Source organism: Sarcophilus harrisii, chromosome 2 (genome assembly GCF_902635505.1).
Source record: "Sarcophilus harrisii chromosome 2, mSarHar1.11, whole genome shotgun sequence".
Taxonomy (NCBI): Eukaryota; Metazoa; Chordata; class Mammalia; order Dasyuromorphia; family Dasyuridae; genus Sarcophilus; species Sarcophilus harrisii.
In genome coordinates, this window is record NC_045427.1 from 237668455 (window position 1) to 237740543 (window position 72089).

Sequence of the window (72089 nt, forward strand, 5' to 3'; positions counted from 1 at the left end):
GAACCTTAGAGGTGAATTGGATCTTGCCTTTTACAGATGAGGAAATTGATTCTCACAGAGGGAAGAGAAATATCCAACATGGCACTGACTCTGAAGTCAATTGAGAAGATCCAAGTTACAATGCTAACTTCTAGATGACTGCAAGAACTTGGTCACTCAATCTCTGTGGACATGGGTTTCATTTTATATAAAGTGAGGGAGTTATGGTCTCTTAAGTTTCTTTCAACTCTATGGCTATGATTTTATAATACAGTGTGGAAAATTCTATAGATATTATTACCTCCTATACAGATGTCTCAGGAAACTTGAGGAACCTAAACAAAAATTTAAAATCAATATGGGCCACATATAGGATTTTGCTTTATTTGGCCTCATACTTAGGTTAAGGCAAAGACCTGGGTTAGGGAATTTATTGGAGATAGGTACTCAGGAAGCTAATACAAAAAAGAGCTTTATTATTTTGTTGCCCAGAAAGCAGGCAAAATAGAAAGTGTATACCCATATTATGTGGCAATATAAAAAAAATTCCCTATTAATGCAAGAAACTCATTCTACTTGAGGGGGAGAGAGATGTGTTAGGGAAAAAATATTCTCAAAGTTAAGATTCAGCTAGTGAAATCATATACTGCTTCCTAAAAAGGAATTAGGTTGAAAATAGATTACCTATTCCAATGGAGGGGGGTATTCCTAATCAGAATCAGATGTAGAGGAAAGTTCTAGGGGTCATTTATCCATGCTAAGTTTGTGAGACTCAGGTAAGGGGTATTTCTTTATTGAGACCAGAAACTAAGAGATTTAAATTAACTATCTAAGGCAATAGCAAGATGGTTATTCAGTGACTCAAGACTGTTGCAGCAGGTCAACAGTTTTATCTAGTCACAAACTGTGAGCATTGTTTACTGAAAGAGTTAACACAAGATAGAACTGTGCAAGAGCAAAATCCTGTCTGTATTTGCCTTTCTGCTTTATGGGCTAATATTATGTTATACTATTTTATATTATATTATAGTTTTACTTAGCTCAAGTAACCTCATATTGGAGTGCTAGCATTATAACTATTACATCAAATAATACAAAGTTTACAGTTATCACAGATTTGAATCCAGTTTTCTGAATTCACATCCAGAACTTCTTTCCCTACTTCTGCTGCCTGATGAATTCTGTCTCAAGAGCAGCTTTAGCAGGGTTGAAAATAAAAAATAAATTAGCTTGTGAAATCTTGGACCAGGTTTATTATGTTTCCTCATTCAGTGGTCCTCTTTGAGAAAAAAGGACAAACAATAATTCAATGTGGACTAGTGCAGAGGTACCGCAGCACTCTTCTGCTTCAAAACTCATTGAATTTAATATTTAATGAACTTAGAAGAGAAAAAAATGCTTTAGCACTTTAAGTTTGCTTATCACTCTTTCTAGCTTCCAGAGTCATCAAAGCAGTAGCAAGACAAAAACCTGACAGCTGGCAATGACCTGGGAAGGTGTGGGATCGTCGTCATCTGACCCAGCATTAAGTGTTTCACAATGCCAGCTTAAGCTACCTTCATGGCCCTTGGAACAAAAAGTCTTACCCACCCATTTCACTGGGAAAAGACTTCATGTGCTTGGGGGAGATATGCCCTTAACTCATGATCAGATTTGAGCCTTTTTGGTAATGTTCATCCTTGTTTAACCTATTTGCCATGATGGTTTATTGAGGTATAGTTCTGATCATATTCTAGCTTCTTGGGGGCCACAAGTGAGAGTTAGATAAATTAGGTAGACACCAAAGGTGTCCTGGAAAGAACTTGGCAGAGGTACTAATATGATATAGCAAGGGACATTAAGTCAAGGAGACCTGAATTCAAATCTGGACCCAGGCACATACAAGCTGTGTGACCTAGCAAGTCTCTTAATACTGTTTGCCTCAGTTCCTCATTTGTAAAATGAATTGGTGAAGGAAATGGTAAAGCACACCAGTATCTGCCTGAAATATACCTAGTGGGGTATATTTGTGTGCATCTGACATGAGTGAAATGACCGAAGTCATGAATTACTTTAGTAGAAAACATATATAGAGTAGATGAAAAATAATTTCAGAGGGAAGTCACTAACCATTGGAAAGCCTAGAGGCCAAAATTGAAATTTGAGTTAAGTGTGGAAACTCTGCTAAAAACAGGAGGTAGAATCTAAGAGGAAGGCTAATCTAGGCATTGAGGACAATAAGTGAAAATGCATGGAGATGAGAGAAGAAATGTCATCTGAGAAGGTTAAAAGTTGCTGGATCATAAAATACATGGAGGCAAGTAAATGTAAGAAAATGAGGAAGGTTGGAAGGAGCCAAATTGTAAATGCCTTAAAATGCCAAAAAGATCATTTGATATTTGATCTTGGAAGTAATAGAGAGTCATTGAAATTTATTGAGTTGAAGAGTGACATGGTTAGGTATATGGTTTAGGAAAATCTCCCTGAGATTGAAGCTGACTAAGTGAAGGATGGACTGAAATGGGGAGAAACCAGAGACAGGATGACCAGCCAGAGGCTATTGCAATAATCTAGGCAAGAAATGATGAGAGTCTGTACCAGGATGTATATACATATTTGTGTGTGTGTGTGTGTATACATACACACAAGGGATTTTGTAAAGGTAGAAACAAAAAGCTTTGGCAACAGCATGTATATGTATGGAGTAAATGAGAGAGGCAGAATATGATCACTGCAAAAAAAGAGGACAGATGAGATATTTGAGGAGGAAAAAAACACTTTTAGTTGGGGGAGAAGCATTGAAAGTCATATAAAGTAGCCTGGAGACTGGACGTTAAAGGAAAATAATTTTAACAAATGATGATAGGAAAGATGAAGAGAGAGAGAGAGAGAAATATCAAATCTAAGCCTGGAGGATGATGGGAGCAAAGGCACATAGATCAGAGACAATAGGACAAGAAGTCTGATCCATAGCCATATTTGGCCTGAGGGAAAAGGAACTAACCATGGCATGTAGCTGGCTTTGGCATCCTGGGTCTCAGCCAACTCATTTTATACTGTTGACCTGAGGCAGAGATGGATTTGGGAGATAGATGAGAAATTGATGAAATAAAAAATTGAATTAAGCAAATATGTGGAAAATGGTGAGGGAGAGGTAGTAATGCCTTTATATTGGGGCAAAGAGCACCATTGATAGGGAGCAGATAAATTCATTTGTGCTCCTCAGGCAATGGACTAGAATGGAATCATCTTAAGCAGCTCCCCATACTTAGCCCACAAAGCTAGGAACCAAAGATGAATACAGAAAAGGATCTTCTTGTCTGGGCCTGCCTCCCCCTCCTCTCTCCTCCAGCTCTGTGATGTCTCTAAAGATTTGGATAATTGCCTCAGTTCTCCACCTTGATTTACATAAAGAGAGAGAGAGACTGACAGACAGACTGAGAAAACATGGTTCAAAACTCTATTTGGTTGCCAGATCTTAACACTCTAAAGTATTTTCAGATGCTAGTCACAGACATTTTGAACTGCATTAGAATAAACAGAATTCTGAATTATCTTCCCAGCAGTACACGAAATAACAGTCTGTCACCCAAAAGGGAAGAAAGGGGATGATAAATTCCTAAAGTAAAATCCTAGAAGGAAATAAAGTCATGCACAGGTAGGTTGGTGAAGTATCTTCTCACATTGCATCCCTATTTCTTTCTTGATGGTCCCTAATCCTGATCTTTTGGGGAGAACGTAAAGCTATCAGCTATACAATGCTCTATATGGCAGTTTGCAAGGAGACACACACACACACACACACACACACACAAACTAGTTATAGCTAATACTAGTGCTGGCTAGATATAAATGATGATTTTGACTATTTGAAATCACTGTAGAAATCTGTGAATGATGTATGAGGGGAAAATCCCTGCCCAGCCCACTGCAAAGATGTGCCCTCAGCTGTGGTCTTTTGAAATATTCAGCACATAGGCACAGTTACAGACTGGCAGTTATGCTTAGAAGCTCCCAGCAGCCAAAGCAAGGGAAAAAAGCCCCCAGTTCAAGTTGGTTTGATAATTGCTTTTTTTAAAAGACTCTTAAAATTTAAAAATAAGCACTCCTTTAAACCACCCTTTTATTTAATTCCTCTTCCCTTTCATCTTCAGCCAAATGGTCATTTCTGAGAGTAGACCTTTAAAAGGAATTCCTCCCTGATTGTCTGAAATATTATGCCTAAGAGTCAGGTGGGGGTGTGGTGGGGGTGAGGGGCTGGTAAGTGATTAGACATACAGTTATTGAGAAAGAGATTTCAATTCAACAAGGGAATTCAATTTGATAAAGCCTTTTACTATACACAAGGACCTTCACTGTGCCAAACACTGAGGATAAAAAGATAAAATCTAATAATAGCTCCTGACCACAAAGGGTTTGTATTCTGCTAGGAATTCTACAGTTCTCTATTTTTCCAGTGGAAAGTATAGGGTAGATTGGAATTTGGTACGACGTGGGGATAAGGTTAGTGGGGTTGGCCCAATAGAAAAGGTGAATTTTCAAATTAAATAATATCCATTCCAAAGTAGGCAATTCTTCCAAAACAGGGATTCTAAACCTGTTTTTGTATCATGGACTCCTGTGGCAGTAGAATATTTTTAAAATATGTAAAATATATTCCCAAAGCAATCAATTATATCAATATAAAGTTATTAATATATACACACACCTATATCTATATCTATTTTTTAAAGTGCATGAAACTTAGGTGATCTGAGGTTCATGAAACCCTACTTTAAAGGTAGGGGGTAAAGTAAACTATTTGGAGGAAAAAAGCAATGAGGCGGGAGCTAGAAAACCTAGGCAAGTTATGATAGTTGACATTAACAAAAAAAAATAAAATAAAATCTTAAAAGCTACTCACTGAGCCAAACACAGGATAATCCAAGGTCATTTTTGGACTTACATACTTCTGATCATAACCAAACCAGACATAATGACTCAGCTGACAAGAGCATCCAGTTGTTGTTGCTCAATACTGACTGCACAGGCATAAAACAATATTTTGATAGTTAAGACATAAAATGATTTAATTGGTAATATTATAGCCTCATTTTTAAAAGAAAATTATAGATCTAGTTGTATTAGGAAAATAATTCAGATAGTCTAAGTCTGGAAGTTATATGAATTCTATGAAAAAAAAAAAAGACTTGCTGACTTCAGAAAAGCCTAGAAAGATTTTTTTGAACTGATGCTGAGTGAGGTGGACATAACCAAGTGAACATTGTACACAGTAACAATAAAATTATGTGATGATGTAAGGATGAACATGGACTTGGCTCCTCTCAACAATGCAGTGATCCAGGAAAATTTCAATGGATTTGGGATGGAAAATGCCATGAGCATCAAGAGAAAATGATGGAGACTGAATGTGGATCAAAGCAGAGTGGTTTCACTTTTTGTTTGTTTTTTTCTTTCTCATGGTTTTTTTTCCCTTTTGGTCTGATTTTTTTTGGTACAACATGACAAATATGGAAATATATTTAAAAGAATTGCACATATCCATCAGATTGCTTGCTGTCTTGGGGAAGGGGAGGGAGAAAAAATTTGAACACAAAAATCTTACAAAAATGAATGTTGAAAATTATCTTTACATGTATTTGAAATAATAAAATACTACTGAGGAAAAAATATGCTCAAGCAATCACATAATTACAGAATGTTGAGAGAGGAGAGATTTGAGAGATTAGGAGAGGAAACTGACACCCAGACATCACCAAAAGCTCTCTAGCTTTTGCTACATATGCTACAATCAAAATCAGATAGATGGTCAATCTATCTTTTAATATATTATTCTAGCTCTACAACCCCCTCACTTTACAGAGGAAGGGCATGAGAGTCTGAAATACTAAGTAGTTTTCTCAAGGTTTCATGAGTAGTATTAGAACTAAATTTGAATCCAGATCTTCAGATTCAAGGTCCATTGTACTTTTCACCAGAAATTGAGCTGTTGTCTGAAAAATGTAATAAAAATCAGGAGTATACTTGTACTCTGTATACTCTGTACATAGCTATGGGAGCAGACATTGCTTTTAAAATAGCATTTATATTTTCATTTGAAGAACATTTCTTCTATTGTGTCTTTTGTATAGGTTAACATGTTCTCATTAACATGTTCTCACTCCCATCCCCATGCCCTGTGCCTGGAATTTTCTTCATTCCTTACTTCTGCTTTTTGGGATTCCTATCTTTCTTCAAGATTCAAATTCTGTTGTTTGACCCTGCTTGATCCCCTCCCAACTCTCAAATATTAATGATTTCTCCTTCTTCCCCTGGTTATTATAGGTATTTTACATTTACTTATTTTCATATATATGTTCCCCCTCCTCCCTTCCTTAACTCTAACCTTTGTGAAAAATGGATTGTTTTAGTATTATTTTTTTTATTTACAGTGCTTAGCACAATATTTCACACATGGTAGTTGTATATTACATGTACCATTTTCCATATTATCTTTTCCTCAAAACACTGTACATTTTCCATATTTTCTTTTCTTCAAAACACTGTAGATCCTCCGTGGAGTTTATAGTATTTTCTCCTAATCAAGTCTATCCCCTATACCCACAATGAATTTTGAGGCTTTGTTGGCCCAGAGAGCTATTTTATAACTTCTGCAGCGGGGGATGGAGTGTATCCTATAAGACCCACAACCTTCTTAATTGTTTGATACTTGTCAAACTTCTCAGACAAAGGCCACCACAGTTATATACTATTTTATTCCTATTCTGGGAAAACTGAGATGTCATGTACAAGTCAGCCCTTCAAATAATCAATCTTTATGGTTGAGAACAGTCATTTACTTAAATTCTCTATGGAGGTGGCCAGGCCAGGACTTGAGCATACAATTTACAAAGAGAGTAAGAAGGAATATAAATTGCTTAGCTTAAAATATATATCTTTACTTGGGGGCAAAAGGGAATAATAATGGGTAAGTCTCAAGAGGAAGGAAAAAATCCTTATTTTCATTAACTGGTAGTGTTTAGAAAAGAAGCAATGTGTTAAAATTAGAAACCAATAAATTAAGTTTGATATGGAAAAAGCAATCATTCAAACCTGTGTGTCATGGAGTCAGAGAATATAAGAGTTGGCAGGGGCTCTAGAGATCATCAAGTCCAAAACCTTCATTTCACAGATAAAGAAACTGAGACCTTGAAAAGGGGAATGACCCAAGGTCAAATAATAACTTTGTCCTTTGCTCAGTCTCAAATTCAGTGCTTCTAATTCCTGAACAATGCTTCTTTCCATTCTGCTACATTTTTTTTTCTTAAAAATTTTTTTTTCTGTTTATACATGCATATTAACTTTTTTAAATACACATTTTTTTCATGAACTATGTTGGGAGAGAAAAATCAGAACAAAAGGGAAAAATTAAAAGAGAAAAAAAAAACAGAAAAAAGTGAACATAGCATGCTGCTTTTTTTTCAACTTTTATTTTTAACTCTGTCCAAAATAAAATACTCATTCATGTCCTTATCTTCTGATTTTTCTGAAACATGTTTACCTAAGAAATTGTTCCCTACCTCACTGAGGAATCTCAGGATTTTACATATAACTTTGGTGAAATTTAATTCAATTAAGTTCAACAAACATTTATTAAGCACCTGCAGATTTTGGTGTTAGACTCCTTGCTAAGCACACTACAGAGGCAAAATAGAACAGTGTAATGGGTGAGGATATACACGTATGTAAGTTACAAAGATAATTTTTTAAATTAAAGTTTTTTTAATTTTTAAAACATATATACATCGATGATGTTCAACAATTTGGCTACAATATACCTTGGAATTTTGATTTGGGGGTCTGTTTCAGAAGATAATTGGTGAATTCTTTCACTGGCTATTTTATCTTCTGGTTCTAGACATCAGGTCAGTTTTCCTTGAATTATTTCCTGAAAGTTGATATCTAGGGTCTTTTTTTCATTATGGTTTTCAGGAAGACCAATAATTCTTAGATTGTCTCTCCTAGATCTATTTTCCAGGTCAGTTGCTTTTCCAATGAGGGATTTTACATTTTCTCCTATTTTTTCATTTTTTTTTTAGTTTTGTTTATCTGATTCTTGATGTTCTATTAAGTCATTCATTTACCTTTGTTCAATTTTAATTTTTAGTGAATTATTTTCTTCAGTTAGCTTTTTATCTCCTTTTGCACTTGGCCAATTGAATTTTTAAATGAGTTGTTTTGTTCAATGGATTTTTTGCCCATTTCACAAATTCTGTTTTTCAAGGAGTTTTCTTTTTTCATTTTGTCAAATATATTTTGTAAATAGTTATATCCTTTTTTCATTTCACTAAATCTATTTTGTAAATAATTTTCTTCAGATAATTTGTTTTCTTTTCCAAACTCTCCCTCAACATTCTCATTTCCTTGCTCCTTTTTTCTTCTAACTCTCTTTTAAGATACTTTTTTCATTCTTCCAAGAGAGCCTTGTGAGTTGGGAATCAACTCATATCACCATTTGGTGCTTCTTCTGGAGATTATTTACTTTTAGTGTCCTTAGGTTTGAGATCTGTTCTTCTCTTACTCCATAAAAAGTATCTATGGTCAGAGTTCTTTTTGCTTTTTTGCTCATTTTTAAAAGGTTGAAGTCTGTTTTTAGGACAAAGAGGAGATTTTCCCAAGCTTCTTCTATAGTCAAGAGCAGCTACCCTCAGTCAGTGCTGCTGACTTCCAGTGCTGCTGGGTGGGTATAGCCAAGTCCTATGTTATTCTGGGATTCAGAGGCTCACTATTTTCCTGTTGTTTTTGTGTTGGATATCTCACAGATAATCTGCTGATCCATGGGCTTTTAACCAGGATGGAGTAGCCAATGATGATGTATTTTGGCTAAGATCCTCCTGGCAGATTCTCAGGCAAGTGGATACTATAACCACCCTGGGTCCCTCACTATGTCTATGCTCCACTGCCTCCCTTTCCCCCTCCTTTTCCTCTCTTGCTCCCCACACCTGATTGAAGCAGACCTTTTTTGAAGTTCTTCCAAAATATCTTCTGCTGAACATTTGTGGGTTCTGTCATTTCAAAACCATTTCAGAGGCTTGATTTGGTGATGATCTGAGGGATGTAAGGAAGAGCACAGATGAAGACTTGTCTCCTCTTCTCCATCTTGGCTCTCCCCCCTAAAAAGATACTTGAATACTCAGATGGATCTATCATTTCATCCAATTAGGGAATTTCCTCCAGGGATTCTTTTTTGTAACCAATTCCTTTCTGCCCATCCTATATGAAGTTATTCTAGAAATTTGTCACAGGAAATTCTTTTAATGTACTGGATACCTTCTTCAATTTCTACTCACATACTAAGGATGACAGTATAGAATTCTGTCAAGAGACACCTCTGATTCTTAATATGTGACCAGATCACCTTCTCTTCCTATCATAAAATTCCTTAGTGACTTCATTTATTATTAGTTCTCTTTGGAGTGTGTGTGTGTGTATGTGTGTGTGCACACGCACATGTGTATAAATGCTGCAGCCTGCTCAAAATTACCATGTGCTTTTCCATTGTTCTCTCTTTTTTTTTTAATTAAAAAAGAAAGATATACTATGCTTATTATGCCTCAATCACTGTGCTAAGTGCTGGAGATATAAATATACAATACAACAAAGCAATACAGTCCCTGTCCTCAGGATGTTTATAGTTATTTTTAAAAATTAAAGTTTTATTTTTAAAATAGATATATTTTCTCTTCCCCCTTCCATCCCCACCCCATGAGTTGGGAGAAGAAAAAATCCCTAAAACAAGTATTTAGTCAGCAAAACAAATTTTCTCATTTGCTGTGCAGGAAAATGTGCATGCCTATTGCATCAATCACCTCTCTATCAGGAGGTGCTTAGAATGCTTCATCATCAGTCTTATAAAATCACAGATAGTCATTGTATTGATCATAGTTCTTAACTATGAACTAAGTTCTTAATTATGAATTAAGTTTTTAACTGATTTCAAGATTTTTGTCTTTACGGTCTTCTTTTTGAATAAATTGTGTTCCCATAATTGTTTGATTTCAAACAATTCAAAATTGTTTGATTTCATACATTTTTTCATTTGTCTTTGAATTTTCTAGTTCCTCAAAAGTATTTCCTTACTTTCAAGAACGTGAGTTCAAATCTGAGCTCAGACTCTAGCTGTGTAACTCTGAGCAAATCACTTAATTCTGTTTCCCTCAGTTTTCTCATCTGTAAAATGAGCTGGAGAAGGAAATGGAAAACTAACAAACCCTAACCAAACATAAAGGTAATGTTGATGTGTAATTTTGATTATTAACAAACAGATGGAAAGTTGAAAGTTTATATCCAAAAATGACATAAACTAATGTTTAATTCCTGATTCTGCTTAATGTTCAAGACTGGAAATAGTGTAGTCATGAGGCAAAGTTGATTATAGAGGAGTGGAACAGCTGCAGTTGTTCACCCTAATCCATGTCAACTCATCATCCCTTTCCAATTGTGTAACTGTGTACCTGGGTCATACTGCTGTATCTTTTTGACACTGCTGTCTCATTTCTATCCATTTGTACCAATGTCCTGTGTATTGGACCTCTCTATCAGGGTCAATACTTTACGTATCATTCTTCCAGGATTTGAATCTTAACCTTGGGGAAGTTAATGTATTCAATTCTTGCACTATTAAGGTGAGGAGAAGGAAAGATTATAGTTTCTGGATTACTGAATGTAGGAAAGCAAACTTATTTAGTTTATTAGATCTAGTCTAACCAGGTTCTAAGACCATGTTTCACATTCCATTGAGATATTTAAAATACATTCAGGACATATTATCATTTTGCCTGTCCTATTTGTGAGCAACCCTCTTAATCCCTTCACCTCCACTGCACCAACTGCTTTTGGAAAAGGGAGATTAATAGACCATTCTGTGTATCAATTCATTTTGCACATGACTGAAATGACAAAATTTCACTTGACCATCTCTCCCCTTTATGTGTGTTCTCTCACTTTTTGAATATAAGCTTCTTAAGGTCAAGGACTCTCTGATTGTCTCTGACCCTGTATCTCTGTCTCTGTCTTTCTGTTTCTATCTCTTTCTCATATTCCTACTACTTAGTTTAGTGACTGGTACATGGCAGTTATTCAATAAAATGCTTTTCTCTCTCTGTCTCTTTCTGTCTGTCTGTCTGTCTCTGTTTGTCTCTGTCTCTTTGTCTGTCCCTCTCTAGGATTTAATCCAACATTTAATAACAACACTGGGAGGTAGGGCAGAGCACAAGCACATAGAATTCTTTGCTTCTGGACTGCTTGCTAATATAGGATACATTCAGATGATCAACCCTGTTCATCTAGATTTAGCAGCAGTAACAATCAATAAATAGTAAGCTGATAAATTGGACATCTTTTTCCCCATGGTATATGAAATATCTGAGAAAGAGACATTTTAAATAGAGCTTATTACATTTTCCTGTTTCTCCTCTTTACCTACAAAAGTGGTATATACTCTCTAGACTGATTATTCATCTTCCACTGATTTAATTGAAAATAAATTAAGCTAAAAGATATAGGAAGTGTCAAAGTCTAGGCCATTAGGTTAATGAGATTTCTGCATAGGGTCACATCAGAGAGAGTGTCCTGCTGCAAAGAAGGGTATATTTGAACTATCTCCTAGTAAATGCAACTCTTTCTTCTATGTCTCAGGGTAATGGGAAATACTTGTATCTAAATCTTTAGAATATGAAAGCATGGGGTGATTTCCTTTTATAACACAATTAGGATAGAGATAGACAGAATGGAATCACAGGAGATTGATAAACTGAATTTTTACCAATACAAAATGTTACCTAAATTAGAATCTGTACAACCAAATTTATAAAAAGTATCTTTTGACAATTAAAAAAGCAGACAAAAACTCAAGAAGATATTCAACAATCTAACATTTGAACATTTCACTTAATTAAGAAAAGGATATGTCATTGATTTAGTGAATCTTATAACTACAGTGAAGGCGAAAATTGTGTGAGTGAGCTTAGCTCCTAACCATGAAATTGAGAGTAATAAGTGATGTAAATGAGGCTAAGGGATGTGATCTCAGAGAACAGAAAGGAAATCCATTATGGAAAGATGTTGGCAAGGCAATTCTTTACATACCATTCAGTGGACATTTGGAGATGGAAGATCTATTTGGATGGGCTAAGGAAATGAAATGAAATACATGTTTTACAGGAAAAATGTATTTGTAATTGCAGAGAAAAAATATTCAGGAGAATAATCAAATCAAGAAAAATGTACTGCTAGGTCTAGTCATGAATTGAAAATCCACTTTGGGGCAATATCAGGGACCCGGAAAAAAATTTGTCTGATGGCTATTGATTTATAAAGCTGATACCAATGTGAGAGCTATCTTCAAGCACTGCCATGCAGATATGGAGGCAAAATTAAAATATTAGAATTATGGAATCATAGACTGTCAGAGCTGGAAGGGATTTTAGAGATTGTCATTTTACAATTTTTTTTACATTTTTTACATTTTACAAAAGAGGGCACTGAGGCTAAGAAAAGAGAAATGATTTTGCTCAAGGGAACATGGTAGGAAGTAATTGAGGAAAGACCCTGTATCTCTTGAAATTTAGAATATAGTCTTTCCTTTAGGCTGTTTTTATCTTGGATCTCAGGGTGAAAATTAGGAGTAATGAGTAGAAATTGTAGAGCTTAGATTTCAAGTCAACTTGATTCAACAATTATTCATTTCATCTTGATATAAGAAGAGAAAAATTGCTAACTAATAGAATTATCCCACAGTGGATGGGGCTGATGTGCAGAGTAGTTGTTTGCCTTTTCAACAAACCTCAAGAAATACTAGATGAGCATTTATTAAAGTTGTTGTAGACAGGATTCTTGTAAAGTTATAAATTGGATCAGTTGACTTCCAAGGTATCTTTCAACTCTGAATTTGATAATTTTGTCATAGAAACTCATATTATTTTTTAGGATTCTCATTTTCTCAAGGAAAGTTGATAACTTCTACTATTTCACTCTGTGACCTTGAGGCAAATCATTTTTTCTTAAATCTCTTTTTTTTCCATCTATAAGATGAAGAGAGATGAAAGAGACGAGTTCTAAGGCATCTTCTGTCTCTAATATCCTATGATCTACTACTGTTTGATTACCTACTCATGGAACCTAGAGGTATGTCTTTCCCCCACAGGACTAATATTATGCATCATATGTACTGTTAGTGCATTTATTAGGTAATATTGTATATCGTAGTGATTTATTTGTGTTTGTTCCCCTGGATTGCATGGTGTAGTGGTAAGAACAGGAGACATAGGGTCAGGTAAGAGCTAGATTCAAACTCTACCTCTTGCACTTATTAGAGCCATGAGTAGATCATTTTATTTCTCTCTTATTTCCTCATCCATAAGATGGAGATAGTAATACTGTGGTGTTTACCTTGTAGGGTTATTGTGGAACCAAATAAGATATTGCAATCAAATGAGTGTGTAAAATGTTTTGTGAACACTGAAAAAGTATATTGATTTGTTAGCTATTACTTTTGCTTATCCATAAAGTCCTCAGAAACAGAGACCATGCCTTATCACAATATTGTATCTCCTCTTTTACCTTATAAATACTTGGTATTCAAGATATCTCAAGAAAAGTTGTAGAATTTAGAATTCTGGAAAAAAAGATAAAAAACTGGTCATATCCTTTAACCAACCCAGAAGTGTAACTTATGTACATATGGGCAAGAGAGGTCAAAGAGCAAAAGAAACGCCCCATGAATATCAAAATAGCCATAGCAATATTTTTTTGTGATAGCAAAAAATACAAAATGGTTGCCCAGGAATTGGGAAATGGCTGAACTAATTATGACATGTGAATGTAATGGAATATTTTTGTGCCATAAGAAACAACCCCTATGAATAATTCCAAAAAGGACATGAGAATTTAAATGAACTGAAAATAGAAACAGAACAACTTCCAGAAATCCTACAATGATACAAATGAAAAAACACAACAGCAAGGAAGGCAGATTCTGAGTAATTGTAATGAACAATCCTGGTCCCAGACTTCATATGATAAAACACATTTCTCTCTTCTTAGTAGAGAAAAGAGGCTATTAGTGTGGAATGTTGTATGTGTTGTCAAATATGTTTGTGATAATTGTTATTTTTAAGTGTTTTTATTTTTTATGGGGAGAGTTCAGTAGGGCTGGGTGTATATTCTTAAATGACTGTGGTATAGAACTAAAAGGCATGAATGCAAATTTGTTTCAAATGTTTGTAAAATGACTGACTAAATGAACAAAGCAGGAATTAAAAGAGAAATGTATTGCCTGACTGGGAACCACAGAAGACTAGCTAGCTTTAAGCTTACTTGTGTATTTCTTAACCTCCTCCTGGCCCTTAGGCAATATTAAAGTTCATCTTGCTTGTTTTGCTTCATCTGGTTCAAACATTGTTTCTTTTGTCAAATTGGAATATTCTTTGTGATTTCATTTCTTTTAAACTCTAAATATGTATGAAGTTGCCTATTAAAGAAAGCATGCATAATATATGTAAAGAGAAAATATGGCATCACCTATGCTCAGTTGCTCTGATAAATACAGGAGCCTTTAATAGTACCCTGAATAACACTTATGTTCCAGATGAAAAAATACAACTGTTCTTTGCACACGTTTGCAATGAGATTAGTGACCAAGATTCCCAGTAGTATCAAAGGATTGAGTGTAGGCGTCTATGGAGATGCATTATTTGGGTATGTGGTGCATGGGAATCTAGTCTGTCCTGATAGGTATGGGATTTAGAATCAAAGTTACATTAGTATCAGCATCCAGCTTCATGCACTTTGCCTCACCGACAGTATCGTGTATTGAGGAGCAATTAGTGAGTCACTAGAGATCCTTCTGTAGACTCAGAGGGTCAAAGAAGCTAATTAACCTTCCTCTTGCATTCCAAACAGACTAACAACAATCAGAGCCAAATCTCAGGGGGAGAACATGGTTTTTAAAAAAAGAGCCATCTCAGTTTTAAAATGTTAGCAGAATTTTTTTAAAAAAGAATTCTTAAGAAAGAAATCTGTGGAAGACAAACACGGATTTTACTAATGAAATCCTGAGCTGAAACTGGGGGCATTTTGATAACCTTTTTTTTCGGTTCTTACTTTTTAATGTATCTACTATGTGCTAAGGACTCATAAATCTGAAGGGGACTGACTGGCATAGAGAATAACAGGATTGCTTGTCTTGGAGTTAGGAAAACTAAGATTCAATTACTACTTTTGATACTTACTAGTTGTATTAGTTTGGATAAATCAAAACCTCTTCAAGCCTCAAGGAAATCCTACAGGCATAAATAGGTAGCTTTTATAACCAGAGGGGTTTTGATCTGTATTGGGGAGGAGAATTCACACACCAGAACTTTCCTAAGCTGACTGAATCACAGAACCTTGACATATTTAAGTATATGCTGTATGTGTACTGCGAGAGCCTATAGGGAATTTAGACACAAATAAGGCACAGTTCCCTGCTAACAACAAATTTAGATCTTGTAGAGAAGATAAAACATATACAAATAACTTTAATGCAAAATAGAATGTGAGAAAGCCCTAAAAGAAGTGTAGAAAATTGGGACAGTCAGAGGGGAAAGTTCTGGTTAAGAGAATTTTGGGAATTAGAGAAAATATCAAAGGGAAAAATAGCACCAAACTTGAGTTGGAAGAATGCCTAATTCAAAGATAAGAGATGATGAAGGCCTAAAATTGAGTATTTCCTTTCTCCGTTCCTTTCCCCTCTCCTCTCTTTTCCCACTCTTTTCCTTTTCTTCTCCTTTCCTTTTTCCTCTTCCCTTCCCTCCCCTCCTTCTGGTTTTCACATTTTAGTAGATATCTTTTTAAACCAGAGTATATCAAGTGGTGGATGACCACTGCGATGATGATAAGAACAGTAAAAGCTGATATTTATGTAATGATTTAAGTTTTACAAGTATTGCTTTATATACATTATTCCCATTTAAGCCTGATAACAGCACTTAGCAGAACATCTAGCACATATTAAACACTTGATAAATTCAAGTGGACTGACAATTGCCCTCTGTTGTCAAATAGTTCTATTCAGATCAGAGGCTGAAAAAGTGAATGTAATTTAGTGTGAAGTTTTTAATTATTGGAAGCAGCATTTGAACCCAGGTTTCTTCTGTCTCCAAGCCAGTGTTTTTGCTTCTGTACTTGCCATCTCTCTGAAAGTCAATTGAATGAAATGGGAGTGCTTAGTAAGAAGAGAAGGTATGCATGAAAGCATTCTTTAAGTCTGTGAAAATCTGTCATCTGCAAATGGAATTATACTTGCTCCATTTGGAACCAGAAGGAGGTAAAAAGCTTTTAGTTTGATATCAGAAAAAGTTTCATAACAATTAGAGCTGTCCAGAGTGACATTAGAGGTTATCTTTGAAAGCTGAATGGCCATTTAATGGGAATGTTAGAGATGAAATTCCTGTTCTCAAGAACTGGAGACTTTATGATATCTGAGATTTCTTTTAACAGTTCTGAGATCCTGTAATGAAGACTATTATCACATGTGGTCTAGACATGAAAGATTGTTTGAAAAATAAAAAATTTAGCCTCTCATTATTTGGCATGATATAACCAGTAGATTTTAAACGATTAATAAAAATTATTGAAATTTTAAATAAGAATTAAATTTCCTTTTAAAAAATCTTCCTCCCTCACTTTGTTCCTTTTTTCTTCTTCTCTCTCTTTCTTACTTCCTTTTTTCCCTTCTTTCCTTCCTCCTCCTTCCCTTCATTTTCTCCTTCCCTGCTTGACTTCTTTCTTTCTTTCTTTTCCTTTTTTTTCTTTCTCCTTTCTTTTTTCCCTCTCTCATTCCTTTTTAAAATACCTTTAGATAAAGAAATTTAGGAATCATTAATAAACATACTAAATGAGAATTCTGATAATTGAATTTATTTTGGTCTGTGTATGCCTTTGTGTGAAGAGCTCTTCTCCTTCTATTAAAATTAGATAAAATATAGAGAAGTTGCTTTGGATCAGCCTTACCATTCTCCTTAGCATTTCTCCTGCAAACAAACATGTGTGATATTCCTCTACTTCTGGAAAAGAATAAAACCACCAATTCATCAAACATGTGCCCAAACTGCCATCAATTCACATTCTGTCTCCTTTTTGTTGTTTTATTTGAAAAGAAAGCTAGCTTTTCTTTGCCTTGCTTACCATTATTACCTCCTGTGTCTACAACATTGAAACTTTAGTCTAGAAGTGACAAGAAAAATGCTAGCTCCCACATGAGCTGGTTTAAAGACCCAAAACTTATTTATTTATGCTCAATAAAACCTGGTATTAGGGCAATACCAATATTTCTGACCCTCACTGTAAGAAAAAAAAAAGAATCAGAAAGAATTAAAGTAAGAAAGAACCTTAGAGAAAATCTAATTCAAATCTCCTTTTATAAATTAAATAAATAGTTGGGCAAAATTAAGTGAATAGTTCAAGGTCACATATCTAGTTAGTAGCAAAACTAGAATCCTAATTCCAGTCTCCAGGCTCCTGTGACAGATAATTTGAGCTATTACAAACTATCATATTGTATGATATGTCCAAGTCACACTGTATAGTGAAAGGAATACAAAACCAGCATATAAATGCAAATTAAAGTACCAGGTCTATCAAGTTGTCATTGTTTAACTTTGGACTAATGAGAAATTATGCTTCTGTTTTCTTATCTGGAAAAATGGGCTTAATAATGTTTGTTCTTTAAAGTGCACTAGATTTAAAATCAGAGGACCTGGGTTCAAATCCCAATTCTTCCAGTGCAATCCTGGGCAAATTACTTGGTTTTGTGTCCTCAGTTTCTTTATCTGTCAATAGATGGATAGACTAGCGGACCTTCAAAGTTCCTTCCAATTATATCTTTTATTAACACTTTTAAAAAGCCTCAAATATGATAGAAACAAATATTGTCATTAAACATAGTAATAACAATAATAGTTCTCAGGGTTAACATTTTTTTTCTTTTAAATGTTATTATTTTGATATAGCTTCAAATATCTGCTAAAGAATTAGGGTAGTTGTCAGGAGAATGTAAGAGGGGCTGTTTACCATCTTTTGCTAAGCTATGTCATCCTAAGCTTTAACTCTACTGCACTTGAATTATTTTAAAACCGTCTGGCATATCTCTAAAACTAATGGTACAAACTCCTGCATGATAAATTAAAATAAATTCCGCTCTGTCACATTGCAAACAACTAACTGTTCCCTAGCCTTTGAAAAAGTACTTTCAAGATAAAATATGTGCTTGTTGTTTCTGCAGGTTTTTAAAAGTCCTGTATCTTCACAGATTTACTGGGGGGGGGGGGGAGGAGAACATTTCATGTAAAATGTGTTTTTCTTTGACATTTGGAGGTCTTGCAAAGTGGTTTATTATAGATCTAGTGGACATTTTGATATTTAATTAAATTTCAGAAACATATTCTCTCCCTATAAGAATGAATATGAAGAATTTATTTATTCACTGTCTATTTGTTATTTTTTTTCAGTTTCTCACGCAAAATTATCAGTTGGAAATAAGTCATCAGAGACACTTAAAATTTTCAGGGGTCACATATCTAATTAACCTCGGCAACTGTGCTTAAAATGTTGAATAATATAAGACAAGTCCTTACAGGGTTGTTGGGTAATATTCACAACCAGTGATATGTTTATAACAAGATATGTGTTTGTGTGTTTTAAATTGACCTTTTATGTCCATTTTCAAAGACCCTCATAGGACATAATGGGAGGGAAAGGACATTTGGGAATAAGACAGTTGACAACACTTATAAGGCTCCAGCTAGCATTTCAGAAAATTATTGTTGAATATGAATGTCCAGATATGTAAACTACTTACTTCTTTCCATTTTAATTCAATACATGATTCTTTGGTATATAATAATAGCTGACATTTATATGAAATGGGAGGGGATTGGACAATGAGATTCCAGTCTTTAGGGCATTTTCATCAGATGGGCTTTTGTGATGGGTTATACAGAGCATGTGCAAATATTCTTTGCTTAGTTCCAATCCACATACAAAACTTTGGAAGCCTCTTTCCAGTAATGGAAAATGACTGAAAGGTTAATATTGTCTGATGACAAAAAGCATTCCAATTGGCTGTGGAGCAAGAAAAACCAATGACTCAAGAAATAGTAAGCCAGAATTGGCTGCACATAAAATTGGAACAACCCAACAATCTGTCAGTCTTTTTTCCCTTTTCTGTCCACAAATGAGACAAGGGTTTTTCTGGTCTATCAGGTGCTGTAGCAACGGAAGGATACCTTCCATGGCCCAGATGTCACATGCCTGTGAACACATGGCATCTCCCTTTCTTTTTATGCTTTTCCTTGGCCTATTAGGTGAATGAATATTCAGAGGTAAAAGTGTCCTGGCTTTGAACTTGTGAGTTCAGGAAATTTAGAGGTCTCATCAAAGATAGTAAAAGTAGTAGATATGGAAAAACTAGGTGATGGTATTGCTCCCATGTGATAGAAAGAAATGGTGGCTATGGATTCTAAGGAAGTAGGACCCCAAAGTGAGTAGAACTAACTATATGAGTATTCTGTGAATGGAGAAAAGAATTCCCAGAGTCAGGTGTCAGGAGATATTCTTTGGTCCAATGTCTTCTGTACCTATTTGCCTACCTATGTATTTTCATTCTGAGCCCATTTTCCTCAAGGATCATGTATTTTTAAGTGAACAGTATCATCTAGTTTGGGGTGAAGATTTTTGGTCTTTGCTGTACATTGTTAGTAAATCTTTTAATTTAAAGCAGATAGTGTTCAATGTATTAATTGATAGTGGAGAACATACAATTGGGGCTTCAGGTATATAATCTTAGAAACTATTACCTACATGTAATTGGGGGAAAATAAAATATTATTTTTTAAAAAAAGATAAAGCGTAGCTCTTAAGTGTTGTTATTCTTGCAACATTGAAAGTAATAGTAGTCAACTATACCCTTTTGCAGTTCCCTCTTATTGAGAACCAACTTGAGAGAACAAGTACAGATTGTGTAAGTAACCCCAGAGTCAGTATTACAGTGGAGACCTGTCTAGGATATATTGGGAATCACTATACATCCAGTGGGATTCACTACATGGTTTCTTACACAAGGCTTTTATTATTGACTACTCTAGTTGTAAGGATCCATTAGAAAAAAAAATAGCTTTTTTTTTTTTTTTTTTTTTACTGCAATTGTATAATCTTTTCTGTTGTGTTTCTTCAGAAGCGAGAACAGTTCTTTATGATAATCTTTGCTTGCCTGAGTGCTGAAACACTAAGATCTTTTGTTTCACTGTAGCCATTTGCTCAAGGTCACTTAACTATTAAATCATAACCTATTGCAACTATATTAGTCATACAGCTTATTTTATCTGCTTTTTTCCTTTTCTTCATTGTCTTTGGGCTAGAGAAGATTATTTAAAAAACCAAGCCAAGGTATTCATTAATCTCTCTTTGTAAAATCTTCTTTCTTTGAATGTGAATAATTTTATATTTGAGAATGATTGTGTTTCCTGCCTCTAAGTTAAAGGCTATATAAGAACTGTATCATATAGACTTTTCTTTAGTAAAAGACATATAAGATGACAACCAAATGTTTATGCTTCCTGACAATTCTATAGAATTATTCTGGATTGTAGATGTAGACAATCATTTCAAAATATAAACCAGTCAATTTGCTGAAGAGAAGAGAAAATTTTTCACACGGGTAAGAGTATGGTGTGGGCACTGACCAATTAAAGTCATGTCCTTGAAGCATGTTCATATTTGCCCAATTAATAATAATAATAAACACTTATATAGTGATTTAATATTTATAAATAATTTTACATGTGTTATCATATTTGATCTGGTCTTTATTTATTATGTTGTAGTCACATAGTTTATTGTTCAAAGCTTAATACTAAAATAAATTTCCTCAATTTTGCATGATAGCATACGACTCTAGGTTGCCTAAATCTCCTCCAGGTTGCCCTTTTAGATCTTTGAATGTGCCCATGGATATACTCTACCTTGTACATCTACAAGCCATGGAAAAGAATAGGATAAAGGGATATCTACAACTATGGACTAGAAAAAAAGGAAAAGTGAGAAAGATGGTGGGGAAATCAGTATTCTGTCTCTCCTTCTGCAGCTCACCAGTCCAACAGAGAATCCACAATTACTGAAACTCTTAGCAGCTCTGGATCTTGCTACCCATCTATAATCCAGAATAAGCACCTGTCTCATAGGGCTGGCTTTTGGTAATATTACTCCACTAGTATCCTTTCCAAGTTAGACCTCATGATTCAATAAACTAACACTTCAGGAAACCAGCCTATGGATACCCAGGAGGGAATTTGTGTGTCACTAGTATGCCCAGAATAGACTGCGACTATTTCCCAGAAGAAGCTTCCCCTGATTTGTGTAGGCAGCCAATAACACCAGAGCCACTGGGATCTGAGGTCTGTGTCAACCTTTGATTGTCAATTGAAGCCTGAGACTTATGTTTATAGAAGCATTCCAGCACTTTTGTTTTCCTTCTCACACTTGCAATCTGTAAACCAAAATTACCATGTTGTGCATCTTCAGGCAAACTCAGAGACCTTTAACTTATTCTATCCCTTTGTTATAAAAGATTGCTCTGGGGACAGAAGAGGATGGGGGAGAGAACTAGGGATGTGAAAATAAAAGATATCCATAAAACCTACTTAAAAAAAGAATAAAAATAAAACTATTACTCTAACCCTTTGGAGAGAAGGATAGAGTTCTGTGACTGTAACACCCTGGTTTGGCCTACATTGCTGTTATTATGGGAGAATGATAAATTGTGGAGAGAATACCCCTACAGGGTATTCAGAGTGAAATGTAGGCGATTGTGGATTTCATGTACTTTTCTTAGCAAAAGTATCAAAATTATGGCTTTTATAACATGTGCTCCTGAAGCACTTAAATCAATTCCAAGAGTAAACTAGCACAGCTACCTGTCTATATGACTCTTGAGAACTGAATATAAGCATCTAAGTTTTTAGGAGAGTAAGAAATCATTTGCTAAGTAAGAAGATTTGTGAATTTAAAAGTAAAAAAATATTCCAGTATTTCTACTATTAGAGAGAGAGAGACAGACAGAGAGAAAGAGAGAGAGAGAGAAAGAGAGAGAGAGAGAAAGAGAGAGAGAGAGAGAGAGAGAGACAGAGACAGAGACAGAGACAGAGAGACAGACAGAGAGAGACAGAGAGTCACACAGAAAGAGACAGAGAGAAGGAGAGACAGAGACAGAGAGAGAAAGGGGATGAGGGAGGGAGGGAGAGAAATTTTGAAAGACAATGTTGTGTAGTAGAAAGTACTGGGTTTGGAGATGGAGTACCCGAGTTCAAATTCCAATAATTTGATTTTGTTGCTATCCAATAACAACTCAGAATGATCCCTGTTTAAAGTTGAGTAGAGAGTTTTAAAGAATTGCTTGGGTATTTTAGAAAGCAGTATGGAATTGTGCAAATAAAGTGGCTAAAATGTCCCTTTCCTTGAAATATTATTTGAACTTTGAATCAAAGATTACATTACTGAATTTATACGACAAGGAAATCATTCATAAGAAGAAAATTCCCATATATTCCAAAATGTTTATAGTAAGAATTTTTATAATAGTTAAGAATTAGAAACAGTAGATACTCATCAACTGAGGTATGGCTAAACAAACTGTGATGAATAAATGTAATGGCATATTATTGTACTGTAAAAAGTGACATGTGTGATAAGAGGCATGGAAAAATATGAACTGATACAGAGTATAGTAAGCAGAGCTGAGAAAACAATGTACATAGTAACCTCAACAATATAAAATGGGAAGACCAAGAACACACACCAAAAAAATCTAAATTATAAAGATTAAATAGGATTTAAATGAAGAAATATGAGAAGATACTCAAACTACTCCTTTATGATCCACAGATATTACACAATGTTTGCATTTTGCGACTCTTTCAATGTATCAATCAGTTAATTGTGTTTACATATTTTTTCTTCTCTAAAAATACTGTTTGTCATATAGGATGGTATTCTAGGAAGGAGAAGGGAGGAATATCTGGCATAAATAACATGCTGTCATAAAGAGAAAATAACAATAAAAACTGGTTACAAAAAATAGGAGTTGCTGGGGCCCAAATCTTCCCCTTTTTTTCTCTCTCTCCGCTCCCCAACCTGCCCTAGTTGCCCCAATCAACTTGGTGGAAACCTTTTGCACATTGCTTAATTGAGTGACAGATCTATAGGTTTATTTTCATGTAGATTAGGATTCTTGAAAAAAAAATTTAAATGTAAACTATGAACCTGACTGTACTCTCAGGAAATCCAAGAAAGCACATGATCTCTCCTTCCTAAAGAAAGCTTTAAATAAGACCTGCTATACAGTGACATTTTTCTACCATTCCTCTACCAAACCATTTAGAGAACTCTAAATTCTACATTTTAAAAATTATTATTCTGATGCTCAGATAGATCTAAGAGTTTATTAATATAGATGTTCCCTGAAATGGTGTAGACAGCAACCTCTTGATCCTTACCCATCCTATCTAACTTTTGCCTTTTGTCATTCTCTCTCTTAGCCATAGGGCTTCTCTATCCAACATAACTCTCTCACTTTCTTCTGATACCTCAAGGATGCCAGAAGAACTCTAGTCATGGCACCACTTTTCCTTTTGGATCATGCATTTCTTTGATGACATCTGCTACTCCAGTACTTTATAGTTCCTTATTTGTTATGTATTGTAGCCATTAACAATGAGATATTCCAGGCAATGGATTGAGATCCACAGATTCATGTTTCATCCTTCCAGTTGTCATTAGTAGGTCAATGACTGCATACTGAGTATGTAAGCTGAGCAGTGCTTGAAGTCATTCTTTAATACTTTAGGTTACAGACAAAGTGCCAACCTACAATGGAAGTAGGCACTTTCTCTTTCCAAAGTTCCTTATCAGTGAAATTGCAGGTCTAGTACTTTTCCCTAGAGTTTATGCACATCTCCCATGGATTTTTTTCATTGTCCTTGAAAGATATTTATATTAATTCTTCAGAGAAAGCAGTGTTATGTTATTATAGTTCAGTTGGAAAACAAATTAAAAAGGTTATGCTTGATATGGAGAATGACTTTCCCTTCTTAACTATGACTCTTGGAATCCCCACCTCTCTTTAAGTCTCAGTTAAGGTGCTAGTCCTTTTTCTGATCTTTACTCCTCATCCCCCCATTTTTCAGGCTCTTTCCACCAACCCACAATTACTATGTATAAACTTTACATTTTATTTATTTATTTATTTTGTGTGTGTTTGTGTATGTACAGATGATATTCTTTCGATTAGATTATAAATTCCTGCAGGAAAGCCTGTTGTTGATTTTGTTATCTTCAGGATCCAGCTCAGGATGGGTCCCATAAGTGCATCTAAATGCTTTGTAGATTTGATTCCATGTGAATGGGTTAAACTGAGCGAAGACCTCTCTTAAAATGTGGCCTCAACCTATCGCCTAAATATAACTTGGACCTTTGCAATAATAAGTTGTACTATAGCCAAAAGCCACAGGTGTTTACTTATCTTAGACAAACATACATTTCCCTCCTGTTCCTTCTGCCCCTTTCACCATAATTAGCATTAAGTTCCTAATATGGTAAAGAGGTTATCATTGGCTAGTATTCTTTATCTCTGGGTAGGTTTTAGTTAGTCTCTGGATAGATTTCCATGTTTTTTGGGGTCCTCAAACTTTTTAAATAGGGGGCCAGTTCACTGTCCCTCAGACTGTTGGAGGGCCAGACTATAGTAAAAACAAAAACTTTGTTTTGTGGGCCTTTAAATAAAGAAACTTCATAGCCCTGGGTGAGGGGGATAATCGTCCTCAGCTGCCGCATCTAGCCTGGGGGACTGTAGTTTGAGGACCCCTGTCTCCCCAAAATCAATGGGAGAAAATGTCAGGAAGGGGCGGGGCTTCCACATTAGGGTCAATATAATCCTGTCTTTTGAAGCATGTATACCAGCTGTCATTAGGAGCAGCTCTTTCTGGGAACTAACCTTCATTGGGATCATAATAAAGCCTTGTTTGCTTTTTTAAGTTGAGAATCTCTGACTTTAATTTGGGTAAGGGTCAGTATCCCATACAAATATAAAAAGAATTTTTTAAGCTTATTTCAGACAAGATTGCTGATACTTCAGAGTCATTTCTGTAGCAAAACCAAATTTTACATCAAATGCAATGACAATGATCCTTGACAAGCACCTACCAAATTCCCTAGCTATAATCCCCTCCCTTAAAACATTCCAGGCTGAGGACCCACATTAATTAACGTGCAGGGTACTCATGTACAGAGCCTGCTGAGTTTTGATTTCTGTTGAACTTTGCAAAATGCTGGTACCTCAGCTCCAGAGTTGGGAATAGTTCTCTTGGGTCCTTGAGTAGCCACCAAGTGAAGACATAAAGGAAACTTAGCTGATTTCAAGGGTTCACTTAAGTGTTACTTTGATAACCACAAACAGTGCAAAAAACCACCTCAGCACGAATTCCACCAGAGAGAGACTCATTTTCTAGTGGCATTTGTCTTTAATTTGCATATGTGACCATGCAGAAGGGAACAGCTGGCAAAACTAGGACATCCATTAAATGCAAACAGTTTAAGAGTTTTTTCCCCCTTCCTTAGAGCACAAGGAGTTTCTCAAAGTAAAATTTTCACTCAGTGAAATCTAGAGGATTTGGGGAAAGACAAGGCACATCTCAAACAAGATGGAAAGCACAATGCTCATTTTTATGCCAGAAATTGCAAAGAAAATGAAATGTTTCATCTCAATTAAGCTAATAACTAAAGATTGGGTAAAATTTGAGAAGTTTGTCTTACATTTGCTTTGAAATCTCTCTCTCTCTTTTTCTCTCTATGGCAACTTCCCTACTCTCATTCTTATATGGACTTTCATTGCTCTCTCATTCTATGTGGTTGGGTTAGCATAATATGTTAAAGCTGCAAGGAAATTTAGGGGTTAGCTAATCCAACCTCTTTTGCAAGGGAGAAAACAGATCTGGAACAGAGAAGTGATTTCTCCAAAGACATATAGGTAATACAGAGTGGAGCCAGAATTTGAACTCAGATCTGTCAGCTTCAAATTGTAGGACACAAAATTCTGAATTCCAAATAATGGTGCAATAAGTGAATTACCTCAGAATAAGTAAAGCAGTTTTAAATTTTCATACATTCTTGCAGGAAAAGAGTGTGAAAACTCAAAATGAGCTCATGCACACTTCATAAAAGCCGGAGCATAGCCTTTTATTTATCCTGGCAGCAAAGTCCCTCCTCCATCTCCCCAATGGCTGGGATGATGAAGTTAACATTCTTTCCCGATCCTCCTACAACATATACCCCTTAATATGTTCCCCTTTTTGCTGCATACATTGTATGACCATTAAAATGAGTCTTAGCTTTTCCTGGGGAGAAAAAGTTATTATTTATGAACCAATTAAGCTTGTGTACTCTAGCTAAGCTCTGACCTTTGTTCCACTTTTAGCTCTTTTTTTTTTAAAACTACATAACTAGTTCTGTCCAGTTTTACCAAGTTTCACCTGGTTTCAGAAGCCTCTCTGTATTGCTTCTGGCTCCAGACTTCTGGTTTTCCTTAACTATGGGAATAGAACTGTTTATTGTTTTTCACAATATCTAGTGTCTTTCCTACTATAGGCATCTATATAGCTTAATATATAGATATAGGCATTTATATAGTTTAATATGTGCTTCTTTTAGGGATGAAGGTGAAGATGCCTTTTAAAAGGGAACAAAACTTAAAGAAAGATAATTTTAATTAAATGACTCAGAAAATAATTAATATGCTCTTAGATTGTATTAATTAGTCTAGGAGAATTACCTACTAAATGAGAAAGAGCCTACCTTGCATTTCATTGGTCACGTTTCTTCATATGTATTTTCTCTCCTATTGGAATATATGTTTTTAAGACCCAGGGATGAGTTTACTTTTGTATTTGTGTGCCCAGACCTTAGTACAATATCTGAAAGTTAGTAAACACCTAATAAATGCTTTATTCATCCTTCCATTTATCCATTCATTCATTCATGCAGGTATACATACTTGCATTCATTCATGTAGCCTATATACTATGAGGATTCTTATCTCAACTCATAATCACATTAAGAAATCAGGTAACAGAGAAAGGGACCATATTTTTCTCAGGATCCCAGGATCTAGTGGTTAAGTGTATCTTTATCTGTTTCTGTTTACTCAAGTCTCCATTTTAGAACTAGCACCATAGTAGCATTTAACCAACTAATACCAATTAGCTTTTATAAAGAGAAATAAGTTGAAAAGAAATAGCAAACACAGAAATACAAATATTTTCCTCCACCTGAGGGCACACTCTTTCCATACCTTCTTGATCCTTGGGAAGAATAAGTTCAAACTCAAAACAGTTACTACAGAGCATTTGTCTGTAGCAAGTCACTTGAAGAGTTTATGTCTCAGCTATCATTGACAGTGGCTACTAATCCTAAATGCTAAGCTGGCACTTTGGGTGGTAGCAAAGCTTAGTTTATATTCAAGTTCCAGGTTCCTGATAGCTTGTCATTTCATCTTTCAAAGCTCACAAGGCAGTAGATATCTCCAATGCTTCTTTACTGAAGAGCAAGACAAAACTCAAAAATGAAAAGAACAGAGATCTAAATGTACAAATCCCATGTTGACCCTGAGTAGGGGAGGACTTGATACTTTTCCACCTATAGAATTGTATAGCCATGTCTTCCCTTGATCACCAGGTGAAAAAACAAATTGCTTGTCCAGCTAATGCATTTTATAACTATTTTCAGCTTTTGCCTAGTAGCCAACCAATAGGCTCATGATGTCTCCCTTGCAAGCTCTGAATAGAGGAAGCAATGGAGAGGTGGTTGAATTTCTGTTAAACTTTATTATACCTTCCCAGAAGCAGACTCCCCAATCCTATCTCCACATGGGCTGGCATACTGAATATGCTCTGAAGATGGGGCTCCAGAGGCCTTAAAATTCATTCAATATTAATTAAATAGCCAATTAATTAATTTATCAAGAATAATGACTGTGAAAATAAGGTTTGGTTGGGGAGATGATCAAGTAGGGCTCTGGCTATTGTGGCAAAAAAGTACAGGGATATGGCAGACATCATGGAATAAACTTTGAATAATGTGAAGAGGCACTTTGACAAATCAGGGAGGTAGAAATTGAAAGAAAGCACTGAGGACTACATAGTTTGACTCCGTTCCGCTCAACAAAAATAGGGTTTGGTTTGAATAAAACTTATTTTAATACATTAAAATTAAAATGGCTGCTAGCATTATTGCATAATCTGCCTAATGCAAAGGGGGGTAGATCTCTAAGGGATGAGTGGGAAGATCTTGGATAGCCTCAAGAGACACCATCTAGTAAGATTTGAAAGTGGACCTTAGAGGAAGAGAGGTCATGAATCATGCCAATTTGGCAAAATGAATTTGCTTTTCTACTTTCTACATTTGTTACCATGAAGTTTCAAGTAATAATCAGCCTCTCCTGGGTATCTCTCTAACTCATTTAAAAACAACTTTTTTAATAGATGACCTCTTTTCACCACCTTGAGCCATGGCTCCTCAGTTTTCATAATCACAGAAGTAGGAGATCAAAATAATAGGATATTCTGCAGTGAGATTTTTTTTTTCCATCTGCAGCAGTGGGGGACACTCTGCCTGACAAATATTTAATTGGTACCTTTACATTTAGAAGATAATGTTGTTCCACTATCTAACATTGTTATAAACATTTTCTGATTTCAGAGAAAACCATTTTTAGCTCTGTCATTGTTCAGACCTGCTTTGCCTGAGTCTGCCTTATTCACTCCTGTATTTAGAGCTGTTTACCACCTCTCCCAGATGCTCAGGGCTGGATGTTGGTTTTCGTTTTGAAACAATGATTCAGATGAATGTGTCCACCAAGCATTGATGAGAAAAAGAAAGACACATAGAGAGAAATGGAGACAGAAACAGAAAGATACACATAAGATAGAAACAGAAAGATGCACATAGACAGAGACAGACAGAACCAGAGATAGACAGAGAGCCAGAAATAGATAGACAGAGACAGACAGAGACAATAGAGAGAGATAGAAAAGACAGCGGCAGAGACAAAAACAGAGAAAGAGAGCAAACTCAGTGGGGCAACAAGCAGCATCTGCCATCTTTGTGAACTGAAGGATTTCACTGATCCCATGTGCTCCTAATTAATTGCCTTGGGTAATTAGGCACTCCACAGCCTATTTAGAGATCCAGAGCAGTAACACTAAAGGATGCTTAGAAACTGTCACAGTTACTTTCATACAGGAAGCTGACAACTTCCCAGATACTGGTCCCTGCTCTTATCTCATCAAAAGCCTGGATGTGCTTCAGAAGGCTCCACATGGGTCAACCCATGCTCAGAGCATTTTTGTTGCCTGGGCTTCCTCTGCTTGGAACAAGATCAGTGTTCCCATGCTTTCCCACTGACCCCAGTCACTCAGCAGATAGGTGTGGAAAGAATGCTGCAAACATGCTAGCAAGCATTCTGAAAGCTCAAAGTTTTTTTTTTTTTTATTGTTTTGTTTTGTTTCTGTTAAATTGTATTTTACTTTTAATAGGATAAGCTGGGGTGCTGTTTTCACATAATGGACTATGTATAGCAGATAATGGCCATGAGAGAAACTATTTTGCCTTTTAAAACAGAGGTATGATAGATTCTGAAATGGTCAATAATAATCACTAATTTCTATAGCAATTTCTGGTTCACAGAACACTCTTTTCTGATAGTCTTGTGAAAGAGGTAGGATATCCTCATTTTACAGATAAAGAAACTGAGTTTTGGAGAAGAGGAGTGACATGCTTAGTATCACATAGCTAGTTAGTGGGAGAACCAGGACCATCTAGTTCAGCCCATTACTTTTCCAATTTTACCATATAGCCTGTTAAACTGCCTTTTTCACTAACTGGCTCGTCTGAATTGTTTTGCTTCCCCTAATGAAACTTTAAGTTGCTTGTAATCACTGTTGGAGTCTTTTGCTCCTTTTGTATATCCATAAAATCTATCACAAAGCTGGGCACACAGTAGGTGTTCAACAAATACTTGCTGATTGATTGAAAAATAGGAGATTAACTAGTATAGTATAGAGAAGAAAAAATACATTTTAGTTCCTTCCAAGTAAAAACCCCAAACAAAGATGCTTTAAAAATATTCATTGGTGAATAGCCTTGGTGGTAGGCTTTGAGCTTTTTTATATTAATTTTTGAGTCCTGTAGAGGATAGTTAAACCAGGACTGATTTAAGCTTGTAGACCTGTGATCTGAGAAGAGCAGAGATCAAAGGCTGACTCTAAACAGCTTTCTGCTGATTTTCTTGGGTGTCTCCTAACATCTTCAGGCACATATATAATGATTTTATAGCTACTGTCAAGCTGGCAGATGATATTTCTATCACTATGGTTCTTCAGTTGTTTGTTTAGCATATGGTGATGGCAATAAGCCTGCCCATTATGAATTATTAACAAAATCCATAATGTTGATGAGTTATATGAGATGCACACTTCTCTTCCAACTTACTCATTAAATACAGTGGAGGGAAGACCCCAGTGTGCTGAGGCAACGAAAGAAATAAACTTGAGTTATCAGGGAAATAATACACAGCAAACCGATGAAATGAAGGCAATGTAATGAACATGATCTTTGTCAAAGGCCCAGTTCTAGGCATTCAGAACTGCAGAACTGCCAATGTGGAAGGGACTTTTGTCTACCTTTTCCTGAATTGTACCCAGAAGAGAATCTCTACTAAAAAATTCAACAAATGGCGAGCTAGCCACTGCTTGAGACAGAGTAAAGGGTAAAAAACTATAGTTGAACAACCACATCTTTATTTCTGAAAGCTGATATGCTATTCAATGTGTTTCAAACCTCTTTTAGCTTTTTTGAACTTGTAATTGAGCTTGTAATCCTCTTGAAACCCCAGATCATTTTCAGAACAATTGCTGCTATTTAAATATACATCCCCCACTTTATATTTGTGAAAACAATTCTTGGAACTCAAGTAAAAAAAATTTCACTCATCCCTATTTAATTTTATCTCCTTCAACTCAGGTCCATGTTCTAATTTGTTTTATACAGTGTATTAAATATCCTTCCTGCCCCCCTTGCTTTATATCGCTTGAAAATTTCATAAGCATGACATTTATGCTTTTGTTCAAGTCATTGAAGATATTTTAAGCAATACTAGGATAAGCACAGGTAGGCAACTAGGGGGCCCAGTAGGTAGAATTCCTAATCCAGGAAGATCTGAGTTAAAATTCAACCTCTGACAGTTACTATCTGGGTGACCCTAGGCAAGCCATTTAATCTCTGTTTACCTCAGTTTCTCTTCTGTAAAAAGAAAAAGTAATGGCGCCTACATCCCAAGGTTGTTGTGAGGATCAAGTGAGATAACTGTAAAGCATTTATTACAGTGTTTGGTCCATATATAAGTGACAGTTGTTGTCATCCCTGGGACTCTGTACTAGATATATAAAAATCTTGGTGCTAGCACTCTAGAATCTATGAGAGATTTTGATGGCTCAGCAAGATCAAACAATGGGGAGTTGTGGTGCTGCCAGATAAAAATAGACGTGAGGGGATGGGAACTGTGCTTAACCAATACAGTAAGTAGTCAATCCACAAACATTTATCAAGTACCTAATAGATGCTTTATATTGTGCTAATTGCAGGGGCTACAAAGAAAGGCAAAAGGTAGACTGTGCTTGAAAAGCTCACAACCCAATTAAGGAGATGACATAAATGTTAAGAAGTATGGAAGAGAGCAGAAAAGGTTTTTTATTTGATTTTCTCCATTTCACATAATCTTTGAATATATCTCATGTGATTTCCGAAATTATAGAAACAATTGAATTTATTTGTCCTTCATTTTCTTTTCTTTTTTTCCTTCATTTTTAAAGAGGATCAGTGACCCTGATGGAGTTTATAATAGAGGAGAAATACAAATGAAGAAACACAAAGTGTGTTTAGCTGTAGTTTATTATCATTGATTGGCCAACAATAGGTCCCAGCCCAAGCTCAGGGTCATTGTTTGGGCCCTGATTGCTTAGAGTGAATGTAAATAGCAATTATTTTGGCCAGAAAACCAGAGGGTTTTCTCCACTGGATGATTTTTTTTTTTTTTTTGACTAGGTAAAAGGAACCATTCTTTGCCTCATTTTTTACCTAGCCTAAATCACTGTATAGGTGGGGCCTCAGTCAATTGGAGACCTGTTAAAAACTTTGGTTTGAAAAGCCTAAGGTCTCCCATTGTATCCAGGGCTATTTTCAGAGTCCAATTCTTTATCTGGCCACTGAACCCACATGGCTCTGGAGGAGAAAGTGAGGGTGGTGACTTTGCATAATCCTCCATCATTTATTTGCAAGTCATGACATCATCTTCTTGATGTCATTGATCCTTTTTGAGAATGAAGGACAAACTACAATGATAACAACAATAATTAGTTCAATAGAAGATTCTAAGGCTCTACCACAGGTAAGACAAAGGTAAGATAATCCAATAGAACATTTGGGATGGAGATGTCTCTGGATTTGCACAGTTCATGTTTCATTTATGCTACCGCAATTCTATTTTGCTTAAGGAGCACAGGACCTTCTTTGATGTACACACACACCATGCTGGGTGGTCTTGTGCCAGTGTCTTCCATGTCTCACAATTGATACTGACGTAAGTACACTATGGCTTCTAGTTTCTTTTTTTCTTTCTTTAAAGATAGCTTATTTCTTTGAGAGTCATTTTAAATTTATTTTATTTTTTATTAAAGTTTTTTATTTTCAAAACATATGCATAGATAATTTTCAACATTCACCCTTGCAAAACCTTGTATTCCAAATTTTTTCTCTCTATTACCCCCAACCCTTCCTACACAGTAAGTAATCTATGTTAAACATGTGCAATTCTTCTCTACATATTTCCACAATTATTATGGTGCACAAGAAGAATCACATTAAAAAGGGAAAAAACAAAAACAACAAAATGAAAATACTATGTTGTGGTCCACACTCAGTTCCCACAGTCCTCTCTCTGGGTGCAGATGGCTCTCTTCATCACAAGACCATTGGAACTGGCTTGAATCATCTCACTGTTGAAAAGAACCACATCTATTAGAATTGATCATCCGTATAATCTTGCTGTTGCTGTGTACCCTGTTCTTTGATTCTACTCACTTCATTTAGTATCAGTTCATTTAACAATTTTCTCTCCAGGCCTCTCTGAAATCACCCTCCTGATCATTTCTTATAGAACAATAACATTCTCTAACATTCATATACCATAACTTATTCAGACATTCTTCAATTAATGGACATCCACTCAGTTTCTAGTTTCTTGCCACTACAAAAAGAGATGTTACAAACATTTTTTGCACATGTGAGTCCTTTTCCCTCTTTTATGATCTCTTTGGGATACAGACCTAGTGGAGATACTGTGAGATCAAAGGGTATATTCACAGTTTGATAACCCTTTGGTCATAGTTCCAAATTGCTTTTCATAATGGTTGGATCAGTTCACAACTCCACGAATAGTATATTAGTATCCCAGTTTTCCCACATCCCCTCCAACATCTGTCATTATCTTTTCCTATCATCATAGCCAACCTCAGAGGTGTATGGTGGTACCTCAGAGTTGTCTTAATTTGCATTTCTCTGCTCAATAGTGATTTTGAGCATTTTTATATGACTATAATTGGTTTTAATTTCTTCATCTGAAAATTATCTGTTCATTGAATTACAGCACAACATTGTGATCTGGAGCATGCTGTTTTCCTCTCTGGGTCTGAGTTTTCTTATCTATAAAATAAGCGTATTGGACTAGATAATCCCTCTCTGGTTCTGATTGTTTTATTATCATTCTCCTATCATTTATTATTGATACTATCTCACATTATATGGTACTCTTTAAAGGGTAAAGAACTTTTTAAAAGATGTCTTCAAGGATAGCTCTAAGGAATTTTCACCTTTCTCCTTACAGTGTTCTATCTGTGATTTAAGCTTAAAAAGTAGATATATATAATTTCACTTTCTTAAAGAATGAAAACCTGAGAAGGGAAGAGAATTGTCTTCACTGTTAGGAATAAAACCAAAGACCTACACCGATAGTAATTTTTATTTTGAGCATTGCATTTCTCTATATACTATTGTCTTGAGACAAAATTAAAAATTAAAAATTGATATAGATATAGACTATCAAAAGCACAGCATGTTAGAGAGTACAAGTCTTGGAAGAAAAAAAAACAAGAAGCCTTCAGATATAGAAATATTACAAGAAAACTATATCTATATGGATTTTTGACAACTAACAAGAGAATAGGTTGCAACAATTTTGGAGCAAGTCCCTATTAATAACAAACAGAAAGTCCTGTATTATGACCTGAGAAATTATTCAATGAATTATGCAGCAATGTGAATTGATCTAACTGAATTACTGACATATTTATCTTTTATAAACTGAATACCATTTTTGATACAAGATAAGTCAACCTCACTTCTCACATTCTCTCTACCCCAAACAGAATGTCTTTTAAGTTACGAATATGCAAAGTTTAAGGCCAAATGAACACTGGAAAAGTCTGTCACCCCCACATAATAACAAGACTTTAGAGTCAAAAGGACCAATCCAAACTACAATCATTTCCCCTTCAACATATTGGAAGCAAAGACTTCTAGTCTGTGTTTGAAATGCTCTACTAAAAAGAACCTCACTGTTTCCCACAATGCTCAGTATGTTTTTACATAGTTCTAATTGTTAGGAAAATTTCCCCTTATATAAAGCTCAAATTTGTCTTCTTATATCCACCTAGCCTTGTCTTCTGGGTCCAAGTCTAAAAACTTTTTGACAAAACATTCTTTTAAATATTTGGAGGCAGTTATATTGTTATTGTTCAGTTGTATCTGACACTTCACAACCCCATTTTGAGATTTTCTTGGCAGAGATACTGGAGAAGGTTTGCCCTCATTTTACAGATGGGGAAACTAAAGGAAACAGGGTTTAGTGACTTTTTCAAGGTCATACACCTAGTAAATGTCTGAGGCTACATTTAAAGATGAAGATGAATCTTTCTGATTTGATTCCAAGTCCAGTACTACATCCAGTGCAACACCTGCTGCCCTTATTTTTTGACAATTTTTTTCTTCTTAAGTGTAAACTTCACAACCACTCCTCACATGGCATGATCCTAAGGCTGTTCATAATCTTTTTTACCTTGCTACAGATGTACTGAGGCTGATCAATTCCTTTTTCTAAAATGATGCCCATAATTGACCACAATCCACTAGATATGGGTTGACCAGAAAGGATGCAGTGTTACTCTTTGAACAAATGAGAGGCAAAACAAATACAGAAAAATATTTCACTGGGAAATAACAAGTCACAATCAATCAAAGTTTCATTAGTTTAATTGGCCACAAGGATTAAGAAAATATAACATCTCCAAAGTAATTATCTTCCTATGCAGAATTTCTATAATTTAAGAGCTACCTATTCTGACTTCTTCCATTTATCCCCAAAGACTCAAACATTTGGTATGTACTTTACATATCAAAATAATAATAATGATTGTTCACACTGATATCATATTTTATGGTTTATAGAACTTTCCTCACAATTAATAAGATGTGGATGGTATTATTTTCATTATTTTGCAGATAAAAAAAAAGTGAAATACAGAATGCTGAATTTTTTTTTATCATTACACAGCAAGTAAGTGTTGTGAATGGGATCAACATCCCTTTCACATAGACTGCAATAGCATGTTTTTGACTTATCTTGAGTAATATAAAGTAATGAATGACCCCCCCTACTCATTATTTTGTGGATATGAATTCAGTCCCTACATAACTGTTGATTTTAATTAAAAATGGAAAAGAGGGTCATTAGAAGGAACCCAATGAGCAAACTACTCTCATGTGATTTTTCTCTTTCCAAGGTTCTCTAGGCATTCCCTTTATTTTTCTGATGGCTGCTATTTCCTTCCTTTTTCTATAGTCTAGAAATGGGAAGCTAAAGAGATGTCTTGCACTAATATAGCACAAATTTTGGAATAATTATTTCTTAGGGTGCTGTCAGAATTAAACAGACTCTATTTGTCTTCATTTTACTTTTTCCTGTGACTTAATAATAATAGCTTACATTTATATAGTACTTTAAAGTTCTTCCAGTAAGCTGTCAAATTGATCTTTCTAAAGCCCAAATCTGACTATGTCATCCTCCTATTCAATCAACTCCAGTGACTTCCTAGTCCTCTAGATTAAAATATAAAATCCTCAATTTTGCTCTTAAGGCTTTCTGTGACCTATTTTCTTCCTTCTGAATCTTCTTACACCTTACTTATATCTTTGTCTCTATCTCTTTGTCTGTCTCTATCTTCTTTCTCTCCCTTGTCCACCCTAAACTTCTGATCTCGGCTAAAGTTTGATCTTCAGCAAGAAGCCTTTACTATTACAACTAATGCTAATGCCTTCCTTTTGTTGATTATCTCCAATTTATGCTGTATATAGCAGTATATGATATCTTATTTGTACATAGTTACTTGTATGTTATCTCCCCCATTTGATAGTAAGTTCTTTGAAAGTAAAGACTTTTTTGTCTTTCTTTGCATCTCCAAGAAATTAGTATAATACTTGGCACATAGTGGACATTTAATAAATGCTAGTTAATTGTCTGACTGCAAATTACATTATGTATATGATCTCATTATCATTCCTTTTTTGTTTTTTAGTTTTGCCTTTTTATAGTCGTTGTATAAATTATTTTCTTGTTTCTGTTTATTTCAGTCTCAATTCATAAGTCTTTCCATGTGTCTCATAATCATTATTTCTTAACATGCAATAATATCCCCTTAAATTCTTGTTCCACAATATATTTTGAGGCAATTGGAGTTAGATGGCTTGCCCAGAGTCACATAGCTAGGAAGTGTTAAATGTCTGAGGCTTGATTTGAACTTAGATCCTCCAAACTCCAAGGCCCGTGCTTAATCCACTGTGCCATCTAGCTGCCCCTGGATCATAATTTGTTAAGCTGTTCTCCAGTTGAGGAGAATCTACTTTCTGTCCCTGTCATTTTCAATGATTTGGATAGATTTGTAGTAATATATGTTGCAGAAAACCTTAAAAGCTTCCTTGTTTGGACTTTTAAACCTTTAGCCATCTTGCTTTCAGGGAAGAGAAAAAGTAAGTATTCCCTGCTTTCAAGACTTACATCAGGAGCCAAGTTCTCCCACTTCTGGGCACTAGGTCTTGATGAGGGAGTGAAGAGGAAACAATTATTGGTTAGAAAACCCTAAAACTAAACCAAGTGGACATGTTTGAGGCAATGTAGACATTCCCATCATCTATAAGACTGGTTTCATGGAAAGATAGGGAGGGAACTAGAGGTTTTCAGAGTGAGAAGAAGAGAACAGAATGGTTGAACCCAGAAACTTATCATTAAGTCAGGTAAAATATTTAGTCTGTGTCCCTGTCTCTCTCCTTAATGATGATTAGGTAAAATGAATAATCAAAAAGTTGTTTAGTCTTGTTTGACTTTTTATGACCCCATTTCAAATTTTCTTGGCAAAAATACAGCAGTGCTTTGCCATTTCCCATTTGCCAGATTATTTTACAGATGAGGAAAGTGAAGCAAACAGAATTAAGTGACTTGCCTAGGGTCACTATGTGTGAGACCAGATTGGAACTCAGGAAGATGATAATTTTTGGTCCACTGTTTTATCCACTGTGTCACTTATGTGTAGATAATTGTTCTTGACCATGAGAGGAGGGTAAAAGCATCTCAAAGCAGAACTGTATCTGACTCTGAGTTTTGATTAAATTATGATACAAACATCTAGCCAATTTGTCATCTTAATGCTTTGGCTAATTATGGTCTTTTTCTTTGTTTCTCCCTTCCTTCTTCCCTCCTTCCCTTCCTCCCTCCCTCCCTCCCTCTTTCCTTTCCTTTCCTTCCTTCCTTCCTTCCTTCCTTCCTTCCTTCCTTCCTTCCTTCCTTCCTTCCTTCCTTCCTTCCTTCCTTCCTACTGAGATTCAGAGAAATTAAATGACTTTCTCAGTTTCACACAACTAATAAGTGTCTAAAGTGGGTTTTGAACCTGAGTCATTATGGCTCTGAATTGAGGGTTTTACCTGTTCTACCATACTGCCTCTACTTTTCCTAACTGTTTCTAAGAATCTGAAATTCTCAATCTATGTGCCCTGAATAGTAGGCTGTTTTATCTAGTTTATGGATCTCTTAGAACACATCTATTTCTACCTTAATTAAAAAATGAGAAGAGGCAATAAAATGAGTTGTTACAGATTGGATGGGTAAAACAATTGGCTTGACAGTAATCTAGGAATTTAATTATAACAAAATACACCACATGTAATACACATACGCAGGCAATAAAGAGTCAAAGAGGTTCAATAAATCATTGTTCTTAAAAGCAAGAAAAGCTTTTGTAATTGTCCAGTTCCTACTGATGAAGCTATAAAAAAGCCTTAAGCAGAATTTCAGCCATGCATTGTAGGCTTTAATGTGTTGAAATCTCTTAAAAATGGAAAACTGCTTGCAAAAGGGCTGAAATATATATGGTTATTTTTCTCAAATACAAAACAAATATACACTGAAATGGGAATGAAGCTATTCTTGAATGATACAAGACTATGTTGAGTTCTTCTATGGTAAGACTATGATTTCAGGATGGTGGAGGAGGAATCTTTAAATGAATGATGATCACATATAAATACAATTTAAGGCTCAGAAAAAGCAACACTGGCAATTCTGAAAAAAAAAAAAAACAAAAAACAGAAGGACTTGTTTTCTTTAAAAGGTGGAGGACCCAAATCATAGTCTTCTCTAACTTAACCCATCCAAACCAATCTCATCTGCTCTTTCTCCTGACATAGAGAAAAAGTGAGTTCAAATTGATGTCTGAATTGCATGCTTGTATGATCCTTATAGATGCAAAAATACCCTATAAATGTCTTGCTTTTACCAAATTGAAAGTTTAGTTGGCAGATCAACCAGAGACAGAGAGCGATTCACACAGAGTCAGAAACAGAGACAGAGACAGAGACACTGAGAGACAGAGATAGAAATACAGACAGACAAACAGAGATACAGACAGCGACAGAGACTGGGATTGAGACAACGAGATATAGAATGAGATTGAGAAAAGAGAATTGCTCTTCTCCCTTTTCTCACCTCCTTCCATTATCTCCACCAGGAATGACCATTCTGACTTTTCTCCTAGTTGGCTTCATAAGGTGCTTGCAGAATTAGAATTTGAGAAATGGAATGATACTTTTTAGTATTTATAACTTAGGATTGAACTGGGACTATATCAATGTGCCAATAAAAGCCTAGTCACTGAGTCAAGAGACATATCTATAGTTCTAAGACCCAAGAGAGAATTCCTTTCATCTTATCAGTTAACAGCAGGAAAATCATAGTCATGAGAACAGGAGACAGTTGAACTATCTTCTCTTTTCCCCATTTTAGATGAATGGGTGTAAAAAAAAAAAGAAAGTTTGGAGATGTTTCAATGTCTCTCCTAAAGCTTTCTTTCTTTCTTTCTTTCTTTCTTTTTTTTTTTTTTTTTTGCTGTTCAAGGTGTTATATCAAAACAGCTGATTCTGACTCTAGAGAAATAGTTGTTGCCTGTATTTTTCTGCTCTCTGTGTGTACCCACCTGCAAACAAACATATATATGTATGCACATATATATTAATATGTTTATACCTGAAAATGACAACAAATGTGTATATATTTCTCCAATTATATTAAATATATAGATTCATTCATATATATATTAATGCATTCATATATGTGTGAGATACATATTTACCATCTATGGTGAATAGACACCCAGCATGACTAACTGATCAAAAAAATGATATTTTTAAGATTAGTTTCATTCTTCTAGAGGTAGAGAGGCAAGAATGAATCCTCCACTCCTTCTAGTTGAGTAGAAAAACCACTGAATTCAGAAAAAAAGACCTATATTCAAATCCTGTTTCAATTTTTCCTAGTTGCTTGAGAGTAAGATTTGTTTGTGAGACATTTTGAGTTATGTCTGATTGTTTTCGATTGCACTTGAGATTTTTTGTCAAAGATACTGAAGTGGTAGGAGCCAGATGGAATTGTAGATAGAACAAGAGAGGGAGGGAGGGAGGAAGGAAGGAAGGAAGGGAAGAAGGAAAGAAGGAAGGAAGAGAAGAAAGAAAGGAAGAAAAAAGCAAAGATACTAGACTGATTTGCCATTTTCTTCTCCAGCTCATTTTACAGATGAAATAACTGTGTCAAACATGGTTAAGTGGCTTGCCCCAGAGTCTCATTGCTAATTGAAGGCTGGATTTGAACTCAGATGTCCCTAAATCCAAGTCTGGTACTCTGTCCACTGTATTACCTAGCTGCCCTCTGAATCTTAGTTTCCTTCAATTGTAAAATTATGGAATTGGAACAGATGAACAACCTCTAAGTGGTTTCTAACTCCAAATCTAATTCATATGTCAGTTCATTAGGTCTCTGAAGTGAATTTGTTTGATATTAAAGATGAAAGCAAATTTGCATACTAATAAGATGGATGTACTTGTTTGTTTTTACATAAAGAATTAAATACTAGAGAATATTTCATACTTTTTATTGTAGCCAAATTTTTCTTGACTCCCATATTCAGTTACATGACCCTATATGGAGTCACAACCCAAAATTTAAGAAGCTTTGATATATTGCATCACCAATTGATAAATAAAGGGAGCCTCAGCTTTCATATATTCTTGAGTCTTCCTTTTACAAAGAAAAAAATTAGGACCATAGTAGACAAATATGGATTTTACCTTTGTTTCCCAAACCTGGAATGGTCTCCCTCCTAACCTCAGCTTACTGATTTCCTTGACTTACATAAGTGGCAGTGAGACACTGAGCCAGTCCTTAACTTTTTCCATTCTTTTTCCAAGAAGTTTTCTTGGTGTGTAATTAGCACCTCAAATTTGGTATGTAATTAGCATGTATAAATCTCAAGGCAGTTTCTTAGCATGTTAAAATTTCAGCACAACTTTCTTATGTAACAGACATGTAATTGTCATGTTGAATTTCCAACATGGGTTTCTTGACATATAATTGGTGTGTATTTGGTGTGTTGAATTTTCAATGTAGTTTTCTTGAGGTATAATTGCCATGTAGAAGTTTCCAGGTGAGTTTCTTGGAATGTAATTGACATGTTGGTTTTAATGTGGTGTGGTTGGCGAGTAATTGACATGTTGGTTTTAATGTGGTGTGGTTGGCGAGTAATTGACATGTTGAATCTTAAGCATGGTTTTATTGGCCTGTGATTGACATGTTTAATTTTTCAGTGTGATTTTCTTGGTGTGTGATTGACATGTAATTGGCTTGCTGAAGTTTTCTTGCTGTGTAATTGGCATGTAATTGGATGTTGAATTTTTCATGCAGATTTCTTAGTGATTTCAATTGGCATTTTGAATTTTTCAACATGGATTCCTTGGTGTGTAATTGATGTGTCACTGGCTTTAATGGTAACATGTTAGTGTGTAACTGGAGTATCGTTTATAATTCACATTGCTGTCATATTTTTGGTGTGTCAGCTTTGATGATATCATGTTTGGGTATAGTTACTATTATCTCTGATGGTTTCATGTTGGCATTTAAGTGGTATCTTGTTGGTATGCATTTAGCTTTGTGGGTTGATGTTACTTTGCTGTTGGATTGAGGTAATATTTTTATAATATTGACATGTCATTGGTATAAATCATGTTCTTAAGGTATGGAACTACACTCCTCCTCCCCCCACCCTTCCTTCTTTGCCAGATTGTTTATATTGTCTGGACTAAATTTGCTTTTTACAACTTCAAAGAAAAAGACTGTTCACTTTGGCAAAATAATTATTTCCTTAGGTTGCTAGGACAAATTGCATTTGTATTCTGAGACAGCACTAGAACATATATTTATTATTTACCTGTGTTTTGATGAAGGCTGATATGCCTATAGAATAATGGGGAGATGGGTTTCACAGAAGCACAAAAGTTCAAAAAAAATCTCCCTCAGCTCAGTATTCTTTAGCCTGGTCTCTTAAGGTTGCAGTGGGTAATACTTTAGAGCTAACTTGTGTACTTTTTTTAAGTTGGAGGGTTTTTTTTTTGTTTTTTTTAATATTAGGCCAATGCTAACAGGTGTCTATAAGAATGGCTCTGACCAGAGGTCCATCAATGTGATTGATAGATTTGGTGAATTTAGACATCAGGAGGATTGAGACATCAGTGGACTTTGGAGATGGACTAACTTGGACACTTATGCTATTTAGGTATTTATGATTGATTAATGGAAGACTTTTTTTTATTCTATATCTTGGAAAAAAAAGAGGCAGTTGTTCTTACTCAGAAACCTTGGCTGTGACACATCCAAAATCACAACCAATCATAAATGCAACATCTGTCGAAGACTGTCTTAGAGACTTTCCACTTGACATTTGAGGATACATCTAGCTCAGTTGAAACCCATTTTGTTAGCCCCTTTTCTCAGTAATCACATAAAATAGATGTAAGATGTAAATTCTCTGTCTGGCAAGTACTTAATTGACTACCACTCTAGGCATTGAGAGCAGCTAAGCAATACAAACATTTTGTAGAAAAAACCTACAAATAACTTTTTCAATAAAGAGAATCCTGGGCTTTTGAGGCAAGGGAGTAGACTTCTGGCAGATGTTACCAAAATTGAAAGATCTTGAATATGGGACCAATGATTGGCTGTGCTCCTGTCATCTGAGGATCAGCATCACCAAGCTCATTATCCATTGGCTACAGGTGAGTGGATTTTGCAAACAAAACAGATCTTTTTTTTTTTTTTAATAATAACTTTTTATTTCAAATATTCACCATTCACCCTTGAAAAACCCTGTGTTTCAAATTTTTCTCTCTTCCTCACCACCTCTTCCCTGCCCTAGACAGCAAATAATCCAATATAGGTTAAATGTGCAATTCTTCTAAACATATTTCCACTTTTATCATGCTGTACAAGAAAAATCAGATTGAAAGGGGAAAAAATAAGAAAGAAAAAAACCAAACAAACAACAACAACAAAAAAGTGAAAATAGTGTTGTGATCCACATTCAGTCGCATAATCTTCTCTCTGGATGTAGATGACTCACTCTCTCCTTCACAAGTCTATATTGGAATTGGCCTAAATTACCTCATTCAAAACAAATCTTAAAGATTACTTCCCAAATCAGTGGTGATCTGTATCAGTGGAGGAATGCCTACATGCATAAAATTACAGCATAGGAATAAATAGAGTTTTCCTTAAAATGATAAGCAGCATGCCTCTAAAATGATCAGTGAGCATTATATGTAATGCGGAGAAGTTAGATATATTTCTCAATAAGGTCCTGGGTAAAAAACCCAGGTATTTCCATTATTGCAACTATTATTCATTATTGTACTAGAAATATTGGCTTTAGCAGTAAGGAAAAAATAGAAATTAAAGTAGGCAATAGATAAAACTATCACTCTTTGCAGATAATGGTATACTTAGAGAATCCCAGAGAATAAACAAAACAACTACTTGAAACAATGAACAAATTTAGCAAAGTTGCAGGAAATAAAATAAACCTATATAAATCATTACTATTTCTATATGTCATTGACGAGATAGAAATAAATTCCATCTAAAATAATTGTAGTCAAAATAAAATATTTGGATGTCTACTTGTTAAGCAAACCCAGGAACCATATAAACATGCTTTTCAAAACACTTTTCACACAAATAAAATTGGATCTAAACAATTGGAAAAATATCAATTACTCATGGGTAGACCAAGAATATAACAAAAATGACAGTTCTACCTAAATTAGTCTACTTATTCGATGCCATACCAATCAAACTACCAGAAAATTATTTTATAGAGAAAAAAATAGCAATTCATCTGGAAAAAGGAAAGGTCACAACTATCAAGGAAATTAATGAAAACAAACAAACAAAAGATGATGGCCTCACAGTATCAGACCTAAAACTCTATTACAAAGCCACAGTCATCAAAATTACATAGAATGATAGATCAGTGGAATAGATTAGTTATGCAGACATAATATTCAATGACTATAGTAATCTACTGTTTGATACCCAAAGACTCCATCTTCTGGAATAAGATTGTGATGCTTTTTTATCCAAGCATCTGAAGCACCAAATCTCTTGCTCATAGGTGATATGGGAAATAATTTCTCTACCATTTTAACTATCACCACAGTAGAGTTAGGAGTCAAAACAAACTAATTTATTGTTGATCCTGTAGAAAAGAGGGTTAATATTTGGCAAGAGCTAAATGAACATGGGCTTGTGAGCAAAATTACTATGTAACAATGTGCTGGGACCCTTTATATAACATACCTGCCATTTTTCCTGTTGCTACTGATGGGAACACTTTATAGAAATTGTTTTAAATTGAGTTAATTCTGAAAGCATACCCCAAAGGAAAACTGAATTAGCTTAGTAGATTCTTTTTTGTTAGAGAAAGAACGCATTTGTAAGTATAATAGTGAGTAGTTAGCTGTTTATTTTCTACCAATGATAATTTGACTAGGACAAATTAGAGATCATCATTAATTACACACAGACACACGCACACAAACACACAAACACATACTTACTTTACTCTATGGTCTTTACAAAGTTTTCATAGTTACAAAACTAAGTACCTTTTGTTTACCCTGTAATAAGATTATACATTATTAATTTGAAAATCATGTCTGTTTTTACCATTAGAGCATTTGAAGAGACAATGACATCTCATCAGTTGTTGTTTGAGAAATATCCCTGTAAAATTGTGACATTGACTTGATGTTTGCATGATACTGATGTGTGGTTGACACAGATGTATTTTCAACTTAGATTCTCTGATTCTAAAGTTTGTCCATTTTCTACTGGTCTGGGTCCAAGAGAATAGATGAAGAAATATGAGGGGTGGCTGATTAGGGATATACAACATTGCTTATGCTATCATAGGTGGCCATTGCATTGGGTGGTTTTGCTTAAGAGAATTTTTTTTTCTCTAATAAGGAAGTGACGTGATATTTAATGTTCTGAAATCTGTTCTGAAATCTGAAATCTGTGTGATCCTGACATGAATTAATTGTAGTCCGCTCCATCCCACTGATCTGTTTTGTACCACATAGTTTGATGTAGCATGGGTGTGATATTGACTTGCTGTTGGCATGTGGTGTTTGTGTGACATTGACATGATGTTTGCATATAATCAGCTTGATGTTGGTGTTAACTATTCCAGTATTCTACTTTCTATTCGCCAATACCAGATAGTTTGCATAACTACACCCTTATTAGTGAGGGTGTATCAGTGTATGTACCATTGTGATATTGGCATGTGATTGACAGGATATTTGCATGATGTTTAATAGTTGCTGGATATTGATGTGATTGTCATGACATTGGTGATGATTTTGTGATATTAGAAGGACAGTTGTACAAAAGAGCATGATATTCACATTTCTGTAATATTCTCCTGTCATTGACATTGACATATATCATGATATGACATGAGTATGATATTGTCTGGTATTTGCATGGCATTGCTGTGATGGAGTAATATTGTCATGATTGCAAAATATCACTGTGAAATCGTGCCATTGGCAGGGCACTGAGATGATTTCCCCATGATATGGACAGGGCATTTTATATTGCAGGAAATTTGCATGTCATTGGTGTGTAACTGGCATGCAGTATGTGTAGTTTTGTGGAGTCACCAGTTTAATACTGGCATGACTTTTGCTTGGTTGTTGATATTGGCACGTTAGTATGATGCCTGTGGACATGGCACAGTGCTTGCATTATCTTGGTATGACATTGGTTTGCACACAAGACATTGTTATTGTGAAATAAGGTAATCGGCATGGCATTAGTGTGATGTTTGCCTGACACTGGCATGGTATTTGTGCAACAGCCTGCCATTGAAATTAAATTGGCTCCTACTTCAACCCTTCACTTTATACATAAAGGAAACAAAGCCCTCAAGATGTATTTTCAACTTAGATTCTCTGATTCTAAAGTTGGCCCACTTTCTACTGGTCTGGGTCCAAGAGAATAGATGATGAAACATGAAGGGTGGCTGATTAGGAATATACAATATTGCTTATGCTATCATAGGTGGCCACTGCACTGGGTGGTTTTGCTTAAGAGAATTTTTTTTTCCTAATAAGGAAGGGTCCAGAGGGAGTATATGACATATTTTGAAACTGAAGGAAATAAAAAGAAATCAATAAAGCCACCTTAAAAATAGAATAAAATGTGGAGGTTGGACTAGATAGTCTTTTAATATTCTAGCTCTAAAATTCTGATATCAAACCAGAGGAGAAGACAGAAGTCCTATCAGTTCATTGAGGTTTTAGGATTCAATGTTGTTTGACTGTTGTCCTTCATTCTTGAAAAGGACCTTGGGGTCAAGGTAGAGTGTGTCCAACTAGGGCTGATCAGATCAGTATGAGCTCAGAAGGCTCTATCATAGATCATTCACAAATAGTCATTATGAAGATCTGGGGTGGAGATGTCTCTAAATTTGCACATCTCATGCTTCTTTTGATCTATTGCAATTCTGCTTCATTTATAGAGAATAGTGACTACTTTGATGCTATGCAGTCCTGTGCCAGTGCCTCCCATGTCATGTGATCTATTCCATAATTCTTTGAGGAGACCTTGAGAGTGTTCTTGAATCTCTTCCTCTGACCTCCATGTCAGTACTTACTTACCTAAGATGAATTCTTTGTAAAGGAGTCTTTTAGGAAAATGCACATTTGGTATTTGAACAAAATGACCAATAATGTAAGTAAAGAAGGGAAGCAAAGAAATGTCCTTTAGGTCTGAACCCCATTGTTTACAATTTCCAGTATTTCTTAAGAGTTTTCTTCCTTTTGTAAATGAAGATGGCCCTGTTTCCTGAAGTCAGTTTGAATTCACATCAGTGCCTTGTCAATTAGCTGTTAAGCAAACCAGTTCTATAAGTAGAGTTTCAATTTAATATCACATTAGCCACGGCAGTGACCCTTTCATCTCTGATTGAGTTATCAAAGAGCTGCTGTTACCTACTATTCTGAGCACATGCTTTTCACAAGTATTTCTTCTCTTCTACTTTTGAGAAAGACACTTTTGAAATGAAAAAAAAAAAGGGACTCAGTTAAAAGAAAGCTAGTCTATTTCTTCTGGGAAGAAATTTAACATCTCATATTTATATAGCACATTGAAGTTTGCACAACATTCTCTGTATAACAGCAATGTAAAATTGACAGTACGAGCATTATTAACCCTAATTTACAGATAAGGAAATTGAGGCACTAATCCATTAAATGACTTCTCTATTGATCTGAGGCAAAAGATAAAACCTGGTCTTTGGACACCTAATCTTTACTTCTCTTGATCTTGTAGTCTCCTGTATCATCCAGAATTTCCCTGAGGAAGAGGTCTTTTTAATTCTTATCGTTGTATCTTTAGTACCTAGTTCAGGGTATTGCGTAAGATAATAATTTAATATTTTTTTAAAAAGTTGGATGAAATAATTTGATCCTTCATATTGTTAAATTGCTTTGAAAATATCTCTATTTAATCTTTACAACTAGATTAGTAACTTTTTGAGGGCAGGGACTTAAATGTTTCTATATAGCCACATGGTGATTCATATCTTAGATATTTAATAATTCTAATGGTAAAATATTGTGAATTCTTTTATTTGAGTGCATATATTTAGCCATTTCTCCAAGAACTATAATAGTTTTCATGAATGCTGTATAGAGTACTTATGGGACCTCATTTTCTAAGAATTGACATAAAGTAATTATCAGTTCATTGTCAGAACAGTGCACCAAGTATGAGCAAGTCTGAACACAGGCAAACAAATAAAAACTCTGACACTCATAATAAACAAGAATGGCCTAATTCATTTTCAGTTACATAAACAAATAGGAAGAAGGACCAAAATGAACTTCATTAGTGCACATGGTCATCACACTTGGAACTGCTCAGCTTTTTAAAAAAATGAAGACAATCCTCCAGACTGTGGTGCTATTTCATAATTAAAGGATGGAATATTCAGTCCTCATTTTAACACTTAGGCACAGCCAGTGAGATTGAAAGTAAAAAATAGGATAGAAATTTTATGTTACTTTACAAAGAGTAGTCTTGAGTGCTGAGTATTTTTGAAGACTGTGCTCAGAAATGTAATAAGATTAAATATAAAGCTTTAGGAAAAGGAGGACTTTGCAAGTAATAAGAAATGTAGTATTCTTTAACTATTCAATCTACCAAATAGTCTTATGAAATTGGTTAGGGTTGTCTGCCTCTTCAATGTTTAACCTATAGGTCAGCTATGTGATATAGTAGGTAGAAAGTGTATGGCCCAGTCAGGAAGATCATCTTCCTGAGTTAAAATCTGTCATCAGACACTAAGTAACCCTGAGCTAATCACCTAATCCTGTTTGCCTCAATTTCCTCATCTATAAAGCTGGAGAAGGAAATGGCATATTGTTTTGGTATATTTGCCAAGAAAACCTTAAATGAGATTATGAAGTCAGACACCACTGAAATGATGAGACAACATAGATATAACACATCACGGAATTTCAGAATTAAAAAAGGTTTTAACTGCCATGTACTCCAACATGATTCCCTCTATCAATATATCAGTGTATGCATTCCGTGTACAACAGTCCTGGAAAGTGCTTAACTATCTGAAGACTGGAAACCCAAGGTCTCCTAAGGTAACTCAATCAATATTTGCACAGTTTTAATAGTTACGAAGTTTTCCATACCATTAAGCTTATTATCTTACCTCTGAGACTTCCTTTCTCTGGTCCTCATTCCACCTTAGAAACGAAAAACAAGTAATATTCCTTAAATATTTCAAGATAGCTATTATATCTCTTTTATCCCTAAGTCTTCTCTTCTCTAGATTAATCCTTTAAAATTATCATGTCTGGAGAGCAATTTGGAATTATGCTCAAAAAGTTATCAAACTGTGCATACCCTTTGACGCAGTAGTATTTCTACTGGGCTTATATCCAAAAAGATCTTAAAAGACAGAAAAGGACCCACATACAAAAATGTTTGTGGCAGGCCTTATTGTAGTGGCAAGAAACTGGAAACTGAATGGATGCCCATCAATTGGAAAATGGCTGAATAAATTATGACATATTAATGTTATGGAATATTATTGTTCTTTAAGAAATGACCAGCAGGATGATTCCAAAGAGACTGGAGAGACTTACATGAACTGATGCTAAGTGAAATGAGCAGGACCAGGAGATCATTACACACAGCAACAAGACTATATGATGATCAATTCTGAAGAACATTGTACACAGCAACAGCAAAATTATATGATGACCTATTCTGACGGACATGGCTCTTTTCAGTAATGAGATGTTTCAGGCCAACTCCAATGGTCTTGTGATGAAGAGAGCCATTTGCACCCAGAGAGAGGACTAAAGGGACTTAGTGAGGATCACAACATGATATTTTCATTCTTTTTGTTGTTGTTTGCTTGCATTTTGTTTTCTTTCCCATTTTTTCCTTTTTGATCTGATTTTTCTTATGCAGCATAATAATTGTGGAAATATGTATAGAAGAATTATTTATGTTTAACATATTGAATTACTTGTCATCTAGGGGTGGAAAAAAAGGGAAGAAAGAAAATTTGGAACATAAGATTTTGCAGGAGTGAATGTTGAAAGCTATCTCTGCATATGCTTTGAAAATAAAAAAGCTTTAGAAATAAAAAAAATTAAATGATTATCATGTCAAGAATTTGGGGACCTTTACCATAAAGATTGCCCTCCTCTGGACATTTTCCATCTTATTAATGCTTTCCTAAAATATGGTGCCCTGTATGGGATACAATAATTAATCCCAGATTGCTCTGACTAGGTCAGACTACAACAGATCTATCAGCTTCTTATTCCTTGATGTTCACCTCTCTTAATAGAGTTGTGCTCATTTTATACTATTCATTCTCATAGACCTTGCGGTCCAGTAACACCAACCCCCCTTTTTTTCAAATGAATTGCTCTTTACCTACTCCTTTCCTTACAACTTATTTACTGAATAAACTTAAAAATAACTCATGTAAGATTTTACTTTGCTCTTTTGCTGTGTTCTTTGCTTGTTTGTTTTTTGTCTGGATTTGTGATTTCATTAGTAATGGAAGAACCTAGTATGAAAACTTTTTCCAGTGATGGAACATTTTCTCATCTTTAATTAAATTTTAGAGATTTTTCAGGGCTTTGATGTACCTATGGTCACATGGTTAATATTTGTTAGAAATAGAACATGAGAGAACTTGTCTTCTGAATGCCAAGTCTTCTGGTTCTCAAACAACCCTAAATCTGCACACAGAAAAGCTAGCATACTCAATTCTTACCCATGTTAACCGATTTGAGAAGAAAGAGTTTTGGATTTGTATTGAAGGCCTGACTCTGAATCTTGACTCTTCTTTGTGATTGTACAAAATCACTTCTACTCTCTGAAATGGTTTATTTATTTGTACAATAAGAGGGTTGAACTAAATGATCTCTAAGGTTGCTTCTTTCTCATGATCCCATTGTAAAAAGAGCATCAGACAAAAGAGCCTTCCTTCCTCACCTCATGCTGGGCAGTAACTGCATTTTTCTGTTAGCTAATGCCATAATACTCCAACTCCTGACATTTTATGGCTAGCAAGGCAAAATCTTCAACTTGTCACATTCTTCCCTAAATGATAGAGAGATCCCATCTTTCCCGTCTTTTTTCTTGTTCCATATTTCTTCTCTTCTGTGATGCTATCTGTATATTGAGGAATGCCTAATTTGGCGTTTTTGTATGCATAAACTCCATATATCCCTAGCCTATATGGATACTTGAATAGGAAGCAGATTGGACATGTAGTGAGAAAAAAGGCAAACATGATCAGCCTGAGTACAACATTATTACCTGCAAAATTTAAAGAACCAAAGAAAATCTCTAATACATTGGATGATGATGGTGATGATAATGATAGTTTTCATTTTTCTAGTGTGCCTAAGTTTATGAAATGCTTTACCTAATTTATCTCATATATTCCTCACAATAACCCTGTGAGGAAGAAGCTATTAATCATATATTATACAAATGAGAAAATTGAGACTGAAACTAAGTAATTTGCCCAGAATTCAGACACTAATGTGTCTGAAATATATATCAAACTTAAGTCTTCCTGACTTTCAGTCCTGCACTCTACCCACTTAGATAGCAATGGAGGATTTACCAAAAGGTAAGAATAAAGATCACAGACGTGAAGAAGCATGAATATTTTTAGAGAAGGTGTGCACATCCATAGAGTGTGGAGCATTCTTTCATATATCCATTCCACATTCCAAAAACATTTATTCAAGCGTGGAACATTCTCAATGAAATTTTGAAACATGGTTGGCCAGGGGTGCAGTATAAATCCTAAGATTTCTTAAAGGCCTATTAGGCACATATAAGCACTGAGCACATATTGACAATTATTGTTAAAAAGAAATGAAAAAGAGATAATTTCTTGATATTCTTTCTGTGGAAGAATTGGGGGATGGTGATAAAGGATTTACTGCAATGAAATAAGAGCATGCTAAAGTATGGAAATATTATATCTATATAATGTAAAAAAGGGTCTTTATTTTAAGTTTCTAATAAAAATGGAAAAAATGTTTCCAGCTAAGCTAAGAGAAATGAGTATCAAGTTGCAACCTGCATGAAGCCAATTTTCATATACAGTTTCTAACCCAGTGAAAACTGGAGTTTATAATGACAGGCTTGGCAACTCTTTAAGTATTACAGCCCAGTAATAAAGAAATCTAACTAAAAGGTACTTATCCTTCTTGACTAGGTACTTCTTTCAGATCCATTTATTTCAAGAGTCCCTTTATAATAAAATAATTTTGAAAGCAAGAAGAGAGTGCCATGAATGCCCTTGATGTTTCTGTAGATGTAACATGTGCTCAAACTGGGTTATAGCTGCTACATAGGACTTCCTAATGGACACTTTATTTATTTATTTATTTTTTAAAGTAACTTTTTATTGACAGAACCCATGCCAGGGTAATTTTTTATAACATTATCCCTTGCACTCACTTCTGTTTCGATTTTTCCCCTCCCTTCCTCCACTCCCTCCCCCAGATGGCAAGCAGTCCTATATATGTTAAATAGGTTACAGTAGATCTTGGATATAATATATGTGTACAGAACCGAACAGTTCTCTTGTTGCTCAGGGAGAATTGGATTTAGAAGGTATAAATAACCCGGGAAGAAGAACAAAAATGCAAGCAGTTTACATTCATTTCCTACTGTTCTTTCTTTGGGTGTAGCTGCTTCTGTCCATCCTTGATCAAGTGAAACTGAGTTAGATCTTCTCTTTGTTTAAGAAATCCACTTCCATCAGAATACATCATCATATGGTATCGTTGTTGAAGTATATAATGATCTCCTGGTTCTGCTCATTTCACTTAGCATCAGTTCATATAAGTCTCGCCAATCCTCTCTGTATTAATCCTACTGGTCGTTTCTTACAGAACAATAATATTTCATAGTATTCATATACCACAATTTACTCAACCATTCTCCACTTGATGGGCATCCATTCATTTTCCAGCTTCTAGCCACTACAAACAGAGATGCCACAAACATTTTGGCACATACAGGTCCCTTTCCCTTCTTTAGTATCTCTTTGGGGTAAAAGCCCAGTAGAAACACTGCTGGATCAAAGGGTATGCACAGTTTGATAACTTTTTGAGCATAGTTCCAAATTGCTCTCCAGAATGGCTGGATGTGTTCACAATTCCACCAACAATGTATCAGTTGGACACTTTATTTTTAATCATATTATCATTTTAGGAAGAAAATGATGTCACCTTGGACATACTTCTAAGATTTCAGATAAACAATGATGTTTTGTTTACAATTATTTATTAGCTTTCCAGAAGGCATTTTATTTAGTCAACAACCATTTGTTGGTTATTGGAAATCTTTGTGCATTATTCTTCCCACTGTAGGATCTTAAGCTAAAGTATACCTTCAGATTACCTAGTCAAATAATTTTCTTGTACAGAAAAAGTAAAGTACTTGAAGTTCAAATAAAGGAAATTATTTGATTAAGATAAAATGAAAGCCCTGAAGTCAAGAGAAAGGAAGTGACTTGACCAAGTTAAATCATTTATAAAGTGCTTACTATATGCTATATATACTGTGCTAGCCAGGATACAATGAAAGGCAAACATAATACCTGCTCTCAAGGAGTATACACATATTCCCCCCCCCCCGACACAAACACACACACACACACACACACACACACACACATACACACACACACTATAAATGGGAAATAGATGCAGAAGGAAAGAGTAGAAGGGATATACTTAGAACTGAGAAAGGCCTTCTGGAGAAGGTGGGATTTGAACTGACCCTTGAAGAAAGCCAGGAGGCATAAGTGAGAAGGGAAAGCTTTTTAGGCACAGAGAACATTGAGAGGGAAAACACAGAGTTGGAATATAGAGTATTATGTTCAAGATCAGCAAGAAGGCCAATGATGTTGAAACAGAATTCAGGGAGGAGGAAAGCATTTATTAAACACCTTCTATGTGTCTGGCATTATATTTTGTTAGAGAAACAAATAGAAAAAAAATCAAAGAATGTCAACTTTCAAGGAATTTCATTGTACAGAAACAAGACAAAACAACAAATACTTACGTAAGTATATTGTTGTTATTTAGTTTTTTCAATCATGTTTGACTCTGTGAAATAATTTGGGGTTTTCTTGACAAAGATATAGGAATGTCTTGCCATTTCCTTTTCTAGCTCATTTTACAGAGGAGACAGTAAGTTAAATAGGATTGTGACTTGCCAAGGAGCACATAGCTACCAAGTATCTGAGACTGGATTTGAACTCATGAAAATGAGCTTTCCTCAGTTCGAGCCAAGCACTTTATTTACTGTACTACCTGGTTGCCCATAAATGTATATAGTATAATTTGAAATGATAAATACAAAAAAATGCAAGATTCCTAAATACAAGGTAAATTGGGAAGGTATTAGGAGCTGTATTGCTAAGAAAAGGCTTCATGTAGAAGCCTTTGAGCTGAGAAAAAATGCAAGAGATATTATAATGAGTTGAATATACAATGTGAGTCTTTAAATAAGGAACAGTACAGTACAAAGACAGAGATAATGATTGAGTTCAATGTGTAAAGAACATAAAGAAAGCTGATTTGACTAGGTCATCATGTGAAGCAAGATGAGTAATGCATAATGAAACTGGAAAGATAGGCTGGAACCAGCTTTAAAAAGGGTTTAAAACCTCCAAAGCAGTTTATATTTGCTCCCAGATACAATAGGAAGCCACCATAGTATATGTATAAGCCCAGGCAAAGAAATCTGTCAGGGAGACCAGGTTGGAGATTGTTTCAGTTATCTAGGTGTGGGGAGTCATATGAAATGAGAAAATAATTAAACTTAATGAAGCTGAAGAGGTCACCAAGAAGAAGAATGTATAGAGTGAAGAGAAGAAAATCCAGAATAGAACTTTGGGGAACACCTACTATTGAAGACCATCATTGGATGACCCAGCAAAGAAATTGGAGAAGGAAGAAGAAATTGGGTGGGAAGAGAACCAAGAGTGAGAACCCAAAGAGAAGAAAATATCCAAGTGAACATGATGGCCAACATCATGGCCACATACAACAGAGGAATGAAGAAAGGTAAGGACTGAACTAAGACCACTGACAATTAGTAAAATGTTAGTAATTTTGAAGAGATAAGTTTCAGTTGAGTCATGACGTTGGAATACGTACAGTAAAAGGGTGAGGAGTATGTATGGAGAGGAAAAGTAGAGACAATAATTATAGATATTTTTTCCCCATTTGGGGTTTGGCTTAAAAAGTGAAGAGAGACCTTAGATGATAATCTGAGAGGATTGTAAAATCTAGTGAAGGTTTTTTAAGACTGGTAGGACTTGAGCATATTTGAAGGAAATGGAGGAGTCAGCAAGCAGTTGGAGAAGGGAAAAATTCATGAGTGGGGAGATTACTGGAGGGGCAATAATATACTGAAGAAGATGGAAGGAAATAAAGTCAAAGAACACATGTAGAAGATTTGATCTGGCAAGAGGGGTCACCTCAATATCAGAGATAGCAGGAAAGGAGAGAATATGCATTGATGTTAACAGATTTTGAAATGGAGAGATTGGGAGAAAAGGGAGCTCATAGTAAATAGCTTCAGTTTTTTTTTTTTTTTTTTTTTTTTTTTGTAGTAAAGTAAAAAGTGAGGTCCTCAACTGACAGGGTAGAGAGAAGAGATTTGGGAGGCTTGAAGAAAGAAGAAAAGTTTTAGAATTGCTTCTAGTGGGGAGTGATATTTTAAAGTTAGAATAAAAGGATTGCCTTGCTGAATGAAGGCCAAGTTAAAATCAGATAACATAAATTTTTAGTATACCCAGTCAGCACAATTATGTGACTTCTTCTGTCAGTAGTACATGAGTAGGACTGGAGGAAGTCAGTATGTTTGGAGGGGAAAAAAAGAGTTTTCAGCTGAATCAGATAATCACCATACAAGTATTCTATAACATTATCTATCCTGCCTGTTATTTCATGACACATTCTAAAATCAAGCGAACTTTATTGCCATTTCTTTGACTGACTTTCATTAAGGAATCTCAGCTATTCAGTCCAAGACAATAAAGAATTATTTAGTGTATACTACACATGAGATATTCTGCTAGCTCCCAGGAATACCAAGACAAAAAATGAAAATCTTTGCCCTCAAGAGTCATTGTATGAGGTGGTGGGAATGGCTCCAGCATGGACCTTGAAAATAAATACAATATTCAAGAGACAGAGAACAGGATAAGTGAAAGGAATTTATAAAAGTCTCTTGTTGAAAATGGCATTTGAGCTGTGTTTTTATATAAATTAGAGCTTCTGGAAGGTAAAGTTGTAAGAGGGAGTACATTCCAAGCATGACAGGGCTAGGAGATAGAATGTTATATGCAGGGATCACCTCATGAGCCAGTTTGATAGGAAATATATATAAAATCCATATTGTACTACATCCTCAGGAGTAAAAGGCTTTTTTAGAAAAAAAAAATTTCCCAGTGCTCCAATATTAAATTATCTGTATATTGGAATTTACTTTTATGGCTAAAACCACTGCCTCACAGTATATTAGTTTCTAACAATGTTTGTTACAATCTTCTAATCATCCATTAGATGATTTTTTCATTTTTCATTGCATTCATACCAAACAAGGACTTATTAACTATGTCATTCTCTTCTTCAAAAGTCTTTTAAATTAGTTACAACTTTCTCATTGGATTTCTAGGTCTCTTCTACTTTCCTATAATTTCTTTGTTTCTTAAGTTAAATGAACTTATTCAGTAATTTATTTTTTACAGTCTTTTTTTTAATCTACCTATTAAAAACTTGTAATTTCATTTAAGAAGCAGGTTGATAATCATCTAACTAAAAACAGTGGTCAAGAAATTGTTCTGACTATTGAATTCCCTTTGTATTCCACTATATTTATAAGGCAGCCCAAACCATATTTCTTTTTAATCTTCTTATCTCTAATCATCTTCTGGCCATCTGTCCTGCCTCCATGAACATACCCTGCACTTCAGTATGGTAGAATTTGTTGTGATGGATTTGAAGTCAAGAAAACCTGTGTCAGTGTCACCTCAAAGACTTAGCTTTAACTTTGGGAATTAAACAAATTTTTTCTCTACCTTTAAAATGGGAGAGTTGGATTGTGTGATCTCTAGGGCCCCTTACAATTGTGGATCTGTGATTCCATGATCTTGTAATATACCAGCTACCCCAGTTCTGTATCCCTACTCAAACTGAGTGAGAACAGGTGAAGTTTTCTCAAAAGTCTCTGAGATAGAGTAGGTAGCCTTAGAGATCTCTAAAGGTCAGACTCTAAGTCAGCTACGGGAAGTGACATGACCCACATGATCCAATAAGTAGATAACATTGGTGACCATTGGTCAATGATGATTACTTCCTATTGGTCTATCTATTGAAAAGACTTGGGTCTTTTGCTTTTTAATCAGCTTTACTATTTCCTGCTTGTCAGGTTTAGCACATGATTGGAGCTGAGATGCTTCCTGGGTGTGCTTGGGCCTCTCCCTGCAAGGACTAAATAAATGCTAAATAAATAAATAAATGCCTGAAGATGTCTCTGATCAGCTAATTTGGGGAAGGGATCTAGCACCTGTCCCACACAAAATCAACACTGCCATTTCTTCAAGACACAGAGAGAAAGAGAGTTTACTCTTCTACAACTCTTTCTTTCCAGCTCTAACTTTCCAAAAGAAAGTATTCCTTCTGGGGCATTACTCCCACATTCTCTTTCCTTCTCCCTCTTCCTCTCCCTTTCTCTCTGTCTCCCTCTGCCTTTTCTTTTGCCTTTCCTTCTCCTCTGTCTCCCTGTCCCTCCTCCCTCTTTCTTCCTCTTTCCTTCCCTCCCCCTCTCTGTCTCTGTCTTTCTATCTCTCTGTCTCTATCTCCTCTCTTTTTCTCTTGCTATCTCTTTCATCTTTATCTGTATCTATCCATACACATATATATGTATGTATGTATGTATGTATATGTTTATGAATGTTTACATATTGCTTCCACAGTAAGAATGTAAACTCCTTGAAGGCAAGGGACCATCTCTTCTTTTGTATTTTTATCCCTAGTTTTTGGCATGCAGTAATCAAGTAATAAATGCTTTTACATTCATTCACTCAAAGTAAATGTCAGTGGTGCAATAGTAACACTGATGAGGTCAGGGTAGCAATTCCTAGTTTGAAATTAGCAGCTTTTATAGGGGAACTAGGAGAGACTTTTGCAGTCTCTCAGGTGTCTCAGGACTAGGGAAGAATTTGGTAGAGGAAGGTGTCAAGGAAGAGCCAGATGGAATGAACCTAGCCAACCAAGACCCAGACCTGTCTAAAAGATATGCTAATCAATATCTCAAAGATTATTTAAAGATGCCCAGAGGTTGAGTGACAGCCAATGGAAGTTGATAAAGAGTTCCATCCTCACAATTACTCTAAACAAACAGGATAGTCTGGGAATTGATTATGCCTGATAATAGCTGGTTGGGCTTCTTCCTGTTAAGGAAGAGAGTAAGTCCACGTCCACATCATCATCATCATCATTACTTCTGTTTCCTATGTGGTTCAACTAATGAAACAAATGCATATAATATTGTCAGTGTGGTACAGTGGAAAGAAAACTAGACTCCTGGTCAGGAGATCTGAATTCTACTTCTGAGCCTATCCTGTTTAGGTTGGGATTGAGCTGTGGGATCCTGAGAAAGCTTTTTCACTTATTTAATCCATTTCTTTTCCATTTATCTAATGAGGGCAATGGATAATTTCTAAAGTTGCTCTTTTATTTTAATATTTTCTGAACTTACAGAGTCTAAAAATCCAATCCAAATCCTTCTGAGAACTGAGGCTGGGCTGTTAGCAGGGGCTTGTGCTGAGTGAATAATACCAAAGGTATAGGTCACGTAACATTAGTCATATTCAGTAGGTGCCCTATTGAGGAGCTGTGTGTACTTGGCAATTAGCAAAAAGTTCCAGGTTTTTCTCTGATTGCCAACTTTTATTTTGTCATTGAATCATCCAAGAATGGTAATATTATTTCTATTCTTTTCCCCTGGGAATTATAAAACTCAAACCAAGATGAGGAACTATAAAATTTATTTTCCCAAGAGGTAGACTCATTTCTAACTGATAAGAAATAGAAAAGGCTGACAGCTGTTAATATCAATAGTTATTTAATACTTCAGTACTTCAAGGATCTATGATTGTATCTTTGTGGGTACTCCTCCAGTAAATGCACACTAAATCCTCACCAAGTTGTATTTGGCGGCTTCATTCATTATTATTTCAGCCTAGAAAATCCATCATCTGTTGATCAACCTGATGATAAGGATATTGATAATTATTTCTTGAAAAAATGTCTTCCAGATTCCACAAATCATTTGTTTTGCAAAATGAAGAATGAATAGAATTCATAACTTGTTTAGCATCTCCATGTATATATAAATATAAGCTTTAGCTAGCAGATGGAAAAAAATAAACTAAGTCTTTGGAATGTGAATAAGATGATTATTGCTATTTAGCATTTATATGGAACTTTCATATTCACAAAATCTTTATAGTTCCTTTTATTAGCAATTCAGGGTTAAATCTCCATAGAATAGATGCTTTGGTTTAAAGAGCTGGGACTGATTCCCCTAGGGAATACTCCCATTCAAGAAGTTAAATAAACAGATACTCTCCAGTCTAAAAAAATCCAAATATACTAGAGTAGTTTAAGTGACAGGCTTTTTTCTATGTTATAAATTTAATTGTTGATGACACTTATATCATCTATGGTTTCCCACTTATGAGGCTCTTTGTATTTAAATTTGATAAAAGAGTCAATGAATTTCAGGATTTTAAGGAACTTCAGAGTCATCTGCTTCTGAAAAGTCAATCCCTCTACAATATTCTTGTAACCTTGTAAGGAAAGTCATGAACATATTATTTTCCCTTGAGAGATAATCAGTATAAATATTAACTACTTATTTTAGATGAAGAAACTGAGGGTAAGTACCAAGGTCCCACATATATAAATGTTAGGAATGGAAATCTTCAAACTCCATATATCAAGATTCTTTCCACTATTCCACAGCTGTTTGGAAGGTTTTGCTTTATAAAAAGCTGAGATTTCCTTCAAAATGAGTATTGCTTTCTGTTATTGTTTTTGATTCTTTTCAGGAGTTTGCTCTGTAATAAGGCAATAAAGATTGTATGGTGATTATTCTGTGTGGGACGGGTTGCTAGATCCCCCTTGCCCAAATTGACTACTTGGAGGCATCTCCAGATACAAACAGAAAGCCTTTATTTAGTTCTTACAAGAAGTGGGCCAGCACACATTCACTAGGCAGTGTAGTAAGGTGTGACCCAGTGCAAAAGCAGAGGCTGAGTTATATAGCCAAATAAACACATGGATCCACCCCTTATTCTGTTGATTTTTTAATTCCTTGGATGGACTGAATTCTTCAGGAACAAGGAAATGGCTATTAACCAATATACAACAATGCTTTCTGCTTCACAGAGATCACGTGACTTCTTGAAACTTAGACCTAGGTCTGATCTATTCCACCCTACAGTCTCTGAGAAATTGTTGCTTGTCCCATTTGTTCTCAAAGTTTAGAGAGGTCTGGTGGGCTTCAATAATGGGAGTGAACATGAATAAAAAGATATTTTATAAATCTAGTGTGATGAGATCCTGAATGGTGTATTGTACAGAGAGAAACTAAAGAATTGATCCCTGAGGCAAGCTGGGAGAAAGCACTGATAGAGATCAGTTTAGCTTCATGGTTCCTCTGGGGAGTTGAAATCCAAGTTTTGTCAAATCCCGGAGAACCACACCCTTTGTAGAGGTCTCCTTGTTACGCCCTGTAAGAAATCCCAACCATGTCCCTGAAGTTAAATTTTCCCTTAAAAATCTACTATGGGCCATCCCATGCCTGCTGCCCTCTTTTGGGTTAGTTTGCCAAGACACTCTTCCTTGTGGTGCCTTTTCCCTTCCCCTTCCCTCATGCTACATGGTATCTTTCCTAACTCTACTATGCTTCCCAATCCCACTTCTCCTTACAGCTAAAACTTTTAGGGTGCTAAATTCCTCTCAGGATTTAGCTTATCAGCTAAGGGTATGTCCCCACCTCATGGGATACTTCCTTTCTACTGAGTAATTGTGAGTTCCACTGAGGAACCAGTGGTTCATATTGACGAAGGGAGCCCCCAAACTCTAAAATTCCTTGAAGGACAAATCCTCCTTGAATCCTGCCCCTGTAAAGACTCCAATGGAAGACAAACAACTTCGTTGTATTATTTAGGTGGAGCTGGTTGAGTCCTAAGCTGGAGAATTCCAACCCTATTCAATTGAAGATTTTCTATTCAATTCCAGCTCAAGCTGAAACTCAACTTGTAGACAAAAAAGAGCCAACTTGGAGCTCACTCCTTGCAGATGAGCTAATATGCCATGTCAAGGAAGCTCTCTCTCTTCATGACATATTAGAAAACTCTGCCCCCTGGAATCCTATTCTCTTTCAATGTTACCCCTTTTTTAATCCTCACCTACTTCACTAATAAGATTTTATATCTCTCTGTCGGGACCTTACTTGATATTTCTCTGTTGGGACTTTGCCACTAAGGTATTCAGCCTTTCTATTCATGCATAGCAAAAGCTGACTTCCCAATGCCAATAATAAACTTCTTTTTTATCAGTCTAGCTTTGTGGGCTTGTAAATTCCTTTATGAAAGACCTCTGCTCCACCAGAAGGGGTTCCCAAAACTCCCTACCCAAGCTCCAAATCCCAAGGAGATTTAAGGGAGCCACACCTCTTCATTTGGTTCCCTGAACCCCGATCCTGCTACTAACCTCATCATTTAACTCCTTGACCACCAGGAACCCTAATCTCATCATTTGGTTCCCTGAATCTAATCTCATCAATATGCTCTCCCAGTTGTATTTCATATTTACCATTCCTGGTGTTTGTTTGTATCCCTTCATTTTGTCTATAGCCAAAGGGAATAACCATTTGTCAAAGGGAATAGCCATTGTGAATTCTTCACATGACTGAACCGCAGCTGTTGGTGCCTACCATTATCTGTTGGCTATATCACCCACATCAGGTGCTGGAATGGAGTTTAGGGCCACTTAATCCAAACACCCTGATTTTACCCATGAGGAACTGAGGCCCAAGTTAATTAAATTGATGTGGACATAATCTCTTCCCCTTTCAGGAAGAAGTCCAAACAGCTACTCTTAGAAATAACCAATTCCCAGATAATTCTGTTTGTATAAAGTGATTGTGAGGATGGAATTCTTTATCAATTTTCATTACTATCCCAACTTCTGTGCATCTTTAAACAATCTTTAAGATATTGATTACTGTATCTTTTGACTGGAATTGGAATGGAATCATTGGGTGAATTCCATCTGGCTCCTCTTTGATCCCCACCTTTGAGCTTCCTAACTCTCTACTCCTTGATCCCCTCTTCTGGGGGGGGGGGGGCTCTGAGTCCCCTGTGAAACTTTAAGACTATATTTCTGCTACAAAAAGATCTACTCATTATGAAGATCTTTTCAGGACTAAGCCCACTGTGAGATTATCTCTTCCTCTCTCTTCATACTGCTTTCTCTCTAATGGCATCTTTTCCCTGACTACAGCTAACTCTGGTTGGTCTGCTAAACTCCTCTATTGACCTAACTTGTCAGTTAATAGCTTACTCCCACTTTACAGAGTATTTCCTTTTTCCTGGTTAATTGTGAGTTCCCCTGGGGATTTATCTTTGATAGCTTTCTTTTTCTATTTCATATTTACGATTGCTGATATCTATGATATCCCTTCCTTTTGTCTGTAACCTTATTCTTCTAAATAATAATAATAAAATTCTTTAGTTTAACAGAGTAGGTTAAACAGAGTACTTAGTGTATATACCTTCTAAAGACCAGTCTAATGAATGTCAAGTCATCACCATGAGGTTGGTTTTGAGGGAGTCTGTTTTTGACAAACCATGCCTAATTGACTTTCTGCTTCTTCCTCACATAAACATATTTTCACCTATCTTTGTGCATTTTCATTGGCTTTCTTTCATATCTAAAAATTATTCCTTCCTCAATTCTACTTCTTAAAATTCCTGATTTTGCTAATCATCAGTTTTTATAGGAACTCTTTCCTAATCTCCCCCTATACTCTCATATGTTACTACTTCTCTCAAATAATCTTATATTTATTTGTATTTCTTGTTTTTATATGACCTTCATTTCTGAATGTATCCCTTCTTTACCATCCTCTATTAAGCTGTTCCTTTTAACAAAGATAAAAACAAGAGAATAGTGATTCAAAAAATTAAGCAAAACATTAGTTAAGGTTAATGGTAGATGCAGTAGTCCATACTGATAGTCTTACATTCTTGGCCATTATAATTACAGATTGTTCAGGATCATTTATTATTGTGGTTGTTATTATTTTTCTTTCAATTTACATTTCATATTCACTTTGCATATTGTTTATCTGGTCCTATTTAATTCACTCTTTGTCTGTTCATATGTATCTTTCCATGCTTCTCTGAATTCTTAATATTAATTGAGTCTTCTGGTGTTCAGCTTACCAGGTTCTGTACTCAGTTGGGGTTAAGGATGCTAAATGAATACTTGAAGTATTAAAATTCCTCAGGGTTAATTCATGAATTTTTTTTTAACTTTATGTGTTGGTTGTGTTTTATCTTAGGAATTCAATTATAATTAAATTATTTGGTATATAATCCTGATATTTTGGAGTTTGGGTTTCCTGATATTTTGTAAGGAACAATTATCTGTCCAGCTTGCTGATAATGTTCTCTCATACTTAATTTGTATAAATTCTATGTAAACTTTTTTAATGTATACTTCATTGTATATGTCTTCTCCTTTGATAGAACATAAACTTTTTGAAGATAGGAGCTATTTACTTATCACAAAGCTGATGCTTAATATATGCTTATTGATTGATTTACTTAAGGTTATCTGTTAAATGGGTAAGGTGTGGGGAGAGTGAAGTTTGCTGTATAGAAAGTGTAGAAAGTGCCACTCTGAGTGAAATAATGAATATTCTGAAGTTCAGAAGTGTTAATTTATATTCAACATTTTTCTCCTGATTTTATTGATTGTAAACATTGAGGGGAACAAATGTAGATCTTGTCAATAAATAAATTGCCTCCTTTCCCATTCTCTCATTGAATCACAGTCTCCTCATCTGTAAAGTGAAAATACCTTTATTACCTAATTTATACTGTTGCAGTGAGATAATATGAGCTGTTATTACAATTGTGAGCTTTTATTGGGCATATCCAAATATGATATTCTAGAAGACAAAGGAGCTTGGATTATAATCAAGGATCAACTACTCAACAAAACTGAGCATTATCTTTCAGGGGAAAAGGTGGATATTCAATGAAATAGGGAACTTTTAAATTTTCAATGGCTAAAAAATTTTCATTACAGCTGTAATAAAAATTATGTCAAACATAAAACTATAATTGACTTCTTTTGGGGAATTCATTGATGAGTCAACTCATAATTAGAAAAGTATTATAAACTTTGTGATTGACTACTAAGAGTTGATGGTTCAATCCATTTTAAAATTGAATAAAACCTTGAAAAGAACAAGTTATCCACTTAAATCTTTGTATTATGTAAAATATATTTTGTAGTATGTACCATTACTTATAGGATATTCTGCAAATATTTACTAAATATTTAATATTACTAAAATTTAATAATAATATACAAAGTATTTAATTTTATTCAGATTAATAATACAAAAGTATGTTCTTAATCAATTTTGAGGCAATAAAGCCATTGGATGAAATAAGACAATACTCTACCAACAGTTTATCAGGTGTGTTTAAAAAGACTTAAGCAGATCCTGTGGATATTTAAAATATCAAATAAGGAAAAGTGGAGTTGAGATGGTGGAGAGAATTCACAAAATTGCCTGAGCTCTACTACTTTCCCTCAGAAACAATATTAAGTCAGGTAGCTAAACAAATTCTGGATCAACAAAATACACAAAAAGACAGAATAAAAGAAATTTCCAGCTTAAGATAATTTTTTAAAAAAGGTCTGTCTCAGATAAAAGGGGAATATATCCCAGCATAGACAGCATCTGAGAAAACCAGTAGGATCAGCAACTAAGGTCTATTGGTCCTCGGTAAGCAGTCTAGTGGCATAGCAGACTAGCAGAGGCATCCAGCTGACTATAGATGACTTTAATTTTATCATCTGAAAATTGTCTGTCCATATCCTTTGACCATTTATCAACTGGGGAATTTGCATAAGGCAAATTGCCAGCCTTAGAACCCCAGAATAACAGATAAGACTAGGCCAGGATATGCTAGCAAAGTGAACAAGCCACAACTACCTGAGACCTGGGTTGGAAAGCCAGAGATCAAGCCCCTGGACCCTAGCATAAGAAGCCTGGGACAGTGTCCCTTGTGTCCTAGAAGCAGAGGTCACTTTTTTTTTTTTTTTAATGAGCAAAAATTCAAAAAGAGCTTTGAACATAGAAAGTTACTATGATGACAGGGAAGAACAAAAGACAGACTCTGAGGAGGAAAATAATGTCAAAATGTCTATGAAACCTTAAAGGAAAATATGAATTAGTTTCAAACCCTAAAGTACTCTTGGAAAAGCTCAAAAAAAGACTTAAAAATCAAATAAGAGAGGTAGAAGAAATATTGGGGAAAGAAATAAGAGTTATGAAGAAGAATTATGAAAAAAGAGTCAATAGATTGAAAAAGGAAGCACAAAAATTGACTGACTAAAACAACTACTTAAAAATTAGAACTAGCCAAATGGAAAAGGAGGTGAAAAAACTTCCCAAAGAAAATAATTTCTTAAAAATAGAAATTGGGCAAATAGAAGCTAACAATTCTATGAAACTCCAATAATCAGTCAAAGAAAATATAAAAAAATAGAAGAAAATGTAAAATACCTCATTAAAAAACAACTAACCTGGAAAATAGACACAGGAGAAATAATTTAAGAATTAGAGGACTACCGAAAGCCATGATCAAAATAACAGCCAGGATAGCATCTTTAAAATCATCATGGAAAACAACCCTAATATCCTATTTTTTCCAGGTATTTAAAATTATTTATTTTAAATACACATTGCTTTATGAATCATGTTGGGAGAGAAAAATCAGAGCAAAAGGAAAAATCATGGGAGAGACAAAGAAAACAAACAAATAGAAAAAAGAAACGAATACAGAATGTGTTGATTTACAATCAGTCTTCCTAGTTCATTTTTTGGATGAAGATGGCATTTTCTTTCCAGTCTATTGGGACTGCTTTAGATCACTGAACTACTGAGGAGAACCAAGTCTTTCATAGTAGATCATTGCACATTCTTGCTGTTATTGTCTACAATGTATTCCTGGTTCTGCTTGTTTTGCTCAGCATCAATTCATATAAATCTTTCCAGGCCTTTCTAAAAGCAATTTGTTCATCATTTTTATAGAATAGTAATATTTCATTATTTTTATATACCACAACTTGTTCAGCCATTCTCCACTTAATGGGCATCCATTCATTTTCCAATTATTTGCTACCACCAAATGAGGTGCTAGAAACATTCTTGTGAGTCCTTTTCCCTCCTTTATGATTGCCTTTGTGGAGCTAAAGGGTATACACAGTTTGATAGCTTTTGAGCATAGTTATAAATTTCTCACTGGATGATTGGATCATTTCACAATTCTACCAACCATGCATTAGTATTTCAGTTTTTCCACATCCCCTCCAACATTTATCATTATCTTTTCCTGTCATCTTAGCCAAACTGAGAGATGTGAGATGGTACCTCAGAGTTGTTTTAATTTGCATTTCTCTAATCAATAATGACTTAGGTCATTTTCCATATGACTATAGATGACTTTAATTTTATCATCTGAAAATTGTCTGTCCATATCCTTTGACCATTTATCAACTGGGGAATAACTTGTATTCTTATAAATTTGATACAATTCTTTATATATTTTAAAAATGAGACCTTAATCAGAAACACTGGCTATAAGGACTTTCCCTCAACTTTGTACCTCTCTTTTAATCTTGTTTCTGTTGGCTTTGTTTGTGCAGAAACTTTTAGTTTAATGTAATCATAGTTATCCATTTTGTCTTTCATAATATTCTCTCATTCTTCTTTGGTCATAAATTCTTCCCTTTTCCAAAGATCTGATAGGTAAATTATACCATGCTCTCCTAATTTGTTTATAATATCATTCTTTATGCCCAATTCCCTTGATATTCTTGACCTTTTTCCAGATGAATTTTGTTATTATGTTTTTCTAGTTCTATAAAATAATTTTTGGCAGTTTAAATGATATGACACTGAACAAGTAAAACAATTTAGGCAGAATTGTCATTTTTATTATTTTACCTCAGTCTACCATTGAGCAATTGATATTTTTCCAATTGTTTAGATCTGACTTTATTTGTGTGAGAAGTGTTTTATAGTTGTGCTCATATAGTTCTTGAGTTTGTCTTAGCATGTAGATCCCAAATATTTTATTTTATCTACAATTCTTTTAAATGTAATTTCATTTTCAATTTCTTGCTGATGACTTTTGTCAGTAATATATAGAAATGCTGATGATTTGTGTGTTTATTTTATATTCTGCAACTTTGCTAAAGCTGTGAATTGTTTATAGTAGGTTTTTGGATGATTTTCTAGGATTCTCTAAATCTAAATCTAAATCTAAATATCTAAAGTATATCCTCATATTATCTGCAAAGAGTGATAGTTTTATTTCCTCAATGCCTATGTTAATTCCTTTATTTTCTTTTTCTTTTGTTTTTGCTAGCATCAAAATTTCTAATGATAATGATAATGATAATAATAGTGATGATAATGGGAATCCTTGTTTCATCCCTAATCTTATTGGGAATATGTCCAGCTTCTCTCCATTACAAATAATGCTTGCTGTAGGGTTTTGGATAGATACTGCTTATTATTTTAAGGAAAATTCCCTTTATCCTGATTTCTAGTGTTTTTAATAGGAATGGGTATTATAAATTGTCAAAAGATTTTTCTACACCTATTGAGATTATCTTATGATTTCTGTTGTTTTTTTTGTTATTGATTATAATTGATTATGATAATAGTTTTCCTGATATTGAACCAATCCTGCATTCCTAGTATAAATTACATTTGGTCATAGTGTATTATTAACCTGCTAAGAAGTTGCTATAATCTTTTTGCAAATATTTTATTTTAAAATTTTGCACCAATATTTATTAGGGAGATTGGTCTATAATTTTCTTTCTGTGTTTTGCCTCTTCCTGGCTTAGATGTCAGTATCATATTTGTGTCACAGAAGGCAGTAATCCTTCTTTACCTATTTTATCAAATAGTTTACATAGTATTGAAATTAATTGTTCTTTATATGTTTGGTAGAATTCACTTGTGAAACCATCTGGCCCTGCAAATTTTTTCTTAGAGAATTCATTAATGGCCTTTTCAATTTCTTTTTCTAAAATTAGATTATTTAAGTAATTTTTTCTTCTTTTATTCTGGGCAATTTATATTTTTGTAAATATTCATCCATTTTGTTTCGATTGTCAGACTTGCTGCCATACAGTTGGGCAAAATATTTTATTTATTGTTGTTTTAATTTATTTTTCATTAGTGTTAAGGTTACTTTTTTATTTTTGATGCTGGTGATTTGGTTTTTTCTTTCCTTTTCCTAATCAAATTAACACAAAGGTTTTATATTTATATATAATCAGTTTTACAACATAACTGTTTTATTTATTAGCTTAATAGTTTTCTTAATTTCAATTCTATTGTCTTTTTTGAGTTTCAGAATTTCTAATTTGATATTTAATTAAGGTTTTTTCTAGCTTTTTAATTACATGTCCAATTCATTGATCTCCTCTTTCTCTATTTTATTTATGTAGTTATTTAGAGATATAAAATTTCCTCTAAGAACTGCTTTAGCTGCACCCCATATCTTTTTGTATGTTATCTCATTATTGTCATTCTCTTGGATGAAATTATGGATTGTTTATGTGATATGTTGTTTAATCTACTCATTTTTTAGAATTAGAATATTTAATTTCCAATTGGATTTTAATCTATCTTTCCCTGTCCCTTTATTTACTATGATTTTTATTGTATCATGGTCTGAAAAGGAAGCATTTACTATTTCTGCCTTTCTGCATTTGATTGTGAAGTTTTTATGTCCTGATACACAGTCAGTTTTTGTAAAGGTGCCATGTACTGCCAAGAAAAAGTTATTCCTTTCTGTTTCTATTTAATTTTCTTTGCAGGTGTATCATATACATATATACATATACATATACATATACATATATATATATATATGTATACAAATTTGGCTTCTCTACCTCTTGGTTAGTATTGTTATACTTCATTTTTATAGTACCCTTTATAAGATGTACTTTCTTTTCTTATATCTTTTATTAAAATCTATTTTTTACTTTTGCTTTATTTGATATCAGAATTGCTAACACTGCTTTTTTTTTTTTTTTACTTCAGCTAAAGCATAATAAATTCTCTTCCAATCTTTTACCTTTACTCTGTATGTGTACCTGTGTCAAATGTGTTTCTTGTAATCCACTCTGCTATTCATTTCCATTTGATGGGAGAGTTCATCCCATTCACATTCACAGTTATGATTACCAGCTCTGTATTTCCCTCCATCCTATTTTCTCTCTTGTATATACTTTTATTTATTTATTCCACCCTGTTTTTAATAGTGTTTTTTTTACCCACCTCACCCACTATCTTATCTCCTATCATGCCTTCCTCCTCTCTCTTGTTTTTCCCCTTAGTGTTTCTGTTCTCCCTTCTATCCTTCCCCTCCCTTTTCTTTCCTCTTTCTCCTCCTAACTCTTTATAGGATTATACACTATATTTCTATATCCAATTGAATAATTAAGTTATTCTCTCTTAGATCCAGAACTGATGAGATCAAATTTCAGAAAATACTCATCCCCTTATCTTTTTTCTGTGGATTGTAATAGGTCTTTTGCACATCTTCACGTGATTTAATTGTCCCATTATATCTCTTCTTTCTTCTTTTTTCCAGTATGACCTTTTTCTACCCCTTATGCATTTTTCTTTGATATCTTCACATCAGAATCCTTTCATAGCTATGTCCTTAGTCCATGTAATGCTTCCCTATGTCTGCCCCAGTGACAGATAGTTCTCAAGAGTTACAGAAATAATTTTTTCATCTAAGGATATAAACTGTTTAATCTTTAAATAATATATATTTTTCCTCTCTTTACCTTTCTATGCTTCTCTTGAGTATTGTGTTTGTAGATTCAAATTTATCTTTAGTTCTGTTTTTTTTTTTTTTCAATAGAAATGAATGAAAGTCTCTTACTTCAGTGAAGTTCCATCACCTCCCCTGAAAAATTATACCGAGTCTCACTGGTAATTAATTCTTGGTTGTAACCAAGGTCCTTTGGGTTTTAGAATATGTTATTCCAGACCCTACAATAATGATATTTCCTTTATTGTAGAAGCTGACAGATACTGGGTAATTCTGACTGTTGCTCTATATTTGAATTTTGTCTGGCAGTTTGTGGTATTTTTCCTTGAGATTGTAGTTCTAAAGTTTTGCAACCATCTTTCTTGGGGTTTTCCTTGTGGGATCTCTTTGTGAAGGTGGTCAATGGATTCTTTCAATAAGTATTTCCCCTTCTGTTTCTAAAATATCAGGGCAGTTTTCCTTAATGATGTCATGAAGAATGCTATATAGGTTCTTTTTTTTGGTCATGGCCTCCAAGTAGGCCAATAATTTTTAAATTGTCTCTTTTGGATCTATTTTCCAGTCAGCTGTTTTTCCAATGAGGTAGTTCACATTTTCTTCCATTTGTTCCTTTTTTTTTTTTTTTTAACTTTGACTGATTCTTGCTGAATTAAAGAGTCATTAGCTTTCATTTTCCCTGTTTTAGTTTTTAATGTGTAACTTTCTTCAGTTAGCTTTTATATCTCTTTTACTATTTGGTTAATTCTATTATTGAAAGCCTTGTTTTCTTCAGTGGGTTTTTATTTTTATTTTTATTTTTTTTGCATTTGGCCAATTATATTTCTTAAGGAGTTATTTTCTTCAATCATTTTTTCCCCTTTTTTCAAGCTATTGACTCTCTTATGGATAGCTCTCATTTCTTTTCTCCTTTTTTCTTCTACTTCTGTTATTTGGCTCTTAAAATTTTTTTGTGAGCACTTCAAAAAGCCTCTTTGGGCTTGAGACCAATTCATACCACACCTTGAGATTTCTTCTGTGGACATTTGTCCTCATCTAAGTTGGTGTTATGGTTTTCTCTGTCACCATAGTAACTTTCTGTGGTCAAGATTCTTTTCTTGTATTGCAGATTTTCTTTCCTTTTCTTTTGGTATTTCTTGTTATTCTTGTTGTTGTTCTTCTTGTTGTTCTTCTTTTTGTTCTTCTTTAACATAATTGGCTATATTAATAACAAAACTAACTGAAATCATATGATTATTTTAATAGACACAGAAAAAAACATTTTACAAAATGCAACACTCATTGCCATTAAACAAATTCAGAGAACATAGGAATAAAAGAACTTTTCTTTAAAATGATAAGCAGTCTCTATCTAAAAGACTCAAGAAGCATTATATGTAATGAGGATAAGCTAGAAGCCTTCACAATAAAATCATGGGTGAAACAGGGATGCCCATTACCATCACTATTATCTAAGACTGTACTATAAATGTTAGCTTTAATAATAAGAGGAAAAAGAAATTTAAAGAATTTGAAAGTCAGTGCAGACACAAAACTATCACTCTTTGCAGGTCACATGATAGTATATTTATAGAATCCTTGAGAAGCAACTAAAAAAAACCTACCTGAAACAATTAACAACTTTAGCACAGTTGCAGGATATAAAGTAACCTCGCATAAATTATCAGAATTTATATATAATTACATACACACATATATATATATATGTATGTATGTATATATATATATATATATATAACCAACAGAGCCCAACAACAGGAGATAGAGAGTTTCCACTTAAAATAACTGAAGACATATAAAATATTTGGGAGTCTATTTCCAAGGCAAGCCTAGACATTATATGAACAAAATTACAGAATATTTTTCACAGAAATAAAGCCAGATCTAAATAAATGACTGTGACAAGATCAATTAGTCCTGGGTAGGCCAAGTTAATATACTAAAAATGACATTTATTCCATGCAATATCAATCAAAATACCAAAAAAAATTTTTATAAAGCTTGAAAACATAACAAGATTCATCTAGAATAACAAAAATACAAGAATATCAAGATTATTAATGAAAAATACAAAGGATGGTGGTCTAGCCATGTCAGATCTAAAATTATATTCTAAAATAGAAATCATCAAAACTTTTTCATATTGGCTAATAAATAGAATGGTGGATCAGTGGAATAAATTAGGTT